The sequence below is a fragment of the Dama dama genome, chromosome 3, assembly GCF_033118175.1.
Source record: "Dama dama isolate Ldn47 chromosome 3, ASM3311817v1, whole genome shotgun sequence".
NCBI classification, from domain to species: domain Eukaryota; kingdom Metazoa; phylum Chordata; class Mammalia; order Artiodactyla; family Cervidae; genus Dama; species Dama dama.
The window spans coordinates 3,982,129-4,053,779 of NC_083683.1; positions in this window are offsets into that span (position 1 = coordinate 3,982,129).

The window sequence follows — 71,651 nt, forward strand, 5'->3', positions numbered from 1 at the left end:
AACAGCTTCCAAAGGTGTCAAAAATGAGATGAGCATGAAACGGTCTGAAAAATAGGAGGAGCATGAAACAATGTTCAAAAACATGAAGAGCCTGAAAAGGTGTGAAAAATGTGAAGACCCTCAAAAGCTGTCAAAAATATGAGGAATATGAAATGGTCTTAAAAATAGGAGGATCATGTAGAGGTGTTGAAAAACATGAAGTTCCTGAAAAGGTGTGATATATATGAAGAGCTTCAAAAGTTGTGAAATATATGAGGAGCATGAAACGGTCTGAAAAATAGGAGGAGCATGAAACGGTGTTCAAAAACATGAAGAGCTTCAAAAGGTGTGAAAAATATGAACAGCTTCAAAAGGTGTCAAAAATGAGATGAGTAAAAAACGGTCTGAAATATGGGAGGAGCATGAAGTTGTGTTGAAAATAATGAAGAGCCTGAAAAGGTGTGAAAAATATGTGGAGCATGATACGGTCTGAAAAATAGGAGGAGCATGAAGTGGTTGTGAAAAAACATGAAGAGCCTGAAAACGTGTGCAAAATATGACGAGCTTCAAAAGGTGTGAAATACATGAGAAGCTTGAAACGGTCTGAAAAATAGGAGGAGCATGAAGCGATGTTGAAAAACATGAAGAGCCTTAAAAAGTGTGAGAAATATGAAGAGCTTCAAAAGATGTCAAAAATATGAGGAGCATGAAACGGTCTGAAAAATAGGAGGAGCATGAAGCGGTGTTGAAAAACATGAGGAGCCTGAAAAGTTGGGACAAATATGAAGAGCTTCAAAAGGTGTGAAATACATGAGGAGCATGAAATGGTCTGAAAATAGGAGGAGCATGAAGCGGTGTTCAAAAACATGCAGAGACTGAAATCTTGTGAAAAATATGAAGAGCTTCAAAAGGTGTGAAAAATATGAAGAGCTTCAGAAGGTGTCAAAAATGAGATGAGCATGAAACGGTCTGAAAAATAGGAGGAGCATGATGTAGTGTTGAAAAAAATGAAGAGCCTGACCAGGTGTGAAATATATGAAGAGCTTCAAAAGGTGTGAAAAATATGAGGAGCATGAAACGGTCTGAAAAATATGAGGAGCATGAACCGGTGTCGAAAAACATGAAGAGCCTGAAAAGGTGTGAAAAATATGAAGAGCTCCAAAAGGTGTGAAAAATATGAGGAGCATGATACGGTCTGAAAAATAGGAGGAGCATGAACCGGTGTTCAAAAACATGAAGAGCCTGAAAAGGTGTGAAAAATATGAACAGCTTCAAAAGGTGTGAAATACATGAGGCGCATGAAATGTTCTGAAAAATAGGAGGACCATGAAGCGGTGTTCAAAAACGTGAAGAGCCTGAAAATGTGTGAAAAATATGAAGAGCTTCAAAAGGTTTCAAAAATGAGATGAGCATGAAACGGTCTGAAAAATAGGAGGAGCATGAAGCGTTGTTGAAAATCATGAAAAGCCTGAAAAGGTGTGAAAAATATGAAGAGCTTCAAAAGGTGTGAAATACATGAGGAGCATGAAACGGTCTATAAAATAGGAGGAGCATGAAGCGGTGTTCAAAAACATGCAGAGACTGAAATCTTGTGAAAAACATGAAGAGCCTGAAAAGGTGTGAAAAATATGAACAGCTTCAAAAGGTGTGAAATACATGAGGAGCATGAAACGTTCTGAAAAATAGGAGGACCATGAAGCTGTGTTCAAAACATGAAGAGCCTGAAAATTTGTGAAAAATATGAAGAGCTTCAAAAGTTTTCAAAAATGAGATGAGCATGAAACGTTCTGAAAAATAGGAGGAGCATGAAGCGGTGTTGAAAAAATGAAGAGCCTGAAAAGGTGTGAAATATATGAAGAGCTTCAAAAGGTGTGGAATACATGAGGAGCATTAAACGGTTTAAAAATTAGGAGGAGCATGAAGCGGTGTTCAAAAACATGAAGAGCCTGAAAAGGTGTGAAAAATATGAAGAGCTTCAGAAGGTGTGAAAAATATGAGGAGCATGAAACGGTCTGAAAAATAGGAGGAGCATGAAGCGGTGTTGAAAAACATGAGGAGCCTGAAAAGGTGTGACAAATATGAAGAGCTTCAAAAGGTGTGAAATACATGAGGAGCATGAAACGGTCTCAAAAATAGGAGGAGCATGAAGCGGTGTTCAAAAACATGCAGAGTCTGAAAAGGTGTGAAAAATATGAAGAGCTTCAAAAGGTTTGATAAATATGAAGAGCTTCAAAAGGTGTGAAAAATATGAAAAGCTTCAAAAGGTGTCAAAAAAATGAGGAGCATGAAACGGTCTGAAAAATAGGAGGAGCATGAAGCGGTGTTCAAAAACATGAAGAGCCTGAAAAGGTGTCAAAAGTATGAAGAGCTTCAAAAGGTGTGAAAAATATGAGGAGCATGAAACGTCTGAAAAATAGGAGGAGCATGAAGCGGTGTTGAAAAACATGAAGAGCCTGAAAAGGTGGGAAAAATATGAAGAGCTTCAAAAGGTGTCAAAAATATGAGGAGCATGAAACGGTCTGCAAAATAGGAGGAGCATGAAGTGGTGTTGAAAAACATGAAGAGCCTGAAAACGTGTGAAAAAAATGAAGAGCTTCAAAAGGTGTGAAAAATATGAAGAGCTTCAAAAGGTGTCAAAAATGAGATGAGTGTAAAACGGTCTGAAATGTGGGAGGAGCATGAAGTGGTGTTGAAAATAATGAAGAGCCTGAAAAGGTGTGAAATATATGAAGAGCTTCAAAAGGTGTGAAAAGAAAGAGGAGCATGATACGGTCTGAAAAATAGGAGGAGCATGAATTGGTTGTGAAAAAACATGAAGAGCCTGAAAACGCGTGCAAAATATGAAGAGCTTCATAAGGTGTGAAATACATGAGGAGCATGAAACGGTCTGAAAAATAGGAGGAGCAAGAAACGGTGTTGAAAAACATGAAGAGACTGACGAGGTGTCAGAAATTTGAAGAGCTTCAAAAGGTGTCAAAAATATGAGGAGCATGAAACGGTCTGAAAAATAGGAGGAGCAACAAGGGGTGTTAAAATACATGAAGAGCCTGAAAAGGTGTGAAAAATATGAAGAGCTTCAAAAGGTGTGAAATTCATGAGGAGCATGAAATGAGCTGAAAAATAGGAGAAGCATGAAGTGGTGTGGAAAAACATGAAGAACCTGTAAAGGTGTGAAAAATATGAAGAGCTTCAAAAGGTGTGAAATACATGAGGAGCATGAAACTCTCTGAAAAATAGAAGGAGCATGAAGTAGTGTTCAAAAACATGAAGAGCCTGAAAAGGTGTGAAAAATATGAAAAGCTTCAAAAGGTGTCAAAAATGAGATGAGCATGAAACGTTCTGAAAAATAGGAGGTGCATGAAGCGTTGTTGAAAACCATGAAGAGCCTGAAAAGGTGTGAGAAATATGAAGAGCTTCAAAATGTGTAAAAAATATGAGGAGCATAAACGGTCTGAAAAATTGGAGGTGCATGAAGAGTTGGTGAAAAACATGAAGAGCTTCAAAAGGTGTGAAAAATATGAAGAGCTTCAAAAGGTATGAAAAATCTGAGGAGCATGAAACGGTCTGAAAATTATGAGGAGTATCATGCGCTGTTGACAAACATGAAGAGCCTGAAAAGGTGTGAAAAATATGAGTAGCTTCAAAAGGTGTGAAAAATATGAACAGCTTCCAAAGGTGTCAAAAATGAGATGAGCATGAAACGGTCTGAAAAATAGGAGGAGTATGAAACAATGTTCAAAAACATGAAGAGCCTGAAAAGGTGTGAAAAATATGAAGACCCTCAAAAGGGGTCAAAAATATGAGGAATATGAAATGGTCTTAAAAATAGGAGGATCATGAAGAGGTGTTGAAAAACATGAAGTTCCTGAAAAGGTGTGATATATATGAAGAGCTTCAAAAGTTGTGAAATATATGAGGAGCATGAAACGGTCTGAAAAATAGGAGGAGCATGAAACGGTGTTCAAAAACATGAAGAGCTTCAAAAGGTGTGAAAAATATGAACAGCTTCAAAAGGTGTCAAAAATGAGATGAGTAAAAAACGGTCTGAAAAATGGGAGGAGCATGAAGTTGTGTTGAAAATAATGAAGAGCCTGAAAAGGTGTGAAAAATATGTGGAGCATGATACGGTCTGAAAAATAGGAGGAGCATGAAGTGGTTGTGAAAAAACATGAAGAGCCTGAAAACGTGTGCAAAATATGACGAGCTTCAAAAGGTGTGAAATACATGAGAAGCTTGAAACGGTCTGAAAAATAGGAGGAGCATGAAGCGATGTTGAAAAACATGAAGAGCCTTAAAAAGTGTGAGAAATATGAAGAGCTTCAAAAGATGTCAAAAATATGAGGAGCATGAAACGGTCTGAAAAATAGGAGGAGCATGAAGTGGTGTTGAAAAACATGAAGAGCCTAAAAAGTTGTGAAAAATATGAAGAGCTTCAAACGGTGTCAAAAATATGAGGAGCATGAAACGGTCTGAAAATAGGAGGAGCATGAAGCGGTGTTCAAAAACATGCAGAGACTGAAATCTTGTGAAAAATATGAAGAGCTTCAAAAGGTGTGAAAAATATGAAGAGCTTCAGAAGGTGTCAAAAATGAGATGAGCATGAAACGGTCTGAAAAATAGGAGGAGCATGATGTAGTGTTGAAAAAAATGAAGAGCCTGACCAGGTGTGAAATATATGAAGAGCATCAAAAGGTGTGAAAAATATGAGGAGCATGAAACGGTCTGAAAAATATGAGGAGCATGAACCGGTGTCGAAAAACATGAAGAGCCTGAAAAGGTGTGAAAAATATGAAGAGCTCCAAAAGGTGTGAAAAATATGAGGAGCATGATACGGTCTGAAAAATAGGAGGAGCATGAAATGGTGTTCAAAAACATGAAGAGCCTGAGAGGGTGTGAAAAATATGAAGAGCTTCAAAAGGTGTGAAATACATGAGGAGCATTAAACGGTTTAAAAATTAGGAGAAGCATGAAGTGGTGTAGAAAAACATGAAGAGCCTGAAAAGGTGTGAAAAATATGAAGAGCTTCAAACGGTGTCAAAAATATGAGGAGCATGAAACGGTCTGAAAAATAGGAGGAGCATGAAATGGTGTTCAAAAACATGAAGAGCCTGAGAGGGTGTGAAAAATATGAAGAGCTTCAAAAGGTGTGAAATACATGAGGAGCATTAAACGGTTTAAAAATTAGGAGAAGCATGAAGTGGTGTAGAAAAACATGAAGAGCCTGAAAAGGTGTGAAAAATATGAAGAGCTTCAAAATGTGTGAAAAATATGAGGAGCATGAAACGGTCTGAAAAATAGGAGGAGCATGAAGCGGTGTTGAAAAACATGAGGAGCCTGAAAAGTTGTGACAAATATGAAGAGCTTCAAAAGGTGTGAAATACATGAGGAGCATGAAACGGTCTGAAAATAGGAGGAGCATGAAGCGGTGTTCAAATACACGCAGAGACTGAAATCTTGTGAAAAATATGAAGAGCTTCAAAAGGTGTGAAATATATGAAGAGCTTCAGAAGGTGTCAAAAATGAGATGAGCATGAAACGGTCTGAAAAATAGGAGGAGCATGATGTAGTGTTGAAAAAAATGAAGAGCCTGACCAGGTGTGAAATATATGAAGAGCTTCAAAAGGTGTGAAAAATATGAGGAGCATGAAACGGTCTGAAAAATATGAGGAGCATGAACCGGTGTCGAAAAACATGAAGAGCCTGAAAAGGTGTGAAAAATATGAAGAGCTCCAAAAGGTGTGAAAAATATGAGGAGCATGATACGGTCTGAAAAATAGGAGGAGCATGAACCGGTGTTCAAAAACATGAAGAGCCTGAAAAGGTGGGAAAAATATGAACAGCTTCAAAAGGTGTGAAATACATGAGGCGCATGAAATGTTCTGAAAAATAGGAGGACCATGAAGCGGTGTTCAAAAACGTGAAGAGCCTGAAAATGTGTGAAAAATATGAAGAGCTTCAAAAGGTTTCAAAAATGAGATGAGCATGAAACGGTCTGAAAAATAGGAGGAGCATGAAGCGTTGTTGAAAATCATGAAAAGCCTGAAAAGGTGTGAAAAATATGAAGAGCTTCAAAAGGTGTGAAATACATGAGGAGCATGAAACGGTCTATAAAATAGGAGGAGCATGAAGCGGTGTTCAAAAACATGCAGAGACTGAAATCTTGTGAAAAACATGAAGAGCCTGAAAAGGTGTGAAAATATGAACAGCTTCAAAAGGTGTGAAATACATGAGGAGCATGAAACGTTCTGAAAAATAGGAGGACCATGAAGCTGTGTTCAAAACATGAAGAGCCTGAAAATTTGTGAAAAATATGAAGAGCTTCAAAAGTTTTCAAAAATGAGATGAGCATGAAACGTTCTGAAAAATAGGAGGAGCATGAAGCGGTGTTGAAAAAAATGAAGAGCCTGAAAAGATGTGAAATATATGAAGAGCTTCAAAAGGTGTGAAATACATGAGGAGCATTAAACGGTTTAAAAATTAGGAGGAGCATGAAGCGGTGTTCAAAAACATGAAGAGCCTGAAAAGGTGTGAAAAATATGAAGAGCTTCAGAAGGTGTCAAAAATATGAGGAGCATGAAACGGTCTGAAAAATAGGAGGAGCATGAAGCGGTGTTGAAAAACATGAAGAGCCTGAAAAGGTGTCAAAAATATGAAGAGCTTCAAAAGGTGTGAAAAATATGAGGAGCATGAAACGGTCTGCAAAATAGGAGGAGCATGAAGCGGTGTTGAAAAACATGAAGAGCCTGAAAAGGTGTCAAAAATATGAAGAGCTTCAAAAGGTGTGAAAAATATGCGGAGCCTGAAACGATCTGAAAAATAGGAGGAGCATGAAGCGGTGTTGAAAAACATGAAGAGCCAGAAAAGGTGTGAAAAATGTGAGGAGCTTCAAAAGGTGTCAAAAATATGAGGAGCATGAAACGCTCTGAAATATAGGAGGATCATGAAGCGGTGTTGAAAAACAAGAAGAGACGGAAAAGGAGTGAAAAATATGAAGAGCTTCAAAAGGTGTGAAATACATGAGGAGCATGAAACGGTATAAAAAATAGGAGGAGCATGAAGCTGTGTTCAAAAACATGAGAGCTTGAAAAGGTGTGAAAATATGAAGAGCTTTAAAAGGTGTGAAAAATACGAGGAGCATGAAACGGTGTTCAAAAACATGAAGAGCCTAAAATGGTGTGAAAATTATGAAGAGCCTCAAAACGTGTCAAAAATATGAGGAGTATGAAACGGTCTGAAAAATAGGAGGAGCATGAAGCGATGTTGAAAAACTTGAAGAGCCTGAAAACGTGTAAAATATGAAGAAGTTCAAAAGGTGTGAAAAATATGAAGAGCTTCAAAAGGTGTCAAAAATGAGATGAGCATGAAACGGTCTGAAAAATAGGAGGAGAATGAAACGGTGTTGAAAAACTTGAAGACCCTGAAAAGCTGTGAAAAATATGAAGAGCTTCAAAAGGTGTGAAAAATATGAAGAGCTTCCAAAGGTGTCAAAAATATGAGGAGCATGAAAAGGTCAGAAAAAGAGGAGGAGCATGAGTGGAGTTGAAAAACATGAAGAGACTGAAAAGGTGTGAAAAATATGAAGAGCTTCAAAAGGTGTCAAAAATATGAGAGGCTTGAAACGGTCTGAAAAATAGGAGGAGCATGAAGCAGTGTTCAAAAACATGAAGAGTCTGAAAAGGTGTGAAAAATATGAAGAGCTTCAAAACGTGTGAAATACATGAGGAGCATGAAAAGGTCTGAAAAATAGGAGTAGCATGAAGAGTTGTTCAAAAACATGAAGAGGCTGATAAGGTGTGAAAAACATGAAGAGCTTCAAAAAATTTGAAAAATAGGAGGAGCATGAAGCGGTGTAAAAAAACATGAAGAGCCTAAAAAAGTGTGAAAAATATGAAGAGCTTATAAAATGGTCAAAAATATGAGGAGCATGAAACGGTCTGAAAAATAGGAGGAGCATGAAACGGTGATCAAAAACATGAAGAGCCTGAAAACGTGTGAAAAATATGAAGAGCTTCAAACGGTGTGAAAAATATGAGGAGCATGAAACAGACTGAAAAAGATGAGGAGCATGAAGTCGTGTTCAAAAACATGTGCAGCCTGAAAAGCTGTGAAAAATATGAAGAGCTTCAAAAGGTGTGAAAAATAGGAGGAGGATGAAGCGGTGTTCAGAAACATGAAAAGCCTGAAAATGTGTGAAATATGTGAAGAGCTTCAAAAGATGTCAAAAATATGAGGAACATGAAACGGTCTGAAAAATAGGAGGAGTAAGAAGCGTTATTGAAATACATGAAGAGCCTGAAAACGTGTGAAGAGTATGAAGAGCTCAAAAGGTGTGAAAAAAATGAAGAGCTTCAGAAGGTGTCAAAAATGAGATGAGCATGAAACGGCCTCAAAAATAGGAGGAGCAGGAAGTGGTGTTCAGAAACATGGAGAGCCTGAAAAGGTGTGAAAAATATGAACAGCTTCAAAAGGTGTGAAATACATGAGGAGCATGAAACGGTCTGAAAAATAGGAGGAGCATGAAGAGGTGTTCAAAAACCTGAAGAGCCTGAAAAGGTGTGAAAAATATGAAGAGCTTCAAAAGGTGTGAAAAACAGGAGGAACATGAAGCGGTGTTCAAAAATATGAAGAGCCTGAAAAGGTGTGAAAAATATGAAGTGCTTCAAAAGGTGTCAACAATATGAGGAGCATGAAACGGTCTGAAAAATAGGAGGAGCAAGAAGCGGTGTTGAAAAACAAGAAGAGACGGAAAAGGTGTGAAAACTATGAAGAGCTTCAAAACGTGTCAAAAATATGAGGAGCATGAAACGGTCTGAAATATAGGAGGATCATCAAGCGGTGTTGAAAAACATGAAGAGCCTGAAAATGTGTGATAAACGTGAAGAGCTTCAAAAGATGTCAAAAATATGAGGAGCATGAAACGATCTGAAAAATATGAGGAACATGAAGCGGTGTTAAAAAACATGAAGAGCCTGAAAAGAAGTGAAATATATGAAGAGCTTCAAAACGTGTGAAAAATATGAAGACCTTCAAAAGGTGTCAAAAATATGAAGAGCTTCAAAAGATGTCAAAAATATGAGGAGCATGAAACGGTCTGAAAAATAGGAGGAGCATGAAGCGGTGTTGAAAAACATGAAGAGCCTGAAAAGAAGTGAAAAATATGAAGAGCTTCAAAAGGTGTGAAAAATATGAAGACCTTCAAAAGGTGTCAAAAATATGAAGAGCTTCAAAAGATGTCAAAAATATGAGGAGCATGAAACGGTCTGAAAAATAGGAGGAGCATGAAGCGGTGTTGAAAAACATGAAGAGCCTGAAAAGAAGTGAAAAATATGAAGAGCTTCAAAAGGTGTGAAAAATATGAAGACCTTCAAAAGGTGTGAAAAATATGAAGAGCTTCAAAAAATGTCAAAAATATGAGGAGCATGAAATGGTCTCAAATATAGGAGAATCATGCAGCGGTGTTGAAAACTATAAACAGCCTGAAAAAGTGTGAAAAATATGAAGAGCTTCAAAAGGTGTCAAAAATATGAGTATCATGAAATGGTCTGAAAAACAGGAGCAGCATGAAACAGTGTTCAAAAACATGAAGACATTGAAAATGTGTGAAAAATATGAAGAGGTTCAAAAGGGGTGAAATACATGAGGATCATGAAACGGTCTGAAAAATATGAGGAGCATGAAGCGGTGTTCAAAAACATGAGGAGCCTGAAAAGGTGAGAAAAATATGAAGAGCTTCAAAAGGTGTGAGAAATGTGAGGAGCATGAAGCGGTGTTCAAATACATGAAAAGCCTGAAAAGGTGTGAAAAATATGAAGAGCTTCAAAAGGTTTCAAAAATATGAGGAGCTTGAAATGGTCTGAAAAATAGGACGAGCATGAAACGGTGTTCAAAAACATGAAGAGCATGAAAAGGTGTGAAAATTATGAAGAGCTTCAAAAGGTGTGAAAAACATGAGGAGAATGAAACGGTCTGAAAAATAGGAGGAGCATGAAGCAGTGTTCAAAACATGAAGAGCCTGAAAAAGTGTGAAAAATATGAAGATCTTCAAAAGTTTGAAAAATATGAAGACCCTGAAAAGGTGTCAAAAATGAGATGAGCATGAAACAGTCTGAAAAGTAGGAGGAGCATGAAGTGTTGTTCAAAAACATGAAGGGCCTGAAAACGTGTGAAAAATATGAAGAGCTTCAAAAGGTTTGAAAAATAGGAGGAGCATGAAGCGGTGTTCAAAAACATGAAGAGCCTGAAAAAGTGTGAAAAATATGAAGAGCTTATAAAATTGTCAAAAATATGAGGAGCATGAAGAGATGTTCAAAAACATGAAGAGGCTGATAAGGTGTGAAAAACATGAAGAGCTTCAAAAGGTTTGAAAAATAGGAGGAGCATGAAGCGGTGCTCAAAAACATGAAGAGCCTGAAAAAGTGTGAAAAATATGAAGAGCTTATAAAATTGTCAAAAATATGAGGAGCATGAAACGGTCTGAAAAATACGAGCAGCCTGAAACCGTCTGAAAAATAGGAGGAGCATGAAGCGGTGTTCAAAAACATGAAGGGCCTGAAAACGTGTGAAAAATATGAAGAGCTTCAAACGGTGTGAAAAATATGAGGAGCATGAAACAGACTGAAAAAGATGAGGAGCATGAAGTCGTGTTCAAAAACATGTGCAGCCTGAAAAGCTGTGAAAAATATGAAGAGCTTCAAAAGGTGTGAAAAATAGGAGGAGGATGAAGCGGTGTTCAGAAACATGAAAAGCCTGAAAATGTGTGAAAAATGTGAAGAGCTTCAAAAGATGTCAAAAATATGAGGAGCATGAAACGGTCTGAAAAATAGGAGGAGTAAGAAGCGTTATTGAAATACATGAAGAGCCTGAAAACGTGTGAAGAATATGAAGAGCTCAAAAGGTGTGAAAAAAATGAAGAGCTTCAGAAGGTGTCAAAAATGAGATGAGCATGAAACGGCCTCAAAAATAGGAGGAGCAGGAAGTGGTGTTCAGAAACATGGAGAGCCTGAAAAGGTGTGAAAAATATGAACAGCTTCAAAAGGTGTGAAATACATGAGGAGCATGAAACGGTCTGAAAAATAGGAGGAGCATGAAGAGGTGTTCAAAAACCTGAAGAGCCTGAAAAGGTGTGAAAAATATGAAGAGCTTCAAAAGGTGTGAAAAACAGGAGGAACAAGAAGCGGTGTTCAAAAATATGAAGAGCCTGAAAAGGTGTGAAACATATGAAGTGCTTCAAAAGGTGTGAAAAACAGGAGGAACATGAAGCGGTATTCAAAAATATGAAGAGCCTGAAAAGGTGTGAAAAATATGAAGTGCTTCAAAAGGTGTCAACAATATGAGGAGCATGAAACGGTCTGAAAAATAGGAGGAGCAAGAAGCGGTGTTGAAAAACAAGAAGAGACGGAAAAGGAGTGAAAAATATGAAGAGCTTCAAAACGTGTCAAAAATATGAGGAGCATGAAACGGTCTGAAAAATAGGAGGAGAATGAAGCGGTGTTGAAAAACATGAAGAGCCTGAAAACGTGTGAAAAATATGAAGAGCTTCAAAAGGTATGAAAATATGAAGAGCTTCAAAAGTTGTCAAAAAAGAGATGAGCATGAAACGGTCTGAAAAATAGGAGCAGCATGAAGCGGTGTTGAAAAACATGAAGAGTCTGAAAAGGTGTGAAAAATATGAAGAGCTTCAAAAGGTGTCAAAAATATGAGGAGCATGAAACGGTCTGAAATATAGGAGGATCATCAAGCGGTGTTGAAAAACATTTAGAGCCTGAAAATGTGTGAAAAATGTGAAGAGCTTCAAAAGATGTCAAAAATATGAGGAGCATGAAACGGTCTGAAAAATATGAGGAGCATGAAGCGGTGTTAAAAAACATGAAGAGCCTGAAAAGAAGTGAAAAATATGAAGAGCTTCAAAAGGTGTGAAAAATATGAAGACCTTCAAAAGGTGTCAAAAATGAGATGAGCATGAAACGGTCGGAAAAATAGGAGGAACATGAAGCGGTGTTGAAAAACATGAAGAGCCTGAAAACCTGTGAAAAATAGGAAGAGCTTCAAAAGGTGTGAAAAATATGAAGAGCTTCAAAAAATGTCAAAAATATGAGGAGCATGAAATGGTCTCAAATATAGGAGAATCATGCAGCGGTGTTGAAAACTATAAACAGCCTGAAAAAGTGTGAAAAATATGAAGAGCTTCAAAAGGTGTTAAAAATATGAGTATCATGAAATGGTCTGAAAAACAGGAGCAGCATGAAACAGTGATCAAAAACATGAAGACATTGAAAAGGTGTGAAAAATATGAAGAGCTTCAAAATGTGTGAAATACATGAGGAGCAAGAAACGGTCTGAAAAATAGGAGGAGCATGAAGTGGTGTTCAAAAACATGTACAGCCTGAAAAGGTGTGAAAAATATGAAGAGCTTCAAAAGGAGTGAAAAATAGGAGGAGCATTAAGCGGTGTTCAAAAACATGAGAAGCCTGAAAAGGTGTGAAAAACATGAAGAGCTTCAAAAGGTGTGAAAAATATGAATAACTTCAAAAGGTGTCAAAAATATGAGGAGCATGAAACAGTCTGAAAAATAGGAGGAGCATGATGCGGTGTTGTAAAACATGAAGAGACTGAAAAGTTGTGCAAAATTGGAAGAGCTTCATTACGTGTGAAATACATGAGGAGAATGAAACTGTCTGTAAAATAGGAGGAGCATGAAGCGGTTTTGAAAATGATGAAGAGCTTGAAAAGGTGTGAGAAATATGAAGAGCTTCAAAAGGTGTGAAAAATATGAAGAGCTTCAAAAGGAGTGAAGAATATGAAGAGCTTCAAAAGGTGTCAAAAATGAGATGAGCATGAAACGGTCTGAAAAATAGGAGGAGCATGAAGCGGTGTTGAAAACATGAAGAGCCTGAAAAGGTGTGAAAAATATGAAGAACTTCAAAAGGTGTGAAAAATATGAGAAGCATGAAACGATATGAAAAATAGGAGGAGCATGACGCGGTGTTCAGAAACATGAAGAGCCTGAAAAGGTGTGAAAAATATGAAGAGCTTCAAAAGGTGTCAAAATATGAGGAGCATGAACGGACTGAAAAATAGGAGGAGCATGAAACGGTGTTCAAAAACATGAAGAGCCTGAAAAGGTGTGAAAAATATGAAGAGCTTCAAAATGTGTCAAAATATGAGGAGCATGAACGGTCTGAAAAATAGGAGGAGCATGAAACGGTGTTCAAAAACATGAAGAGCCTGAAAAATGGGAAAAATATGAAGAGCTTCAAAAAGTGTCAAAAATATGAGTAGCATGAAACGGTCTGAAAAATAGGAGGAGCATGAAACCTTGTTCAAAAACATGAAGAGCCTGAAAAATGGGTAAAATATGAAGAGCTTCAAAACGTGTCAAAAATATGAGTAGCATGAAACGGTCTGAAAAATGGGAGGAGCATGAAACCTTGTTCAAAAACATGAAGAGCCTGAAAAGATGTGAAAAATATGAAGAGTTTCAAAAGGTGTGAAATACATGAGAAGCATGAAAGGGTGTGAAAAATGGAGGAGCAAGAAGCGGTGTTGAAAAACATGAAGAGCCTGAAAAGGTGTGATAAATGTGAAGAGCTTCAAAAGGTGTCAAAAATATGAGGAGCATGAAACGGTCTGAAAAATAGGAGGAGCATGAAACGGTGATCAAAAACATGAAGAATCTGAAAACGTGTGAATAATATGAAGAGCTTCAAACGGTGTGAAAAATATCAGGAGCATGAAACGGTCTGAAAAAGATGAGGAGCATGAAGTGGTCTTCAAAAACATGTACAGCCTGAAAAGGTGAGAAAAATATGAAGAGCTTCAAAAGGTGTGAAATACATGAGTATCATGAAACGGTATAAAAAATAGGAGGAGCATGAAGCTGTGTTCAAAAACATGAGAGCCTGAAAAGTTGTGAAAATATGAAGAGCTTTAAAAGGTGTGAAAAATACGAGGAGCATGACACGGTGTTCAAAAACATGAAGAGCCTAAAATTGTGTGAAAATTATGAAGAGCCTCAAAACGTGTCAAAAATATGAGGAGTATGAAACGGTCTGAAAAATAGGAGGAGCATGAAGCGATGTTGAAAAACTTGAAGAGCCTGAAAACGTGTAAAATATGAAGAACTTCAAAAGGTGTGAAAAATATGAAGAGCTTCAAAAGGTGTCAAAAATGAGATGAGCATGAAACGGTCTGAAAAATAGGAGGAGAATGAAACGGTGTTGAAAAACTTGAAGACCCTGAAAAGCTGTGAAAAATATGAAGAGCTTCAAAAGGTTTGAAAAATATGAAGAGCTTCCAAAGGTGTCAAAAATATGAGGAGCATGAAAAGGTCAGAAAAAGAGGAGGAGCATGAGTGGAGTTGAAAAACATGAAGAGACTGAAAAGGTGTGAAAAATATGAAGAGCTTCAAAAGGTGTCAAAAATATGAGGAGCTTGAAACGGTCTGAAAAATAGGAGGAGCATGAAGCAGTGTTCAAAAACATGAAGAGTCTGAAAAGGTGTGAAAAATATGAAGAGCTTCAAAACGTGTGAAATACATGAGGAGCATGAAAAGGTCTGAAAAATAGGAGTAGCGTGAAGAGGTGTTCAAAAACATGAAGAGGCTGATAAGGTGTGAAAAACATGAAGAGCTTCAAAAAGTTTGAAAAATAGGAGGAGCATGTAGCGGTGTTAAAAAACATGAAGAGCCTAAAAAAGTGTGAAAAATATGAAGAGCTTATAAAATGGTCAAAAATATGAGGAGCATGAAACGGTCTGAAAAATAGGAGGAGCATGAAACGGTGATCAAAAACATGAAGAGCCTGAAAACGTGCGAAAAATATGAAGAGCTTCAAACGGTGTGAAAAATATGAGGAGCATGAAACAGACTGAAAAAGATGAGGAGCATGAAGTCGTGTTCAAAAACATGTGCAGCCTGAAAAGCTGTGAAAAATATGAAGAGCTTCAAAAGGTGTGAAAAATAGGAGGAGGATGAAGCGGTGTTCAGAAACATGAAAAGCCTGAAAATGTTTGAAATATGTGAAGAGCTTCAAAAGATGTCAAAAATATGAGGAACAAGAAACGGTCTGAAAAATAGGAGGAGTAAGAAGCGTTATTGAAATACATGAAGAGCCTGAAAACGTGTGAAGAGTATGAAGAGCTCAAAAGGTGTGAAAAAAATGAAGAGCTTCAGAAGGTGTCAAAAATGAGATGAGCATGAAACGGCCTCAAAAATAGGAGGAGCAGGAAGTGGTGTTCAGAAACATGGAGAGCCTGAAAAGGTGTGAAAAATATGAACAGCTTCAAAAGGTGTGAAATACATGAGGAGCATGAAACGGTCTGAAAAATAGGAGGAGCATGAAGAGGTGTTCAAAAACCTGAAGAGCCTGATAGGTGTGAAAAATATGAAGAGCTTCAAAAGGTGTGAAAAAGAGGAGGAACATGAAGCGGTGTTCAAAAATATGAAGAGCCTGAAAAGGTGTGAAAAATATGAAGTGCTTCAAAAGGTGTCAACAATATGAGGAGCATGAAACGGTCTGAAAAATAGGAGGAGCAAGAAGCGGTGTTGAAAAACAAGAAGAGACGGAAAAGGTGTGAAAACTATGAAGAGCTTCAAAACGTGTCAAAAATATGAGGAGCATGAAACGGTCTGAAATATAGGAGGATTATCAAGCGGTGTTGAAAAACATGAAGAGCCTGAAAATGTGTGATAAACGTGAAGAGCTTCAAAAGATGTCAAAAATATGAGGAGCATGAAACGATCTGAAAAATATGAGGAGCATGAAGCGGTGTTAAAAAACATGAAGAGCCTGAAAAGAAGTGAAAAATATGAAGAGCTTCAAAAGGTGTGAAAAATATGAAGACCTTCAAAAGGTGTCAAAAATATGAAGAGCTTCAAAAGATGTCAAAAATATGAGGAGCATGAAACGGTCTGAAAAATAGGAGGAGCATGAAGCGGTGTTGAAAAACATGAAGAGCCTGAAAAGAAGTGAAAAATATGAAGAGCTTCAAAAGGTGTGAAAAATATGAAGACCTTCAAAAGGTGTCAAAAATATGAAGAGCTTCAAAAGATGTCAAAAATATGAGGAGCATGAAACGGTCTGAAAAATAGGAGGAGCATGAAGCGGTGTTGAAAAACATGAAGAGCCTGAAAAGAAGTGAAAAATATGAAGAGCTTCAAAAGGTGTGAAAAATATGAAGACCTTCAAAAGGTGTGAAAAATATGAAGAGCTTCAAAAAATGTCAAAAATATGAGGAGCATGAAATGGTCTCAAATATAGGAGAATCATGCAGCGGTGTTGAAAACTATAAACAGCCTGAAAAAGTGTGAAAAATATGAAGAGCTTCAAAAGGTGTCAAAAATATGAGTATCATGAAATGGTCTGAAAAACAGGAGCAGCATGAAACAGTGTTCAAAAACATGAAGACATTGAAAAGGTGTGAAATATATGAAGAGGTTCAAAAGGGGTGAAATACATGAGGATCATGAAACGGTCTGAAAAATATGAGGAGCATGAAGCGGTGTTCAAAAACATGAGGAGCCTGAAAAGGTGAGAAAAATATGAAGAGCTTCAAAAGGTGTGAGAAATGTGAGGAGCATGAAGCGGTGTTCAAATACATGAAAAGCCTGAAAAGGTGTGAAAAATATGAAGAGCTTCAAAAGGTTTCAAAAATATGAGGAGCTTGAAATGGTCTGAAAAATAGGACGAGCATGAAACGGTGTTCAAAAACATGAAGAGCATGAAAAGGTGTGAAAATTATGAAGAGCTTCAAAAGGTGTGAAAAACATGAGGAGAATGAAACGGTCTGAAAAATAGGAGGAGCATGAAGCAGTGTTCAAAACATGAAGAGCCTGAAAAAGTGTGAAAAATATGAAGATCTTCAAAAGTTTGAAAAATATGAAGACCCTGAAAAGGTGTCAAAAATGAGATGAGCATGAAACAGTCTGAAAAGTAGGAGGAGCATGAAGTGTTGTTCAAAAACATGAAGGGCCTGAAAACGTGTGAAAAATATGAAGAGCTTCAAAAGGTTTGAAAAATAGGAGGAGCATGAAGCGGTGTTCAAAAACATGAAGAGCCTGAAAAAGTGTGAAAAATATGAAGAGCTTATAAAATTGTCAAAAATATGAGGAGCATGAAGAGATGTTCAAAAACATGAAGAGGCTGATAAGGTGTGAAAAACATGAAGAGCTTCAAAAGGTTTGAAAAATAGGAGGAGCATGAAGCGGTGCTCAAAAACATGAAGAGCCTGAAAAAGTGTGAAAAATATGAAGAGCTTATAAAATTGTCAAAAATATGAGGAGCATGAAACGGTCTGAAAAATACGAGCAGCCTGAAACCGTCTGAAAAATAGGAGGAGCATGAAGCGGTGTTCAAAAACATGAAGGGCCTGAAAACGTGTGAAAAATATGAAGAGCTTCAAACGGTGTGAAAAATATGAGGAGCATGAAACAGACTGAAAAAGATGAGGAGCATGAAGTCGTGTTCAAAAACATGTGCAGCCTGAAAAGCTGTGAAAAATATGAAGAGCTTCAAAAGGTGTGAAAAATAGGAGGAGGATGAAGCGGTGTTCAGAAACATGAAAAGCCTGAAAATGTGTGAAAAATGTGAAGAGCTTCAAAAGATGTCAAAAATATGAGGAGCATGAAACGGTCTGAAAAATAGGAGGAGTAAGAAGCGTTATTGAAATACATGAAGAGCCTGAAAACGTGTGAAGAATATGAAGAGCTCAAAAGGTGTGAAAAAAATGAAGAGCTTCAGAAGGTGTCAAAAATGAGATGAGCATGAAACGGCCTCAAAAATAGGAGGAGCAGGAAGTGGTGTTCAGAAACATGGAGAGCCTGAAAAGGTGTGAAAAATATGAACAGCTTCAAAAGGTGTGAAATACATGAGGAGCATGAAACGGTCTGAAAAATAGGAGGAGCATGAAGAGGTGTTCAAAAACCTGAAGAGCCTGAAAAGGTGTGAAAAATATGAAGAGCTTCAAAAGGTGTGAAAAACAGGAGGAACAAGAAGCGGTGTTCAAAAATATGAAGAGCCTGAAAAGGTGTGAAAAATATGAAGTGCTTCAAAAGGTGTGAAAAACAGGAGGAACATGAAGCGGTATTCAAAAATATGAAGAGCCTGAAAAGGTGTGAAAAATATGAAGTGCTTCAAAAGGTGTCAACAATATGAGGAGCATGAAACGGTCTGAAAAATAGGAGGAGCAAGAAGCGGTGTTGAAAAACAAGAAGAGACGGAAAAGGAGTGAAAAATATGAAGAGCTTCAAAACGTGTCAAAAATATGAGGAGCATGAAACGGTCTGAAAAATAGGAGGAGAATGAAGCGGTGTTGAAAAACATGAAGAGCCTGAAAACGTGTGAAAAATATGAAGAGCTTCAAAAGGTATGAAAATATGAAGAGCTTCAAAAGTTGTCAAAAAAGAGATGAGCATGAAACGGTCTGAAAAATAGGAGCAGCATGAAGCGGTGTTGAAAAACATGAAGAGTCTGAAAAGGTGTGAAAAATATGAAGAGCTTCAAAAGGTGTCAAAAATATGAGGAGCATGAAACGGTCTGAAATATAGGAGGATCATCAAGCGGTGTTGAAAAACATTTAGAGCCTGAAAATGTGTGAAAAATGTGAAGAGCTTCAAAAGATGTCAAAAATATGAGGAGCATGAAACGGTCTGAAAAATATGAGGAGCATGAAGCGGTGTTAAAAAACATGAAGAGCCTGAAAAGAAGTGAAAAATATGAAGAGCTTCAAAAGGTGTGAAAAATATGAAGACCTTCAAAAGGTGTCAAAAATGAGATGAGCATGAAACGGTCGGAAAAATAGGAGGAACATGAAGCGGTGTTGAAAAACATGAAGAGCCTGAAAACCTGTGAAAAATAGGAAGAGCTTCAAAAGGTGTGAAAAATATGAAGAGCTTCAAAAAATGTCAAAAATATGAGGAGCATGAAATGGTCTCAAATATAGGAGAATCATGCAGCGGTGTTGAAAACTATAAACAGCCTGAAAAAGTGTGAAAAATATGAAGAGCTTCAAAAGGTGTTAAAAATATGAGTATCATGAAATGGTCTGAAAAACAGGAGCAGCATGAAACAGTGATCAAAAACATGAAGACATTGAAAAGGTGTGAAAAATATGAAGAGCTTCAAAATGTGTGAAATACATGAGGAGCAAGAAACGGTCTGAAAAATAGGAGGAGCATGAAGTGGTGTTCAAAAACATGTACAGCCTGAAAAGGTGTGAAAAATATGAAGAGCTTCAAAAGGAGTGAAAAATAGGAGGAGCATTAAGCGGTGTTCAAAAACATGAGAAGCCTGAAAAGGTGTGAAAAACATGAAGAGCTTCAAAAGGTGTGAAAAATATGAATAGCTTCAAAAGGTGTCAAAAATATGAGGAGCATGAAACAGTCTGAAAAATAGGAGGAGCATGATGCGGTGTTGTAAAACATGAAGAGACTGAAAAGTTGTGCAAAATTGGAAGAGCTTCATTACGTGTGAAATACATGAGGAGAATGAAACTGTCTGTAAAATAGGAGGAGCATGAAGCGGTTTTGAAAATGATGAAGAGCTTGAAAAGGTGTGAGAAATATGAAGAGCTTCAAAAGGTGTGAAAAATATGAAGAGCTTCAAAAGGAGTGAAGAATATGAAGAGCTTCAAAAGGTGTCAAAAATGAGATGAGCATGAAACGGTCTGAAAAATAGGAGGAGCATGAAGCGGTGTTGAAAACATGAAGAGCCTGAAAAGGTGTGAAAAATATGAAGAACTTCAAAAGGTGTGAAAAATATGAGAAGCATGAAACGATATGAAAAATAGGAGGAGCATGACGCGGTGTTCAGAAACATGAAGAGCCTGAAAAGGTGTGAAAAATATGAAGAGCTTCAAAAGGTGTCAAAATATGAGGAGCATGAACGGTCTGAAAAATAGGAGGAGCATGAAACGGTGTTCAAAAACATGAAGAGCCTGAAAAGGTGTGAAAAATATGAAGAGCTTCAAAATGTGTCAAAATATGAGGAGCATGAACGGTCTGAAAAATAGGAGGAGCATGAAACGGTGTTCAAAAACATGAAGAGCCTGAAAAATGGGAAAAATATGAAGAGCTTCAAAAAGTGTCAAAAATATGAGTAGCATGAAACGGTCTGAAAAATAGGAGGAGCATGAAACCTTGTTCAAAAACATGAAGAGCCTGAAAAATGGGAAAAATATGAAGAGCTTCAAAACGTGTCAAAAATATGAGTAGCATGAAACGGTCTGAAAAATGGGAGGAGCATGAAACCTTGTTCAAAAACATGAAGAGCCTGAAAAGATGTGAAAAATATGAAGAGTTTCAAAAGGTGTGAAATACATGAGAAGCATGAAAGGGTGTGAAAAATGGAGGAGCAAGAAGCGGTGTTGAAAAACATGAAGAGCCTGAAAAGGTGTGATAAATGTGAAGAGCTTCAAAAGGTGTCAAAAATATGAGGAGCATGAAACGGTCTGAAAAATAGGAGGAGCATGAAACGGTGATCAAAAACATGAAGAATCTGAAAACGTGTGAATAATATGAAGAGCTTCAAACGGTGTGAAAAATATCAGGAGCATGAAACGGTCTGAAAAAGATGAGGAGCATGAAGTGGTCTTCAAAAACATGTACAGCCTGAAAAGGTGAGAAAAATATGAAGAGCTTCAAAAGGTGTGAAATACATGAGTATCATGAAACGGTATAAAAAATAGGAGGAGCATGAAGCTGTGTTCAAAAACATGAGAGCCTGAAAAGTTGTGAAAATATGAAGAGCTTTAAAAGGTGTGAAAAATACGAGGAGCATGACACGGTGTTCAAAAACATGAAGAGCCTAAAATTGTGTGAAAATTATGAAGAGCCTCAAAACGTGTCAAAAATATGAGGAGTATGAAACGGTCTGAAAAATAGGAGGAGCATGAAGCGATGTTGAAAAACTTGAAGAGCCTGAAAACGTGTAAAATATGAAGAACTTCAAAAGGTGTGAAAAATATGAAGAGCTTCAAAAGGTGTCAAAAATGAGATGAGCATGAAACGGTCTGAAAAATAGGAGGAGAATGAAACGGTGTTGAAAAACTTGAAGACCCTGAAAAGCTGTGAAAAATATGAAGAGCTTCAAAAGGTTTGAAAAATATGAAGAGCTTCCAAAGGTGTCAAAAATATGAGGAGCATGAAAAGGTCAGAAAAAGAGGAGGAGCATGAATGGAGTTGAAAAACATGAAGAGACTGAAAAGGTGTGAAAAATATGAAGAGCTTCAAAAGGTGTCAAAAATATGAGGAGCTTGAAACGGTCTGAAAAATAGGAGGAGCATGAAGCAGTGTTCAAAAACATGAAGAGTCTGAAAAGGTGTGAAAAATATGAAGAGCTTCAAAACGTGTGAAATACATGAGGAGCATGAAAAGGTCTGAAAAATAGGAGTAGCGTGAAGAGGTGTTCAAAAACATGAAGAGGCTGATAAGGTGTGAAAAACATGAAGAGCTTCAAAAATTTTGAAAAATAGGAGGAGCATGTAGCGGTGTTAAAAAACATGAAGAGCCTAAAAAAGTGTGAAAAATATGAAGAGCTTATAAAATGGTCAAAAATATGAGGAGCATGAAACGGTCTGAAAAATAGGAGGAGCATGAAACGGTGATCAAAAACATGAAGAGCCTGAAAACGTGTGAAAAATATGAAGAGCTTCAAACGGTGTGAAAAATATGAGGAGCATGAAACAGACTGAAAAAGATGAGGAGCATGAAGTCGTGTTCAAAAACATGTGCAGCCTGAAAAGCTGTGAAAAATATGAAGAGCTTCAAAAGGTGTGAAAAATAGGAGGAGGATGAAGCGGTGTTCAGAAACATGAAAAGCCTGAAAATGTGTGAAAAATGTGAAGAGCTTCAAAAGATGTCAAAAATATGAGGAACATGAAACGGTCTGAAAAATAGGAGGAGTAAGAAGCGTTATTGAAATACATGAAGAGCCTGAAAACGTGTGAAGAGTATGAAGAGCTCAAAAGGTGTGAAAAAAATGAAGAGCTTCAGAAGGTGTCAAAAATGAGATGAGCATGAAACGGCCTCAAAAATAGGAGGAGCAGGAAGTGGTGTTCAGAAACATGGAGAGCCTGAAAAGGTGTGAAAAATATGAACAGCTTCAAAAGGTGTGAAATACATGAGGAGCATGAAACGGTCTGAAAAATAGGAGGAGCATGAAGAGGTGTTCAAAAACCTGAAGAGCCTGAAAAGGTGTGAAAAATATGAAGAGCTTCAAAAGGTGTGAAAAACAGGAGGAACATGAAGTGGTGTTCAAAAATATGAAGAGCCTGAAAAGGTGTGAAAAATATGAAGTGCTTCAAAAGGTGTCAACAATATGAGGAGCATGAAACGGTCTGAAAAATAGGAGGAGCAAGAAGCGGTGTTGAAAAACAAGAAGAGACGGAAAAGGTGTGAAAACTATGAAGAGCTTCAAAACGTGTCAAAAATATGAGGAGCATGAAACGGTCTGAAATATAGGAGGATTATCAAGCGGTGTTGAAAAACATGAAGAGCCTGAAAATGTGTGATAAACGTGAAGAGCTTCAAAAGATGTCAAAAATATGAGGAGCATGAAACGATCTGAAAAATATGAGGAACATGAAGCGGTGTTAAAAAACATGAAGAGCCTGAAAAGAAGTGAAAAATATGAAGAGCTTCAAAAGGTGTGAAAAATATGAAGACCTTCAAAATGTGTCAAAAATATGAAGAGCTTCAAAAGATGTCAAAAATATGAGGAGCATGAAACGGTCTGAAAAATAGGAGGAGCATGAAGTGGTGTTGAAAAACATGAAGAGCCTGAAAAGCTGTGAAAAATAGGAAGAGCTTCAAAAGGTGTGAAAAATATGAAGAGCTTCAAAAAATGTCAAAAATATGAGGAGCATGAAATGGTCTCAAATATAGGAGAATCATGCAGCGGTGTTGAAAACTATAAACAGCCTGAAAAAGTGTGAAAAATATGAAGAGCTTCAAAAGGTGTCAAAAATATGAGTATCATGAAATGGTCTGAAAAACAGGAGCAGCATGAAACAGTGTTCAAAAACATGAAGACATTGAAAAGGTGTGAAAAATATGAAGAGGTTCAAAATGTGTGAAATACATGAGGATCATGAAACGGTCTGAAAAATATGAGGAGCATGAAGCGGTGTTCAAAAACATGAGGAGCCTGAAAAGGTGAGAAAAATATGAAGAGCTTCAAAAGGTGTGAGAAATGTGAGGAGCATGAAGCGGTGTTCAAATACATGAAAAGCCTGAAAAGGTGTGAAAAATATGAAGAGCTTCAAAAGGTGTGAAAAACATGAGGAGAATGAGACGGTCTGAAAAATAGGAGGAGCATGAAGCAGTGTTCAAAACATGAAGAGCCTGAAAAAGTGTGAAAAATATGAAGATCTTCAAAAGTTTGAAAAATATGAAGACCCTGAAAAGGTGTCAAAAATGAGATGAGCATGAAACAGTCTGAAAAGTAGGAGGAGCATGAAGTGTTGTTCAAAAACATGAAGGGCCTGAAAACGTGTGAAAAATATGAAGAGCTTCAAAAGGTTTGAAAAATAGGAGGAGCATGAAGCGGTGTTCAAAAACATGAAGAGCCTGAAAAAGTGTGAAAAATACGAAGAGCTTATAAAATTGTCAAAAATATGAGGAGCATGAAGAGATGTTCAAAAACATGAAGAGGCTGATAAGGTGTGAAAAACATGAAGAGCTTCAAAAGGTTTGAAAAATAGGAGGAGCATGAAGCGGTGCTCAAAAACATGAAGAGCCTGAAAATGTGTGAAAAATATGAAGAGCTTATAAAATTGTCAAAAATATGAGGAGCATGAAACGGTCTGAAAAATACGAGCAGCCTGAAACCGTCTGAAAAATAGGAGGAGCATGAAGCGGTGTTCAAAAACATGAAGGGCCTGAAAACGTGTGAAAAATATGAAGAGCTTCAAACGGTGTGAAAAATATGAGGAGCATGAAACAGACTGAAAAAGATGAGGAGCATGAAGTCGTGTTCAAAAACATGTGCAGCCTGAAAAGCTGTGAAAAATATGAAGAGCTTCAAAAGGTGTGAAAAATAGGAGGAGGATGAAGCGGTGTTCAGAAACATGAAAAGCCTGAAAATGTGTGAAAAATGTGAAGAGCTTCAAAAGATGTCAAAAATATGAGGAGCATGAAACGGTCTGAAAAATAGGAGGAGTAAGAAGCGTTATTGAAATACATGAAGAGCCTGAAAACGTGTGAAGAATATGAAGAGCTCAAAAGGAGTGAAAAAAATGAAGAGCTTCAGAAGGTGTCAAAAATGAGATGAGCATGAAACGGCCTCAAAAATAGGAGGAGCAGGAAGTGGTGTTCAGAAACATGGAGAGCCTGAAAAGGTGTGAAAAATATGAACAGCTTCAAAAGGTGTGAAATACATGAGGAGCATGAAACGGTCTGAAAAATAGGAGGAGCATGAAGAGGTGTTCAAAAACCTGAAGAGCCTGAAAAGATGTGAAAAATATGAAGAGCTTCAAAAGGTGTGAAAAACAGGAGGAACAAGAAGCGGTGTTCAAAAATATGAAGAGCCTGAAAAGGTGTGAAAAATATGAAGTGCTTCAAAAGGTGTGAAAAACAGGAGGAACATGAAGCGGTGTTCAAAAATATGAAGAGCCTGAAAAGGTGTGAAAAATATGAAGTGCTTCAAAAGGTGTCAACAATATGAGGAGCATGAAACGGTCTGAAAAATAGGAGGAGCAAGAAGCGGTGTTGAAAAACAAGAAGAGACGGAAAAGGAGTGAAAAATATGAAGAGCTTCAAAACGTGTCAAAAATATGAGGAGCATGAAACGGTCTGAAAAATAGGAGGAGAATGAAGCGGTGTTGAAAAACATGAAGAGCCTGAAAACGTGTGAAAAATATGAAGAGCTTCAAAAGGTATGAAAATATAAAGAGCTTCAAAAGTTGTCAAAAAAGAGATGAGCATGAAACGGTCTGAAAAATAGGAGCAGCATGAAGCGGTGTTGAAAAACATGAAGAGTCTGAAAAGGTGTGAAAAATATGAAGAGCTTCAAAAGGTGTCAAAAATATGAGGAGCATGAAATGGTCTGAAATATAGGAGGATCATCAAGCGGTGTTGAAAAACATTTAGAGCCTGAAAATGTGTGAAAAATGTGAAGAGCTTCAAAAGATGTCAAAAATATGAGGAGCATGAAACGGTCTGAAAAATATGAGGAGCATGAAGCGGTGTTAAAAAACATGAAGAGACTGAAAAGAAGTGCAAAATATGAAGAGCTTCAAAAGGTGTGAAAAATAGGAGGAGCATGAAGCGGTTTTCAAAAACATGAAGAGCCTGAAAAGGTGTGAAAAATACGAAGAGCTTCAAAAGGTGTCAAAAATATGACGAACATGAAAGAGTCTGAAAAATAGGAGCAGCATGAAACGGTGTTCAAAAACATGAAGAGCCTGAAAAGGTGTGAAAAATATGAAGAGCTTCAAAAAGTGTGAAAAATATGAGGAGCATGAAACGGTCTGAAAAATAGGAGTAGCATGAAGAGGTTTTCAAAAACATGAAGATCCTGAAAAGGTGTGAAAAATATAGAGCTTCAAAAGGTGTCAAAGATATGAGGAGCATGAAACGGTCTGAAAAAAAGGAGGAGCATGAAACGGTGTTCCAAAACATGAACAGCCTGAAAAGTTGTGAAAAATATGAAGAGCTTCAAAAGGTGTCAAAAATATTAGGAGCATGAAATGGTCTCAAATATAGGAGAATCATGCAGCGGTGTTGAAAACTATAAACAGCCTGAAAAAGTGTGAAAAATATGAAGAGCTTCAAAAGGTGTCAAAAATATGAGTATCATGAAATGGTCTGAAAAACAGGAGCAGCATGAAACAGTGATCAAAAACATGAAGACATTGAAAAGGTGTGAAAAATATGAAGAGCTTCAAAATGTGTGAAATACATGAGGACAATGAAACGGTCTGAAAAATAGGAGGAGCATGAAGCGGTGTTCAAAAACATGAGGAGCCTGAAAAGGTGAGAAAAATATGAAGAGCTTCAAAAGGTGTGAGAAATGTGAGGAGCATGAAGCGGTGTTCAAATACATGAAAAGCCTGAAAAGGTGTGAAAAATATGAAGAGCTTCAAAAGGTTTCAAAAATATGAGGAGCTTGAAATGGTCTGAAAAATAGGACGAGCATGAAACGGTGTTCAAAAACATGAAGAGCATGAAAAGGTGTGAAAATTATGAAGAGCTTCAAAAGGTGTGAAAAACATGAGGAGAATGAAACGGTCTGAAAAATAGGAGGAGCATGAAGCAGTGTTCAAAACATGAAGAGCCTGAAAAAGTGTGAAAAATATGAAGATCTTCAAAAGTTTGAAAAATATGAAGACCCTGAAAAGGTGTCAAAAATGAGATGAGCATGAAACAGTCTGAAAAGTAGGAGGAGCATGAAGTGTTGTTCAAAAACATGAAGGGCCTGAAAACGTGTGAAAAATATGAAGAGCTTCAAAAGGTTTGAAAAATAGGAGGAGCATGAAGCGGTGTTCAAAAACATGAAGAGCCTGAAAAAGTGTGAAAATAATGAAGAGCTTATAAAATTGTCAAAAACATGAGGAGCATGAAGAGATGTTCAAAAACATGAAGAGGCTGATAAGGTGTGAAAAACATGAAGAGCTTCAAAAGGTTTGAAAAATAGGAGGAGCATGAAGCGGTGCTCAAAAACATGAAGAGCCTGAAAATGTGTGAAAAATATGAAGAGCTTATAAAATTGTCAAAAATATGAGGAGCATGAAACGGTCTGAAAAATACGAGCAGCCTGAAACCGTCTGAAAAATAGGAGGAGCATGAAGCGGTGTTCAAAAACATGAAGGGCCTGAAAACGTGTGAAAAATATGAAGAGCTTCAAACGGTGTGAAAAATATGAGGAGCATGAAACAGACTGAAAAAGATGAGGAGCATGAAGTCGTGTTCAAAAACATGTGCAGCCTGAAAAGCTGAGAAAAATATGAAGAACTTCAAAAGGTGTGAAAAATAGGAGGAGGATGAAGCGGTGTTCAGAAACATGAAAAGCCTGAAAATGTGTGAAAAATGTGAAGAGCTTCAAAAGATGTCAAAAATATGAGGAGCATGAAACGGTCTGAAAAATAGGAGGAGTAAGAAGCGTTATTGAAATACATGAAGAGCCTGAAAACGTGTGAAGAATATGAAGAGCTCAAAAGGTGTGAAAAAAATGAAGAGCTTCAGAAGGTGTCAAAAATGAGATGAGCATGAAACGGCCTCAAAAATAGGAGGAGCAGGAAGTGGTGTTCAGAAACATGGAGAGCCTGAAAAGGTGTGAAAAATATGAACAGCTTCAAAAGGTGTGAAATACATGAGGAGCATGAAACGGTCTGAAAAATAGGAGGAGCATGAAGAGGTGTTCAAAAACCTGAAGAGCCTGAAAAGGTGTGAAAAATATGAAGAGCTTCAAAAGGTGTGAAAAACAGGAGGAACATGAAGCGGTGTTCAAAAATATGAAGAGCCTGAAAAGGTGTGAAAAATATGAAGTGCTTCAAAAGGTGTCAACAATATGAGGAGCATGAAACGGTCTGAAAAATAGGAGGAGCAAGAAGCGGTGTTGAAAAACAAGAAGAGACGGAAAAGGAGTGAAAAATATGAAGAGCTTCAAAACGTGTCAAAAATATGAGGAGCATGAAACGGTCTGAAAAATAGGAGGAGAATGAAGCGGTGTTGAAAAACATGAAGAGCCTGAAAACGTGTGAAAAATATGAAGAGCTTCAAAAGGTATGAAAATATAAAGAGCTTCAAAAGTTGTCAAAATAGAGATGAGCATGAAACGGTCTGAAAAATAGGAGCTGCATGAAGCGGTGTTGAAAAACATGAAGAGTCTGAAAAGGTGTGAAAAATATGAAGAGCTTCAAAAGGTGTCAAAAATATGAGGAGCATGAAACGGTCTGAAATATAGGAGGATCATCAAGCGGTGTTGAAAAACATTTAGAGCCTGAAAATGTGTGAAAAATGTGAAGAGCTTCAAAAGATGTCAAAAATATGAGGAGCATGAAACGGTCTGAAAAATATGAGGAGCATGAAGCGGTGTTAAAAAACATGAAGAGCCTGAAAAGAAGTGAAAAATATGAAGAGCTTCAAAAGGTGTGAAAAATAGGAGGAGCATGAAGCGGTTTTCAAAAACATGAAGAGCCTGAAAAGGTGTGAAAAATACGAAGAGCTTCAAAAGGTGTCAAAAATATGACGAACATGGAAGAGTCTGAAAAATAGGAGCAGCATGAAACGGTGTTCAAAAACATGAAGAGCCTGAAAAGGTGTGAAAAATATGAAGAGCTTTCAAAAAGTGTGAAAAATAGGAGGAGCATGAAACGGTCTGAAAAATAGGAGTAGCATGAAGAGGTTTTCAAAAACATGAAGATCCTGAAAAGGTGTGAAAAATATAGAGCTTCAAAAGGTGTCAAAGATATGAGGAGCATGAAACGGTCTGAAAAAAAGGAGGAGCATGAAACGGTGTTCCAAAACATGAACAGCCTGAAAAGTTGTGAAAAATATGAAGAGCTTCAAAAGGTGTCAAAAATATGAGGAGCATGAAATGGTCTCAAATATAGGAGAATCATGCAGCGGTGTTGAAAACTATAAACAGCCTGAAAAAGTGTGAAAAATATGAAGAGCTTCAAAAGGTGTCAAAAATATGAGTATCATGAAATGGTCTGAAAAACAGGAGCAGCATGAAACAGTGATCAAAAACGTGAAGACATTGAAAAGGTGTGAAAAATATGAAGAGCTTCAAAATGTGTGAAATACATGAGGAGCAAGAAACGGTCTGAAAAATAGGAGGAGCATGAAGTGGTGTTCAAAAACATTTACAGCCTGAAAAGGTGTGAAAAATATGAAGAGCTTCAAAAGGAGTGAAAAATAGGAGGAGCATGAAGCGGTGTTCAAAAACATGAGAAGCCTGAAAAGGTGTGAAAAACATGAAGAGCTTCAAAAGGTGAGAAAAATTTGAAGAGTTTCAAAAATGTGAAAAATATGAAGAGCTTTAAAAGGTGTGAAAAATATGAACAGCTTCTAAAGGTATCAAAAAAGAGATGAGCATGAAACGGTCTGAAAAATAGCAGGAGCATGAAGCGGTGTTGAAAATCATGAAGAGCCTGAAAAGGTGTGAAAAACATGAAGAGCTTCAAAAGGTGTGAAAAATATGAAGAGCTTCAAAAGGTGTCAAAAATATGAGGAGCATGAAACAGTCTGAAAAATAGGAGGAGCATGATGCGGTGTTGTAAAACATGAAGAGTCTGAAAAGTTGTGCAAAATTGGAAGAGCTTCATTACGTGTGAAATACATGAGGAGAATGAAACGGTCTGTAAAATAGGAAGAGCATGAAGCGGTTTTGAAAATGATGAAGAGCTTGAAAAGGTGTGAAAAACACGAAGAACTTCAAAAGGTGTCAAAAATATGAGGAGCGTGTAACAATCTGAAAAATAGGAGAGGCATGATGCAGTGTTGTAAAACATGAAGAGCATGAAAAGGTGTGAAAAATTGGAAGAGATTCATTACGTGTGAAATACATGAGGAGAATGAAACGGTCTGTAAAATAGGAGGAGCATGAAGCGGTGTTCAAAAACATGAAGAGCCTGGAAAGGTGTGAAAAATAAGAAGAACTTCAAAAGATGTGAAAAATATGAGGAGCATGAAAAGGTCTGAAAAACAGGAGCAGCATGAAGCGGTGTTTAAAAACATGAAGAGCCTGAAAAGGTGTGAAAAACATGAAGAACTTCAAAACGTGTCAAAAATATGAGGAGCATGAAACGGTCTGAAAATAGGAGGAGCAAAAAGCGGTGTTGAAAAACATGAAGAGTCTGAAAAGGTGTGAGAAATATGAAGAGCTTCAAAAGGTGTGAAAAATATGAAGAGCTTCAAAAGGAGTGAAGAATATGAAGAGCTTCAAAAGGTGTCAAAAATGAGATGAGCATGAAACGGTCTGAAAAATAGGAGGAGCATGAAGCGGTGTTGAAAAACATGAAGAGCCTGAAAAGGTGTGAAAACTATGAAGAGCTTCAAAACGTGTCAAAAATATGAGGAGCATGAAACGGTCTGAAATATAGGAGGATTATCAAGCGGTGTTGAAAAACATGAAGAGCCTGAAAATGTGTGATAAACGTGAAGAGCTTCAAAAGATGTCAAAAATATGAGGAGCATGAAACGATCTGAAAAATATGAGGAACATGAAGCGGTGTTAAAAAACATGAAGAGCCTGAAAAGAAGTGAAAAATATGAAGAGCTTCAAAAGGTGTGAAAAATATGAAGACCTTCAAAATGTGTCAAAAATATGAAGAGCTTCAAAAGATGTCAAAAATATGAGGAGCATGAAACGGTCTGAAAAATAGGAGGAGCATGAAGTGGTGTTGAAAAACATGAAGAGCCTGAAAAGCTGTGAAAAATAGGAAGAGCTTCAAAAGGTGTGAAAAATATGAAGAGCTTCAAAAAATGTCAAAAATATGAGGAGCATGAAATGGTCTCAAATATAGGAGAATCATGCAGCGGTGTTGAAAACTATAAACAGCCTGAAAAAGTGTGAAAAATATGAAGAGCTTCAAAAGGTGTCAAAAATATGAGTATCATGAAATGGTCTGAAAAACAGGAGCAGCATGAAACAGTGTTCAAAAACATGAAGACATTGAAAAGGTGTGAAAAATATGAAGAGGTTCAAAATGTGTGAAATACATGAGGATCATGAAACGGTCTGAAAAATATGAGGAGCATGAAGCGGTGTTCAAAAACATGAGGAGCCTGAAAAGGTGAGAAAAATATGAAGAGCTTCAAAAGGTGTGAGAAATGTGAGGAGCATGAAGCGGTGTTCAAATACATGAAAAGCCTGAAAAGGTGTGAAAAATATGAAGAGCTTCAAAAGGTGTGAAAAACATGAGGAGAATGAGACGGTCTGAAAAATAGGAGGAGCATGAAGCAGTGTTCAAAACATGAAGAGCCTGAAAAAGTGTGAAAAATATGAAGATCTTCAAAAGTTTGAAAAATATGAAGACCCTGAAAAGGTGTCAAAAATGAGATGAGCATGAAACAGTCTGAAAAGTAGGAGGAGCATGAAGTGTTGTTCAAAAACATGAAGGGCCTGAAAACGTGTGAAAAATATGAAGAGCTTCAAAAGGTTTGAAAAATAGGAGGAGCATGAAGCAGTGTTCAAAAACATGAAGAGCCTGAAAAAGTGTGAAAAATACGAAGAGCTTATAAAATTGTCAAAAATATGAGGAGCATGAAGAGATGTTCAAAAACATGAAGAGGCTGATAAGGTGTGAAAAACATGAAGAGCTTCAAAAGGTTTGAAAAATAGGAGGAGCATGAAGCGGTGCTCAAAAACATGAAGAGCCTGAAAATGTGTGAAAAATATGAAGAGCTTATAAAATTGTCAAAAATATGAGGAGCATGAAACGGTCTGAAAAATACGAGCAGCCTGAAACCGTCTGAAAAATAGGAGGAGCATGAAGCGGTGTTCAAAAACATGAAGGGCCTGAAAACGTGTGAAAAATATGAAGAGCTTCAAACGGTGTGAAAAATATGAGGAGCATGAAACAGACTGAAAAAGATGAGGAGCATGAAGTCGTGTTCAAAAACATGTGCAGCCTGAAAAGCTGAGAAAAATATGAAGAGCTTCAAAAGGTGTGAAAAATAGGAGGAGGATGAAGCGGTGTTCAGAAACATGAAAAGCCTGAAAATGTGTGAAAAATGTGAAGAGCTTCAAAAGATGTCAAAAATATGAGGAGCATGAAACGGTCTGAAAAATAGGAGGAGTAAGAAGCGTTATTGAAATACATGAAGAGCCTGAAAACGTGTGAAGAATATGAAGAGCTCAAAAGGAGTGAAAAAAATGAAGAGCTTCAGAAGGTGTCAAAAATGAGATGAGCATGAAATGGCCTCAAAAATAGGAGGAGCAGGAAGTGGTGTTCAGAAACATGGAGAGCCTGAAAAGGTGTGAAAAATATGAACAGCTTCAAAAGGTGTGAAATACATGAGGAGCATGAAACGGTCTGAAAAATAGGAGGAGCATGAAGAGGTGTTCAAAAACCTGAAGAGCCTGAAAAGATGTGAAAAATATGAAGAGCTTCAAAAGGTGTGAAAAACAGGAGGAACAAGAAGCGGTGTTCAAAAATATGAAGAGCCTGAAAAGGTGTGAAAAATATGAAGTGCTTCAAAAGGTGTGAAAAACAGGAGGAACATGAAGCGGTGTTCAAAAATATGAAGAGCCTGAAAAGGTGTGAAAAATATGAAGTGCTTCAAAAGGTGTCAACAATATGAGGAGCATGAAACGGTCTGAAAAATAGGAGGAGCAAGAAGCGGTGTTGAAAAACAAGAAGAGACGGAAAAGGAGTGAAAAATATGAAGAGCTTCAAAACGTGTCAAAAATATGAGGAGCATGAAACGGTCTGAAAAATAGGAGGAGAATGAAGCGGTGTTGAAAAACATGAAGAGCCTGAAAACGTGTGAAAAATATGAAGAGCTTCAAAAGGTATGAAAATATAAAGAGCTTCAAAAGTTGTCAAAAAAGAGATGAGCATGAAACGGTCTGAAAAATAGGAGCAGCATGAAGCGGTGTTGAAAAACATGAAGAGTCTGAAAAGGTGTGAAAAATATGAAGAGCTTCAAAAGGTGTCAAAAATATGAGGAGCATGAAATGGTCTGAAATATAGGAGGATCATCAAGCGGTGTTGAAAAACATTTAGAGCCTGAAAATGTGTGAAAAATGTGAAGAGCTTCAAAAGATGTCAAAAATATGAGGAGCATGAAACGGTCTGAAAAATATGAGGAGCATGAAGCGGTGTTAAAAAACATGAAGAGACTGAAAAGAAGTGCAAAATATGAAGAGCTTCAAAAGGTGTGAAAAATAGGAGGAGCATGAAGCGGTTTTCAAAAACATGAAGAGCCTGAAAAGGTGTGAAAAATACGAAGAGCTTCAAAAGGTGTCAAAAATATGACGAACATGAAAGAGTCTGAAAAATAGGAGCAGCATGAAACGGTGTTCAAAAACATGAAGAGCCTGAAAAGGTGTGAAAAATATGAAGAGCTTCAAAAAGTGTGAAAAATATGAGGAGCATGAAACGGTCTGAAAAATAGGAGTAGCATGAAGAGGTTTTCAAAAACATGAAGATCCTGAAAAGGTGTGAAAAATATAGAGCTTCAAAAGGTGTCAAAGATATGAGGAGCATGAAACGGTCTGAAAAAAAGAAGGAGCATGAAACGGTGTTCCAAAACATGAACAGCCTGAAAAGTTGTGAAAAATATGAAGAGCTTCAAAAGGTGTCAAAAATATTAGGAGCATGAAATGGTCTCAAATATAGGAGAATCATGCAGCGGTGTTGAAAACTATAAACAGCCTGAAAAAGTGTGAAAAATATGAAGAGCTTCAAAAGGTTTCAAAAATATGAGTACCATGAAATGGTCTGAAAAACAGGAGCAGCATGAAACAGTGATCAAAAACATGAAGACATTGAAAAGGTGTGAAAAATATGAAGAGCTTCAAAATGTGTGAAATACATGAGGATCATGAAACGGTCTGAAAAATAGGAGGAGCATGAAGCGGTGTTCAAAAACATGAGGAGCCTGAAAAGGTGAGAAAAATATGAAGAGCTTCAAAAGGTGTGAGAAATGTGAGGAGCATGAAGCGGTGTTCAAATACATGAAAAGCCTGAAAAGGTGTGAAAAATATGAAGAGCTTCAAAAGGTTTCAAAAATATGAGGAGCTTGAAATGGTCTGAAAAATAGGACGAGCATGAAACGGTGTTCAAAAACATGAAGAGCATGAAAAGGTGTGAAAATTATGAAGAGCTTCAAAAGGTGTGAAAAACATGAGGAGAATGAAACGGTCTGAAAAATAGGAGGAGCATGAAGCAGTGTTCAAAACATGAAGAGCCTGAAAAAGTGTGAAAAATATGAAGATCTTCAAAAGTTTGAAAAATATGAAGACCCTGAAAAGGTGTCAAAAATGAGATGAGCATGAAACAGTCTGAAAAGTAGGAGGAGCATGAAGTGTTGTTCAAAAACATGAAGGGCCTGAAAACGTGTGAAAAATATGAAGAGCTTCAAAAGGTTTGAAAAATAGGAGGAGCATGAAGCGGTGTTCAAAAACATGAAGAGCCTGAAAAAGTGTGAAAATAATGAAGAGCTTATAAAATTGTCAAAAACATGAGGAGCATGAAGAGATGTTCAAAAACATGAAGAGGCTGATAAGGTGTGAAAAACATGAAGAGCTTCAAAAGGTTTGAAAAATAGGAGGAGCATGAAGCGGTGCTCAAAAACATGAAGAGCCTGAAAATGTGTGAAAAATATGAAGAGCTTATAAAATTGTCAAAAATATGAGGAGCATGAAACGGTCTGAAAAATACGAGCAGCCTGAAACCGTCTGAAAAATAGGAGGAGCATGAAGCGGTGTTCAAAAACATGAAGGGCCTGAAAACGTGTGAAAAATATGAAGAGCTTCAAACGGTGTGAAAAATATGAGGAGCATGAAACAGACTGAAAAAGATGAGGAGCATGAAGTCGTGTTCAAAAACATGTGCAGCCTGAAAAGCTGTGAAAAATATGAAGAACTTCAAAAGGTGTGAAAAATAGGAGGAGGATGAAGCGGTGTTCAGAAACATGAAAAGCCTGAAAATGTGTGAAAAATGTGAAGAGCTTCAAAAGATGTCAAAAATATGAGGAGCATGAAACGGTCTGAAAAATAGGAGGAGTAAGAAGCGTTATTGAAATACATGAAGAGCCTGAAAACGTGTGAAGAATATGAAGAGCTCAAAAGGTGTGAAAAAAATGAAGAGCTTCAGAAGGTGTCAAAAATGAGATGAGCATGAAACGGCCTCAAAAATAGGAGGAGCAGGAAGTGGTGTTCAGAAACATGGAGAGCCTGAAAAGGTGTGAAAAATATGAACAGCTTCAAAAGGTGTGAAATACATGAGGAGCATGAAACGGTCTGAAAAATAGGAGGAGCATGAAGAGGTGTTCAAAAACCTGAAGAGCCTGAAAAGGTGTGAAATATATGAAGAGCTTCAAAAGGTGTGAAAAACAGGAGGAACAAGAAGCGGTGTTCAAAAATATGAAGAGCCTGAAAAGGTGTGAAAAATATGAAGTGCTTCAAAAGGTGTCAACAATATGAGGAGCATGAAACGGTCTGAAAAATAGGAGGAGCAAGAAGCGGTGTTGAAAAACAAGAGGAGACGGAAAAGGAGTGAAAAATATGAAGAGCTTCAAAACGTGTCAAAAATATGAGGAGCATGAAACGGTCTGAAAAATAGGAGGAGAATGAAGCGGTGTTGAAAAACATGAAGAGCCTGAAAACGTGTGAAAAATATGAAGAGCTTCAAAAGGTATGAAAATATAAAGAGCTTCAAAAGTTGTCAAAATAGAGATGAGCATGAAACGGTCTGAAAAATAGGAGCAGCATGAAGCGGTGTTGAAAAACATGAAGAGTCTGAAAAGGTGTGAAAAATATGAAGAGCTTCAAAAGGTGTCAAAAATATGAGGAGCATGAAACGGTCTGAAATATAGGAGGATCATCAAGCGGTGTTGAAAAACATTTAGAGCCTGAAAATGTGTGAAAAATGTGAAGAGCTTCAAAAGATGTCAAAAATATGAGGAGCATGAAACGGTCTGAAAAATATGAGGAGCATGAAGCGGTGTTAAAAAACATGAAGAGCCTGAAAAGAAGTGAAAAATATGAAGAGCTTCAAAAGGTGTGAAAAATAGGAGGAGCATGAAGCGGTTTTCAAAAACATGAAGAGCCTGAAAAGGTGTGAAAAATACGAAGAGCTTCAAAAGGTGTCAAAAATATGACGAACATGGAAGAGTCTGAAAAATAGGAGCAGCATGAAACGGTGTTCAAAAACATGAAGAGCCTGAAAAGGTGTGAAAAATATGAAGAGCTTCAAAAAGTGTGAAAAATAGGAGGAGCATGAAACGGTCTGAAAAATAGGAGTAGCATGAAGAGGTTTTCAAAAACATGAAGATCCTGAAAAGGTGTGAAAAATATAGAGCTTCAAAAGGTGTCAAAGATATGAGGAGCATGAAACGGTCTGAAAAAAAGGAGGAGCATGAAACGGTGTTCCAAAACATGAACAGCCTGAAAAGTTGTGAAAAATATGAAGAGCTTCAAAAGGTGTCAAAAATATGAGGAGCATGAAATGGTCTCAAATATAGGAGAATCATGCAGCGGTGTTGAAAACTATAAACAGCCTGAAAAAGTGTGAAAAATATGAAGAGCTTCAAAAGGTGTCAAAAATATGAGTATCATGAAATGGTCTGAAAACAGGAGCAGCATGAAACAGTGATCAAAAACGTGAAGACATTGAAAAGGTGTGAAAAATATGAAGAGCTTCAAAATGTGTGAAATACATGAGGAGCAAGAAACGGTCTGAAAAATAGGAGGAGCATGAAGTGGTGTTCAAAAACATTTACAGCCTGAAAAGGTGTGAAAAATATGAAGAGCTTCAAAAGGAGTGAAAAATAGGAGGAGCATGAAGCGGTGTTCAAAAACATGAGAAGCCTGAAAAGGTGTGAAAAACATGAAGAGCTTCAAAAGGTGAGAAAAATTTGAAGAGTTTCAAAAATGTGAAAAATATGAAGAGCTTTAAAAGGTGTGAAAAATATGAACAGCTTCTAAAGGTATCAAAAAAGAGATGAGCATGAAACGGTCTGAAAAATAGCAGGAGCATGAAGCGGTGTTGAAAATCATGAAGAGCCTGAAAAGGTGTGAAAAACATGAAGAGCTTCAAAAGGTGTGAAAAATATGAAGAGCTTCAAAAGGTGTCAAAAATATGAGGAGCATGAAACAGTCTGAAAAATAGGAGGAGCATGATGCGGTGTTGTAAAACATGAAGAGTCTGAAAAGTTGTGCAAAATTGGAAGAGCTTCATTACGTGTGAAATACATGAGGAGAATGAAACGGTCTGTAAAATAGGAAGAGCATGAAGCGGTTTTGAAAATGATGAAGAGCTTGAAAAGGTGTGAAAAACACGAAGAGCTTCAAAAGGTGTCAAAAATATGAGGAGCGTGTAACAATCTGAAAAATAGGAGAGGCATGATGCAGTGTTGTAAAACATGAAGAGCATGAAAAGGTGTGAAAAATTGGAAGAGATTCATTACGTGTGAAATACATGAGGAGAATGAAACGGTCTGTAAAATAGGAGGAGCATGAAGCGGTGTTCAAAAACATGAAGAGCCTGGAAAGGTGTGAAAAATAAGAAGAACTTCAAAAGATGTGAAAAATATGAGGAGCATGAAAAGGTCTGAAAAACAGGAGCAGCATGAAGCGGTGTTTAAAAACATGAAGAGCCTGAAAAGGTGTGAAAAACATGAAGAACTTCAAAACGTGTCAAAAATATGAGGAGCATGAAACGGTCTGAAAATAGGAGGAGCAAAAAGCGGTGTTGAAAAACATGAAGAGTCTGAAAAGGTGTGAGAAATATGAAGAGCTTCAAAAGGTGTGAAAAATATGAAGAGCTTCAAAAGGAGTGAAGAATATGAAGAGCTTCAAAAGGTGTCAAAAATGAGATGAGCATGAAACGGTCTGAAAAATAGGAGGAGCATGAAGCGGTGTTGAAAAACATGAAGAGCCTGAAAAGGTGTGAAAAACATGAAGAACTTCAAAACGTGTCAAAAATATGAGGAGCATGAAACGGTCTGAAAATAGGAGGAGCAAAAAGCGGTGTTGAAAAACATGAAGAGTCTGAAAAGGTGTGAGAAATATGAAGAGCTTCAAAAGGTGTGAAAAATATGAAGAGCTTCAAAAGGAGTGAAGAATATGAAGAGCTTCAAAAGGTGTCAAAAATGAGATGAGCATGAAACGGTCTGAAAAATAGGAGGAGCATGAAGCGGTGTTGAAAAACATGAAGAGCCTGAAAAGGTGTGAAAAATATGAAGAGCTTCAAAAGGTGTGAATAATATGAGAAGCATGAAACGATATGAAAAATAGGAGGAGCATGACGCGGGCTTCAGAAACATGAAGAGCCTGAAAAGGTGTGAAAAATATGAAGAGCTTCAAAAGGTGTCAAAATATGAAAAGCATGAACGGTCTGAAAAATAGGAGGAGCATGAAACGGTGTTCAAAACCATGAAGAGCCTGAAAAATGTGAAAAATATGAAGAGCTTCAAAACGTGTCAAAAATATGAGGAGCATGAAACGGTCTGAAAATTAGGAGGAGAATGAAACCTTGTTCAAAAACATGAAGAGCCTGAAAAGATGTGAAAAATAAGAAGAGCTTCAAAATGTGTCAAAATATGAGGAGCATGAACGGTCTGAAAAATAGGAGGAGCATGAAACGGTGTTCAAAAACATGAAGAGCCTTTAAAATGGGAAAAATATGAAGAGCTTCAAAACGTGTCAAAAATATGAGTAGCATGAAACGGTTTGAAAAATGGGAGGAGCATGAAACCTTGTTCAAAAACATGAAGAGCCTGAAAAGATGTGAAAAATATGAAGAGTTTCAAAAGGTGTGAAATACATGAGAAGCATGAAAGGGTGTGAAAAATGGAGGAGCAAGAAGCGGTGTTGAAAAACATGAAGAGCCTGAAAAGGTGTGAAAAATATGAAGAGCTTCAAAAGGTGTGAAAAATATGAGGAGCATGAAGCGGTGTTCAAAACCCTGAAGAGCCTGAAAAGGTGTGAAAAATAGGAAGAGCTTCAAAAGGTGTGACAAATATGAAGAGCTTCAAAAGGTGTAAAAATGAGATGAGCATGATACGGTCTGAAAAATAGGAGGGGCATTAAGTGGTGTTGAAAAACATGAAGAGCCTGAAAAGGTGTGAAAAATATGAAGAGCTTCAAAGGTGTGAAATACTTGAGGAGCATGAAACGGTCTGAATAATAGGAAGATCATGAAGCGTTGTTGAAAAACATGAACAGCCTGAAAAGGTGTAAAGTATATGAAGAGATTCAAAAGGTTTAAAATATATGAGGAGCATGAAACGGTCTGAAAAATAGAGGCAGCATAAAACGGTGTTCAAAAACATGAAGAGCCTGAAAAGGTGTGAAAAATAGGAAGAGCTTAAAAAGGTGTGAAATGTATGAGGAGCATGAAACGGTATGAAAATTAGGAGGAGCATGAAGCTGTGTTCAAAAACATGAAGAGCCTGAAAAGGTGTGAAAAACATGAAGAGCTTCAAAAGTTTGAAAAATAGGAGGAGCATGAAGCGGTGTTCAAAAACATGAAGAGCCTGAAAAAGTGTGAAAAATATGAAGAGCTTAAAAATTGTCAAAATTATGAGGAGCATGAAACGGACTGAAAAATAGGATAGGCACGAAGCGGTGGTCAAAATCATGAAGAGTCTGAAAAGGTGTGAAAAATATGAAGAGCTTCAAAAGGTGTCAAATATATGAGGAGCATTAAACGGTGTGAAAAATAGGAGGAACATGAAGCCGTGTTCAAAAACATGAAGAGCCTGAAAAGGTGTGAAAAAAATGAAGAGCTTCAAAAGGTGTCAAAAATATGAGGAGCATGAAACGGTCTGAAAAATATGAGGAGCATGAAGAAGTGTTGAAAAACATGAAGAGCCTGAAAAGGTGTGAAAAATATGAAGAGCTTCAAAAGGTGTGAATTACATGAGGAGCATGAAACGGTCTGAAAAATTGGAGGAGCATGAAGCGGTGTTGAAAAACTTGAAGAGCCTGAAATGTTGTGAAAAATATGAAGAGCTTCAAAACGTGTGAAAATGATGAGGAGCATGAAACAGTCTGAAAAATGGGAGAATCATGAAGTGGTGTTGAAAAACATGAAGAGCCTGAAAACATGTGAAAAATATGAAGAGCTTCAAAAGGTGTGAAATATATGAGCAGCTTCAAAAGGTGTCAAAAATGAGATGAGCATGAAACGGTCTGATAAATAGGAGGATCATGAAGCGGTGTTGAAAATCATGAAGAGCCTGAAAACGTGTGAAAAATATGAAGAGCTTCAAAAGATATGAAAAACATGAGGAGCTGGAAACGGTCTGAAAAACAGGTGGAGCATGAAGCGGTTTTGAAAAACATGAAGAGCCTGAAAAGGTGTGAAAAATATGAAGAGCTTCAAAAGGTGTGAAAAATATGAGGAGCCTGAAACAGTTTGAAAAATAGGAGGAGCATGAAACGGTGATGAAGAACATGAAGAGCCTGGAAGGGTGTGAAAAATATGAAGAGCTTCAAAGGTGTCAAAAATATGAGTAGCATGAAACAATCTGAAAAATAGGAGGAGCATTAAGCGGTGTTCAAAAACATGAAGAGCCTGAAAAGGTGTGAAATATAGGAAGAGCTTCAAAAGGTGTCAAAAATATGAGGAGCATGAAGCGGTCTGAAAAATATGAGGAGCATTAAGCGGTTTTGAAAAACATGAAGAGCCTGAAAAGGTGTGAAAAATATGAAGAGCTTCACAAGGTGTGAAAAATACGAGGAGCATGAAATGGTCTGAAAAATAGGAGGAGCATGAAGCGGTGTTCAAAAACATAAAGAGCCTGAAAAGGTGTGAAATATATGAAGAGCCTCAAAGGTGTCAAAAATATGAGGAGCAAGTAACGGTCTGAAAAATAGGAGGAGCTTAAGCGGGTTGAAAAATATGAAGAGCCTGAAAAGATATGAAAAATATGAAGAGCTTCAAAAGGTGTCAAATATATGAGGAGCATGAAACGGTCTGAACAATTGGAGAAGCATGAAGTGGTGTTGAAAAATATGAAGAGCCTGAAAAGGTGCGAAAAATATGAAGAGCTTCAAATGGTGTCAAAAATATAAGGAGCATTAAACGGACTGAAATATAGGAGGAGCATGAAAACGTGTTAAAAAACATGAAGAGCTTCAAAAGGTGTGAAACATATGAGGAGCATGAAACGGTCTGAAAAATAGGAGGAGCATGAAGCGGTGTGGAAAAACATGAAGAGCCTTAAAAGGTGTGAAAAATATGGAAAGCTTCAAAAGGTGTCAAATATATGAGGAGCATGAAACATTCTGAAAAATAGGAGGAGCATGAAGCGGTGTTCAAAAACAAGAAGAGCCTGAAATGGTGTGAAAAATATGAAGAGCTTCAAAAGGTGTCAAAAATATGAGGAGCATGAAACATTCTGAAAAATAGCAGGAGCATGAAGCAGTGTTGAAAAACATGAAGAGCCTGAAAAGGTGTGAAAAATATATAGAGCTTCAAAAGGTGTCAAAAATATGAGGAGCATGAAACGGTCTGAAAAATAGGAGGAGCATGAAGCGGTGTTGAAAAACATGAAGAGCCTGAAAACGTGTGAAAAATATGAAGAGCTTCAAAAGGTTTGAAAAATATGAAGAGTTTCAAAAGGTGTCAAAAAGGAGATCTGCATGAAACGGTCTGAAAAATAGGAGGAGCATGAAGTGATGTTGAAAAAAAATGAAGAGCCTGTAAAGGTGTGAAAAATATGAAGAGCTTCAAAAGGTGTCAAAAATATGAGGAGCATGAAACGGTTTGAAAAATAGGACGAGCATGAAGCGGTGTTCAAAAACATGAAGAGCCTGAAAAGGTGTGAAAATTATGAAGAGCTTCAAAATATGTCAAAAATATGACGAGCATGAAACCCTCTTAAAAATAGGGGGAGGATGAAGCGGTGTTCAAAAACATGAAGAGCCTGAAAAGGTGTGCAAAATATGAAGAGCTTCAAAAGGTGTGAAATACATGAGGAGCATGAAACGGTGTTCAAAAACATGCAGAGACTGAAAAGGTGTGAAAAATATGAAGAGCTTCAAAAAGTGTCAAAAATTAGATTAGCATGAAAGGGTCTGAAAAATAGGAGGAGCCTGAAGTGGTGTTGAAAAACATGAAGAACCTGAAAATGTGTGAAAAATATGAAGAGATTCAAAAATATGAAAATTATGAAGAGCTTCAAAAGGTGTAAAAAATATGAAGAGCTTCAAAAGATGTCAAAAATGAGATGAGCATGAAACGGTCTGAAAAACAGGAGTATGAAGTGGTGTTGAAAATCATGAAGAGCCTGAAAAGGTGTGAAAAATATGCAGAGCTTCAAAAGGTGTCAAAAATATGAGGAGCATGAAACGGTCTGAAAAATACGAGGAGCATGAAGTGGTGTTGAAAACCATGAAGAGCCTGAAAAGGGGTGAAAAATATGAAGAGCTTCAAAATGTGTCAAAAATATGAGGTGCATGAATCGGTCCGAAAAATAGGAGGTTCATGAAGCGGTGTTGAAAAACATGAAGAGCCTGAAAAGGTGTGAAAAATATGAGGAGCTTCAAAAGGTGTGAAATACGTGAGGAGCATTAAGCGGTCTGAAAAATAGGAGGAGCGTGAAGTGGTGTTGAAAAACATCAAGAGCCTGAAAAGGTGTGAAAAATATGAAGAGGTTAAAAAGATGTCAAAAATATGAGGAGTATGAAACGTTCTGAAAAATAGGAGAAGCATGAAGCGGTATTCAAAAACATGAAGAGCCTGAAAAGTTGTGAAAAATATGAAGAGCTTCAAAAGGTGTGAAAAATATGAGGAGCATGAAACGGTCTGAAAAATAGGAGGAGCATGAAGCGGTGTTGAAAAACATGAAGAGCCTGAAAATGTGTGAAAAATATGAAGAGCTTCAAAAGGTGTGAAAAATATGAGGTGCATGAAACGGTCTTAAATATAGGAGGAGCATGAAGCGGTGTTGAAAAACATGAAGAGCCTGAAAATGTGTGAAATATATGAAGAGCTTCAAAAGGTGTGAAAAATATGAAGAGCTTCAAATGGTGTCAAAAATTAGATGAGCATGAAAGGGTCTGAAAAATAGGAGGAGCTTGAAGTGGTGTTGAAAAAAATGAAGAGCCTGAATAGGTGTGAATAATATGAAGAGCCTCAAAAGGTGTCAAAAATATGAGAAGTATGAAACGGTATGATAAATAGCAGGAGCATGAAGCGGTGTTGAAAAACAGGAAGAGTCTGAAATCGTGTGAAATATATGAAGATCTTCAAATTATGAAAAGTATGAAGAGCTTCAAAAGGTGTCAAAAATATGAGGAACTTGATACGGTCTGAAAAATAGGAGGAGCATGAAGCGGAGTTGAAAAACATGAAGAGCCTGAGAAGGTGTGAAAAATATGAAGAGCTTCAAAACGTGTCAAAAATATGAGGAGAATGAAACGGTCTGAAAAATAGGAGGTTCATGAAGCGGTGTTGAAAAACATGAAGAGCCTGAAAAGGTGTGAAAAATATGAAGAGCTTCAAAAGGTGTCAAAAATATGAGGAGCATGAAACGGTCTGAAAATAGGACGAGCACAAGCGATGTTCAAAAACATGCACAGCCTGAAAAGGTGTGAAAAATATGAAGAGCTTCAAAAGGTGTCAACAATTAGATTAGCATGAAAGGGTCTGAAAAATAGGAGGAGCATGAAGTGGTGTTGAAAAACATGAAGAGCCTGAAAAGGTGTGAAATATATGAACAGCTTCAAAAGTTGTGAAAAATATGAAGAGCTTCAAAATGTGTCAAAAATATGACGAGCATGAAACCCTCTTAAAAATAGGAGGAGGATGAAGCGGTGTTCAACAACATGAAGAGCCTGAAAAGGTGTGCAAAATATGAAGAGCTTCAAAAGGTGTGAAATACATGAGTAGCATGAAACAGTGTTCAAAAACATGCAGAGACTGAAAAGGTGTGAAAAATATGAAGAGCCTCAAAACGTGTCAAAAATATGAGAAGTATGAAACGGTATGATAAATAGCAGGAGCATGAAGCGGTGTTGAAAAACAGGAAGAGTCTGAAATCGTGTGAAATATATGAAGATCTTCAAATTATGAAAAGTATGAAGTGCTTCAAAAGGTGTCAAAAATATGAGGAACTTGATACTGTCTGAAAAATAGGAGGAGCATGAAACTGTCTAAAAAATAGGATTAGCATGAAGCGGTGTTCAAAAACATGAAGAGCCTGAAAACGTGTGAAAAATATGAAGAGCTTTAAAAGGTGTGAAAAAAATGAGGAGCTTCAAAAGATGTCAAAAATATGAAGAGCTTCAAAAGGTGTCAAAAATATGAGGAGCATGAAACGTTCTGAAATATAGGAGGTGCATGAAGCATTGTTGAAAAACATGAAGAACCTGAAAAGGTGTGAAAAATATGAAGAGCTTCAAAAGGTGTCAAAAATATGAGTAGCAAGGAATGGTCTGAAAAATAAGAGGAGCATGAAGCAGTGTTGAAAAACATGAAGAGCCTGAGAAGGTGTGAAAAATATGAAGAGCTTCAAAACGTGTCAAAAATATGAGGAGAATGAAACGGTCTGAAAAATAGGAGGATTATGAAGCGGTGTTCAAAAACATGAAGAGCCTGAAAAGGTGTGAAAAATATGAAGAGCATCAAAAGGTGTCAAAAATATGAGGAGCATGAAAACGTCTGCAAAAAGGAGGAGCATGAAGTGGTGTTGAAAAACTTGAAGAGCCTTAAAAGGTGTGAAAAATATGAAAAGCTTCAAAATCTGTCAAAAATATGAGGAGCATGAAACGGTCTGAAAAATAGGAGGCGCATGAAGCGGTGTTCAAAAACATGACGATCCTGAATAGGTGTGAAAAATATGAAGAGCTTCAAAAGGTGTCAAAAATATGAGGAGAATGAAACGTTCTGAAAAAAATGAGGAGCATGAAGCTGTGTTGAAAACATGAAGAGCCTGAAAAGGTGTGAAAAATAAGAAGAGCTTCTAAAGGTGTCATAAATATGAGGAGCATGAAACGGTCTGAAAAATAGGAGCAGCATGAGGCGGTGTTGAAAAACATGAAGAGCCTGAAAAGGTGTGAAAAATATGAGGAGCTTTAAAAGGTGTCAAAAATATGAGGAACATGAAACGGTCTGAAAAATAGGAGAAGCATGAAATTGTGATCAAAAACATGAAGAGCCTGAAAAGGTGTGAAAAATATGAAGAGCTTCAAAAATGTGAGAAATATGAAGAGCTTCAAAAGGTGTGAAAAATATGAAGAGCTTCAAAAGGTGTCAAAAATGAGATGAGCATGAAACGGTCTGAAAAATAGGAGGAGCATGAAGCGGTGTTGAAAATCATGAAGATATAGAAAAGGTGTGAAAAATATGAAGAGCTTCAAAAGGTGTCAAAATGAGATGAGCATGAAACGTCTGAAAAATAGGAGGAGCATGAAGTGGTGTTGAAAAACATGAAAAGCCTGAAAATGTGTGAAAAATATGAAGAGCTTCAAAAGGTGTGAAATATATGAGGTGCAAGAAACGGTCTGAAAAATAGGAGGAGCATTAAGCGTTGTTGAAAAACATGAAGAGCCTGAAAAGGTGTGAAAAATATGAAGAGCTTCAAAAGGTGTCAAAAATATGAGGAGCATGAAACGTCTGAAAAATAGGAGGTGCATGAAGCATTGTTGAAAAACATGAAGAGCCTGAAAAGGTGTGAAAAATATGAAGAGCTTCAAAAGGTGTCAAAAATATGAGTAGCAAGGAACGGTCTGAAAAATAGGAGGAGCATGAAGCAGTGTTGAAAAAGAAGAAGAGCCTGAAAAAGTGTGAAAAATATGAAGAGCTTCAAAAGGTGTGAAAAATATGAAGAGCTTCAAAAGGTGTCAAAAATATGAGGAGCATGAAACGGTCTGAAAAATAGGAAGATTATGAAACGGTGTTCAAAAACATGAAGAGCCTGAATGGGTGTTAAAAATATGAAAAGCCTCAAAACCTGTCAAAAATATGAGGAGGATGAAACGGTCTGAAAAATAGCAGGAGCATGAAGCGGTGTTGAAAAACATGAAGAGTATGAAAACGTGTGAAAATATGAAGAGCTTCAAAAATATGAAAAATAAGAACAGCTTCAAAAGGTTTGAAAAATATGAAGAGCTTGAAAAGGTGTCAAAAATGAGATGAGCATGAAACGGTCTGAAAAATAGGAGGAGCATGAAATGCTGTTGAAAATCATGAAGAGAATGAAAAGGTGTGAAAAATATGAAGAGCTTCAAAAGGTGTCAAAAATATGAGGAGCATGAAACGGTCTGGAAAATAGGAGGAGCATGAAGCGGTGTTCAAAAACATGAAGTGCCTGAAAAGGTGTGAAAAATTAGAAGAGCTTCAAAAGGTGTCAAAAATATGAGGAGCATGAAACGGTCTGGAAAATAGGAGGAGCATGAAGCGGTGTTGAAAATCATGAAGAGCCTGAAAAGGTATGAAATACATGAAGAGCTTCAAAAGGTATGAAAAATATGAAGAGCTTCAAAAGGTGTGAAAAATATGAGGAGCTTCAAAAGGTGTCAAAAATACGAGGAGCATGAAACGGTCTGAAAAATACGAGGAGCATGAAGCGTTTTTCAAAAAGTGAAGAGCCTGAAAAGGTTAGAAAAATATGAAGAGCTTCAAAGTTGTGAAAAATATGAAGAGCTTCAAAAGGTGTCAAAAATGAGATGAGCATGACACGGTCTGAAAAATAGGAGGAGCATGAAGTGGTGTTGAAAAAAAAGAAGAGCCTGTAAAGGTGTGAAATATATGAAGAGCTTCAAAAATGTGAAATATATGAAGAGCTTCAAAAGGTTTGAAAAGTATGAAGAGCTTGAAAAGGTGTCAAAAATGAGATGAGCATGAAACAGTCTGAAAAATAAGAGGAGCATGAAATGCTGTTGAAAATCATGAAGAGAATGAAAAGGTGTGAAAAATATGAAGAGCTTCAAAAGGTGTCAAAAATATGAGGAGCATGAAACGGTCTGGAAAATAGGAGGAGCATGAAGCGGTGTTCAAAAACATGAAGTGCCTGAAAAGGTGTGAAAAATTAGAAGAGCTTCAAAAGGTGTCAAAAATATGAGGATCATGAGATGGTCTGAAAAATAGAAGGAGGATGAAGCGGTGTTCAAAAACATGAAGAGCTGAAAAGGTGTGAAAAATAGAAAAGCCTCAAAACGTGTCAAAAATATGAGGAGCATGAAACGGTCTGAACAATAGCAGGAGCATGAAGCGGTGTTGAAACACATGAAGAGTCCGAAAACGTGTGAAAATATGAAGAGCTTCAAAAATATGAAAAATATGAAGCGCTTCAAAAGGTGTGACAAATATGAAGAGCTTCAAAAGGTGTCAAAAATGAGATGAGCATGAAACGGTCTGAAAAATAGGAGGAGCATGAAGCGGTGTTGAAAACGATGAAGAGCCTGAAAACGTGTGAAAAATATGAAGAGATTCAAAAGGTGTGAAATACATGAGGAGGATTAAACGGTCTGAAAAATATGAGGAGCATGAAGCTGTGTTGAAAAACATGAAGAGCCTGAAAACGTGTGAAAAATATGAAGAGCTTCAAAAGGTGTGAAAAATATGACGAGCTTCAAAAGGTGTCAAAAATTACATGAGCATGAAACGGTTGAAAAATAGGAGGAGCATGAAGTGGTGTTGAAAAACATGAAGAGCCTGAAAAGGTGTGAAAAATATGGAAAGCTTCAAAAGGTGTCAAAAATATGTGGAGCATGATACGGTCTCAAAAATAGGAGGAGCATGAAGCGGTGTTCAAAAATAAGAAGAGCCTGAAAAGGTGTGAAAAATATGAAGAGCTTCAAAAGGTTTCAAAAATATGAGGAGCATGAAATGGTCTGAAAAATAGGAGGAGCATGAAGCCGTGTTCAAAAACATGAAGAGCATGAAAAGGTGTGAAAAATATGAGGAGCTTCAAAAGGTGTGAAAAATATGAGGAGCATTAAGCGGTCTGAAAAATAGGAGGAGCATGAAGTGGTGTTGAAAAACATGAAGAGCCTGAAAAGGTGTGAAAAATATGAAGACGTTAAAAAGATGTCAAAATTATGAGGAGTATGAAACGTTCTGAAAAATAGGAGAAGCATGAAGCGGTATTCAAAAACATGAAGAGCCTGAAAAGTTGTGAAAAATATGAAGAGCTTCAAAAGGTGTGAAAAATATGAGGAGCATGAAACGGTCTGAAAAATAGGAGGAGCATGAAGCGGTGTTTAAAAACATGAAGAGGCTGAAAAGTTGTGAAAAATATGAAGAGCTTCAAAAGGTGTCAAAAATATGAGGAGCATGAAACGGTCTGAAAAATAGGAGGAGCATGAAGCGGTGTTGAAAAACATGAAGAGCCTGAAAAGTTGTGAAAAATATGAAGAGCTTCAAAAGGTGTCAAAAATATGAGGAGCATGAAACGGTCTAAAAAATAGGAGGAGTTACAAATAGTGTTGAAAAAAATGAAGAGCATGAAAAGGTGTGAAAAATATGAAGAGCTTCAAAAGGTGTGAAAAATATGAGGAGCATGATACGGTTTGAAAAATAGGAGGAGCATGAAGCGGTGTTCAAAAACATGAAGAGCCTTAAAAGTTGTGAAAAATATGCAAAGCTTCAAAAGTTGTCAAAAATGAGAGGACCATGAAATGGTCTGAAAAATAGGAGGAGCATGAAGTCGAGTTCATAAATATGAAGAGCCTGAAAAGGTGTGAAAAATATGAAGAGCTTCAAAATGTGTGAAATACATGAGGAGCATGAAACGGTCTGAAAAATAGGAGAAGCATGAAGTGATGTGGAAAAAAATGAAGAGCCTGAAAAGGTGTGAAAAATATGAAGAGCTTCAAAAGGTGTCAAAAATATGAGGAGCATGAAACTGTCTGAAAAAGAGGAGGAGCATGAAGAAGTGTTCAAAAACATGAAGAGCCTGAAAAGGTGTGAAAATTATGAAGAGCTTCAAAAGGTGTCAAAACATGAGGAGCATGAAACGATCTGAAAAATAGGAGGAGCATGAAGCGGTGTTGAAAACATGAAGAGACTGAAAAGGTGTGAAAAATATGAAGAGCTTCAAAAGGTGTGAAAAATATGAGGAGCATGATACGGTAGAAAAAATAGGAGGAGCATGAAGCTGTGTTCAAAAACATGAAGAGCCTGAAAAGGTGTGAAAAATATGAAGAGCCTCAAAAGGTGTCAAAAATATGAAGAGTATGAAACGGTATGATAAATAGCAGGAGCATGAAGTGGAGTTGAAAAACATGAAGAGTCTGAAATCGTTTGAAAATTATGAAGAGCTTCAAAAAATGTTAAAAATATGAAGAGCTTCAAAAGGTGTAAAAAATATGAAGAGCTTCAAAAGGTGTCAAAAATTAGATGAGCATGAAAAGGTCTAAAAAATAGGAGGAGCAACAAGTAGTGTTGAAAAAAAAGAAGAGCCTGAAAAGGTGTGAAATAATGAAGAGCTTCAAAATTTGTGAAAAATATTAGGAGCATGATACGGTCTGAAAAATAGGAGGAGCATGAAGCGGTGTTCAAAAACATGAAGAGCCTGAAAAGTTGTGAAAAATATGCAAAGCTTCAAAAGCTGTCAAAAATGAGAGGAGCATGAAACGGTCTGAAAAATAGGAGGAGCATGAAGTCGTGTTCAAAAATATGAAGAGCCTGAAAAGGTGTGAAAAATATGAAGAGCGTCAAAAGGTGTGAAAAATATGAGGAGCATGATACGGTCTGAAAATTAGGAGGAGCGTGAAGTAGTGTTCAAAAACATGAAGAGCCTGAAAAGGTGTGAAAAATATGAAGAGCTTCAAAAGGTGTCAAAAATGAGATGAGCATGAAACGGTCTGAAAAATAGAGGTGCATGAAGCGGTGTTGAAAAACATGAAGAGCCGGAAAAGGTGTGAAAAATATGAAGAGTTTCTAAAGGTTTCAAAAATATGAGGAGCATGAATGGTCTGAAAAATAGGAGGAGAATGAACTGGTGTTGAAAAACATGAAGAGCCTGAAAAGGTGGGAAAAATATGAAGAGCTTCAAAAGGTGTGAAAAATATGAGGAGAATGAAACGGTCTGAAAAATAGGAGGAGGATGAAACGGTAATCAAAAACATGAAGAGCCTGAAAAGGTGTGAAAAATATGAAGAGCTTCAAAAGGTTTCAAATATATGAGAAGCATGAAACGGTCTGAAAAATAGGAGGAGCATGAAGCGGTATTGAAAAATATGAAGAGCCTGAAAATGTGTGAAATATATGAAGAGCTTCAAAAGCTGTCAAAAAGATGAGGAGCATGAAACGGTCTGAAAAATAGGAGGAGCATGAAGTGGTGTTGAAAAAACATGAAGAGCCTGAAAAGGTGTGAAAAATATGAAGAGTTTCTAAAGGTGTCAGAAATATGAGGAGCATGAAACGGTCTCAAAAATAGGAGGAGCATGAAGTGGTGTTGAAAAACATGAAGAGCCTGAAAAGGTGTGAAAAATATGAAGAGCTTTAAAAGGTGGCAAAAATATGAGAAGCATGAAAGGGTTTGAAAAAGAGGAGGAGCAAGAAGAAGTGTTCAAAAACATGAAGAGCCTGAAAAGGTGTGAAAAATATGAAGAGCTTCAAAAGGTGTCAAATATGAGGAGCATGAAACGATCTGAAAAATAGGAGGAGCATGAAGCGGTGTTGAAAAACATGAAGAGCCTGAAAAGGTGTGAAAAATATGAAGAGCTTCAAAAGGTGTCAAAAATATGAGGAGCATGAAACTGTCTGAAAAAGAGGAGGAGCATGAAGAAGTGTTCAAAAACATGAAGAGCCTGAAAAGGTGTGAAAATTATGAAGAGCTTCAAAAGGTGTCAAAACATGAGGAGCATGAAACGATCTGAAAAATAGGAGGAGCATGAAGCGGTGTTGAAAACATGAAGAGACTGAAAAGGTGTGAAAAATATGAAGAGCTTCAAAAGGTGTGAAAAATATGAGGAGTACGCAACGGTCTGAAAAATAGGAGGAGCATGAAATGCTGTTCAAAAACATGAAGAGCCTGAAAAGGTGTGAAAATTATGAAGAGCTTCAAAAGGTGTGAAAAATATGAGGAGCATGATACGGTAGAAAAAATAGGAGGAGCATGAAGCTGTGTTCAAAAACATGAAGAGCCTGAAAAGCTGTGAAAAATATGAAGAGCCTCAAAAGGTGTCAAAAATATGAGGAGTATGAAACGGTATGATAAATAGCAGGAGCATGAAGTGGAGTTGAAAAACATGAAGAGTCTGAAATCGTTTGAAAATTATGAAGAGCTTCAAAAAATGTTAAAAATATGAAGAGCTTCAAAAGGTGTAAAAAATATGAAGAGCTTCAAAAGGTGTCAAAAATTAGATGAGCATGAAAAGGTCTAAAAAATAGGAGGAGCAACAAGTAGTGTTGAAAAAAAAGAAGAGCCTGAAAAGGTGTGAAATAATGAAGAGCTTCAAAATATGTGAAAAATATGAGGAGCATGATACGGTCTGAAAAATAGGAGGAGCATGAAGCGGTGTTCAAAAACATGAAGAGCCTGAAAAGTTGTGAAAAATATGCAAAGCTTCAAAAGGTGTCAAAAATGAGAGGAGCATGAAACGGTCTGAAAAATAGGAGGAGCATGAAGTCGTGTTCAAAAATATGAAGAGCCTGAAAAGGTGTGAAAAATATGAAGAGCGTCAAAAGGTGTGAAAAATATGAGGAGCATGATACGGTCTGAAAATTAGGAGGAGCGTGAAGTGGTGTTCAAAAACATGAAGAGCCTGAAAAGGTGTGAAAAATATGAAGAGCTTCAAAAGGTGTCAAAAATGAGATGAGCATGAAACGGTCTGAAAAATAGAGGTGCATGAAGCGGTGTTGAAAAACATGAAGAGCCGGAAAAGGTGTGAAAAATATGAAGAGTTTCTAAAGGTTTCAAAAATATGAGGAGCATGAATGGTCTGAAAAATAGGAGGAGAATGAACTGGTGTTGAAAAACATGAAGAGCCTGAAAAGGTGGGAAAAATGTGAAGAGCTTCAAAAGGTGTGAAAAATATGAGGAGCATGAAACGGTCTGAAAAATAGGAGGAGGATGAAACGGTAATCAAAAACATGAAGAGCCTGAAAAGGTGTGAAAAATATGAAGAGCTTCAAAAGGTTTCAAATATATGAGAAGCATGAAACGGTCTGAAAAATAGGAGGAGCATGAAGCGGTATTGAAAAATATGAAGAGCCTGAAAATGTGTGAAATATATGAAGAGCTTCAAAAGCTGTCAAAAAGATGAGGAGCATGAAACGGTCTGAAAAATAGGAGGAGCATGAAGTGGTGTTGAAAAAACATGAAGAGCCTGAAAAGGTGTGAAAAATATGAAGAGTTTCTAAAGGTGTCAGAAATATGAGGAGCATGAAACGGTCTCAAAAATAGGAGGAGCATGAAGTGGTGTTGAAAAACATGAAGAGCCTGAAAAGGTGTGAAAAATATGAAGAGCTTTAAAAGGTGTCAAAAATATGAGGAGCATGAAACTGTCTGAAAAATATGAAGAGTTTCAATAGTTGTCAAAGTATGAGGAGCATGAAATGGTGTTCAAAAACATGAAGAGCCTGTAAAGGTGTTAAAATATGAAGAGCTTCAAAAGGTGTCAAAAATATGAGGAGCATGAAACGTTCTGAAATATAGGAGGTGCATGAAGCATTGTTGAAAAACATGAAGAACCTGAAAAGGTGTGAAAAATATGAAGAGCTTCAAAAGGTATCAAAAATATGAGTAGCAAGGAACGGTCTGAAAAATAGGAGGAGCATGAAGCAGTGTTGAAAAACATGAAGAGCATGAAAAGGTGTGAAAAATATGAGGAGCTTCAAAAGGTGTGAAATACGTGAAGAGCATTAAGCGGTCTGAAAAATAGGAGGAGCGTGAAGTGGTGTTGAAAAAAATGAAGAGCATGAAAAGGTGTGAAAAATATGAGGAGCTTCAAAAGGTGTGAAATACGTGAGGAGCATTAAGCGGTCTGAAAAATAGGAGGAGCGTGAAGTGGTGTTGAAAAAAATGAAGAGCCTGAATAGGTGTGAATAATATGAAGAGCCTCAAAAGGTGTCAAAAATATGAGGAGTATGAAACGATATGATAAATAGCAGGAGCATGAAGCGGTGTTCAAAAACATGAAGAGTCGGAAATTGTGTGAAAAATATGAAGAGCTTCAAAAATGTGAGAAATATGAAGAGCTTCAAAAGGTGTGAAAAATATGAAGAGCTTCAAAAGGTGTCAAAAATGAGATGAGCATGAAACGGTCTGAAAAATAGGAGGAGCATGAAGCGGTGTTGAAAATCATGAAGATATAGAAAAGGTGTGAAAAATATGAAGAGCTTCAAAAGGTGTCAAAATGAAATGAGCATGAAACGTCTGAAAAATAGGAGGAGCATGAAGTGGTGTTGAAAAACATGAAAAGCCTGAAAATGTGTGAAAAATATGAAGAGCTTCAAAAGGTGTGAAATATATGAGGTGCAAGAAACGGTCTGAAAAATAGGAGGAGCATTAAGCGTTGTTGAAAAACATGAAGAGCCTGAAAAGGTGTGAAAAATATGAAGAGCTTCAAAAGGTGTCAAAAATATGAGGAGCATGAAACGTCTGAAAAATAGGAGGTGCATGAAGCATTGTTGAAAAACATGAAGAGCCTGAAAAGGTGTGAAAAATATGAAGAGCTTCAAAAGGTGTCAAAAATATGAGTAGCAAGGAACGGTCTGAAAAATAGGAGGAGCATGAAGCAGTGTTGAAAAAGAAGAAGAGCCTGAAAAAGTGTGAAAAATATGAAGAGCTTCAAAAGGTGTGAAAAATATGAAGAGCTTCAAAAGGTGTCAAAAATATGAGGAGCATGAAACGGTCTGAAAAATAGGAAGATTATGAAACGGTGTTCAAAAACATGAAGAGCCTGAATGGGTGTTAAAAATATGAAAAGCCTCAAAACCTGTCAAAAATATGAGGAGGATGAAACGGTCTGAAAAATAGCAGGAGCATGAAGCGGTGTTGAAAACCATGAAGAGTATGAAAACGTGTGAAAATATGAAGAGCTTCAAAAATATGAAAAATAAGAACAGCTTCAAAAGGTTTGAAAAATATGAAGAGCTTGAAAAGGTGTCAAAAATGAGATGAGCATGAAACGGTCTGAAAAATAGGAGGAGCATGAAATGCTGTTGAAAATCATGAAGAGAATGAAAAGGTGTGAAAAATATGAAGAGCTTCAAAAGGTGTCAAAAATATGAGGAGCATGAAACGGTCTGGAAAATAGGAGGAGCATGAAGCGGTGTTCAAAAACATGAAGTGCCTGAAAAGGTGTGAAAAATTAGAAGAGCTTCAAAAGGTGTCAAAAATATGAGGAGCATGAAACGGTCTGGAAAATAGGAGGAGCATGAAGCGGTGTTGAAAATCATGAAGAGCCTGAAAAGGTATGAAATACATGAAGAGCTTCAAAAGGTATGAAAAATATGAAGAGCTTCAAAAGGTGTGAAAAATATGAGGAGCTTCAAAAGGTGTCAAAAATACGAGGAGCATGAAACGGTCTGAAAAATACGAGGAGCATGAAGCGTTTTTCAAAAAGTGAAGAGCCTGAAAAGGTTAGAAAAATATGAAGAGCTTCAAAGTTGTGAAAAATATGAAGAGCTTCAAAAGGTGTCAAAAATGAGATGAGCATGACACGGTCTGAAAAATAGGAGGAGCATGAAGTGGTGTTGAAAAAAAAGAAGAGCCTGTAAAGGTGTGAAATATATGAAGAGCTTCAAAAATGTGAAAAATATGAAGAGCTTCAAAAGGTTTGAAAAGTATGAAGAGCTTGAAAAGGTGTCAAAAATGAGATGAGCATGAAACAGTCTGAAAAATAGGAGGAGCATGAAATGCTGTTGAAAATCATGAATAGAATGAAAAGGTGTGAAAAATATGAAGAGCTTCAAAAGGTGTCAAAAATATGAGGAGCATGAAACGGTCTGGAAAATAGGAGGAGCATGAAGCGGTGTTCAAAAACATGAAGTGCCTGAAAAGGTGTGAAAAATTAGAAGAGCTTCAAAAGGTGTCAAAAATATGAGGATCATGAAATGGTCTGAAAAATAGAAGGAGGATGAAGCGGTGTTCAAAAACATGAAGAGCTGAAAAGGTGTGAAAAATAGAAAAGCCTCAAAACGTGTCAAAAATATGAGGAGCATGAAACGGTCTGAACAATAGCAGGAGCATGAAGCGGTGTTGAAACACATGAAGAGTCCGAAAACGTGTGAAAATATGAAGAGCTTCAAAAATATGAAAAATATGAAGCGCTTCAAAAGGTGTGACAAATATGAAGAGCTTCAAAAGGTGTCAAAAATGAGATGAGCATGAAACGGTCTGAAAAATAGGAGGAGCATGAAGCGGTGTTGAAAAAGATTGAAGAGCCTGAAAACGTGTGAAAAATATGAAGAGATTCAAAAGGTGTGAAATACATGAGGAGGATTAAACGGTCTGAAAAATATGAGGAGCATGAAGCTGTGTTGAAAAACATGAAGAGCCTGAAAACGTGTGAAAAATATGAAGAGCTTCAAAAGGTGTGAAAAATATGACGAGCTTCAAAAGGTGTCAAAAATTACATGAGCATGAAACGGTTGAAAAATAGGAGGAGCATGAAGTGGTGTTGAAAAACATGAAGAGCCTGAAAAGGTGTGAAAAATATGGAAAGCTCCAAAAGGTGTCAAAAATATGTGGAGCTTGATACGGTCTCAAAAATAGGAGGAGCATGAAGCGGTGTTCAAAAATAAGAAGAGCCTGAAAAGGTGTGAAAAATATGAAGAGCTTCAAAAGGTTTCAAAAATATGAGGAGCATGAAATGGTCTGAAAAATAGGAGGAGCATGAAGCCGTGTTCAAAAACATGAAGAGCATGAAAAGGTGTGAAAAATATGAGGAGCTTCAAAAGGTGTGAAATACGTGAGGAGCATTAAGCGGTCTGAAAAATAGGAGGAGCATGAAGTGGTGTTGAAAAACATGAAGAGCCTGAAAAGGTGTGAAAAATATGAAGACGTTAAAAAGATGTCAAAATTATGAGGAGTATGAAACGTTCTGAAAAATAGGAGAAGCATGAAGCGGTATTCAAAAACATGAAGAGCCTGAAAAGTAGTGAAAAATATGAAGAGCTTCAAAAGGTGTGAAAAATATGAGGAGCATGAAACGGTCTGAAAAATAGGAGGAGCATGAAGCGGTGTTTAAAAACATGAAGAGGCTGAAAAGTTGTGAAAAATATGAAGAGCTTCAAAAGGTGTCAAAAATATGAGGAGCATGAAACGGTCTGAAAAATAGGAGGAGCATGAAGCGGTGTTGAAAAACATGAAGAGCCTGAAAAGTTGTGAAAAATATGAAGAGCTTCAAAAGGTGTCAAAAATATGAGGAGCATGAAACGGTCTAAAAAATAGGAGGAGTAACAAATAGTGTTGAAAAAAATGAAGAGCATGAAAAGGTGTGAAAAATATGAAGAGCTTCAAAAGGTGTGAAAAATATGAGGAGCATGATACGGTTTGAAAAATAGGAGGAGCATGAAGCGGTGTTCAAAAACATGAAGAGCCTTAAAAGTTGTGAAAAATATGCAAAGCTTCAAAAGTTGTCAAAAATGAGAGGACCATGAAATGGTCTGAAAAATAGGAGGAGCATGAAGTCGAGTTCATAAATATGAAGAGCCTGAAAAGGTGTGAAAAATATGAAGAGCTTCAAAATGTGTGAAATACATGAGGAGCATGAAACGGTCTGAAAAATAGGAGAAGCATGAAGTGATGTGGAAAAAAATGAAGAGCCTGAAAAGGTGTGAAAAATATGAAGAGCTTCAAAAGGTGTCAAAAATATGAGGAGCATGAAACTGTCTGAAAAAGAGGAGGAGCATGAAGAAGTGTTCAAAAACATGAAGAGCCTGAAAAGGTGTGAAAATTATGAAGAGCTTCAAAAGGTGTCAAAACATGAGGAGCATGAAACGATCTGAAAAATAGGAGGAGCATGAAGCGGTGTTGAAAACATGAAGAGACTGAAAAGGTGTGAAAAATATGAAGAGCTTCAAAAGGTGTGAAAAATATGAGGAGTACGCAACGGTCTGAAAAATAGGAGGAGCATGAAATGCTGTTCAAAAACATGAAGAGCCTGAAAAGGTGTGAAAATTATGAAGAGCTTCAAAAGGTGTGAAAAATATGAGGAGCATGTTACGGTAGAAAAAATAGGAGGAGCATGAAGCTGTGTTCAAAAACATGAAGAGCCTGAAAAGGTGTGAAAAATATGAAGAGCCTCAAAAGGTGTCAAAAATATGAGGAGTATGAAACGGTATGATAAATAGCAGGAGCATGAAGTGGAGTTGAAAAACATGAAGAGTCTGAAATCGTTTGAAAATTATGAAGAGCTTCAAAAAATGTTAAAAATATGAAGAGCTTCAAAAGGTGTAAAAAATATGAAGAGCTTCAAAAGGTGTCAAAAATTAGATGAGCATGAAAAGGTCTAAAAAATAGGAGGAGCAACAAGTAGTGTTGAAAAAAAAGAAGAGCCTGAAAAGGTGTGAAATAATGAAGAGCTTCAAAATTTGTGAAAAATATTAGGAGCATGATACGGTCTGAAAAATAGGAGGAGCATGAAGCGGTGTTCAAAAACATGAAGAGCCTGAAAAGTTGTGAAAAATATGCAAAGCTTCAAAAGCTGTCAAAAATGAGAGGAGCATGAAACGGTCTGAAAAATAGGAGGAGCATGAAGTCGTGTTCAAAAATATGAAGAGCCTGAAAAGGTGTGAAAAATATGAAGAGCGTCAAAAGGTGTGAAAAATATGAGGAGGATGATACGGTCTGAAAAATAGGAGGAGCATGAAGCGGTGTTCAAAAACATGAAGAGCCTGAAAAGTTGTGAAAAATATGCAAAGCTTCAAAAGGTGTCAAAAATGAGAGGAGCATGAAACGGTCTGAAAAATAGGAGGAGCATGAAGTCGTGTTCAAAAATATGAAGAGCCTGAAAAGGTGTGAAAAATATGAAGAGCGTCAAAAGGTGTGAAAAATATGAGGAGCATGATACGGTCTGAAAATTAGGAGGAGCGTGAAGTGGTGTTCAAAAACATGAAGAGCCTGAAAAGGTGTGAAAAATATGAAGAGCTTCAAAAGGTGTCAAAAATGAGATGAGCATGAAACGGTCTGAAAAATAGAGGTGCATGAAGCGGTGTTGAAAAACATGAAGAGCCGGAAAAGGTGTGAAAAATATGAAGAGTTTCTAAAGGTTTCAAAAATATGAGGAGCATGAATGGTCTGAAAAATAGGAGGAGAATGAACTGGTGTTGAAAAACATGAAGAGCCTGAAAAGGTGGGAAAAATGTGAAGAGCTTCAAAAGGTGTGAAAAATATGAGGAGCATGAAACGGTCTGAAAAATAGGAGGAGGATGAAACGGTAATCAAAAACATGAAGAGCCTGAAAAGGTGTGAAAAATATGAAGAGCTTCAAAAGGTTTCAAATATATGAGAAGCATGAAACGGTCTGAAAAATAGGAGGAGCATGAAGCGGTATTGAAAAATATGAAGAGCCTGAAAATGTGTGAAATATATGAAGAGCTTCAAAAGCTGTCAAAAAGATGAGGAGCATGAAACGGTCTGAAAAATAGGAGGAGCATGAAGTGGTGTTGAAAAAACATGAAGAGCCTGAAAAGGTGTGAAAAATATGAAGAGTTTCTAAAGGTGTCAGAAATATGAGGAGCATGAAACGGTCTCAAAAATAGGAGGAGCATGAAGTGGTGTTGAAAAACATGAAGAGCCTGAAAAGGTGTGAAAAATATGAAGAGCTTTAAAAGGTGTCAAAAATATGAGGAGCATGAAACTGTCTGAAAAATATGAAGAGTTTCAATAGTTGTCAAAGTATGAGGAGCATGAAATGGTGTTCAAAAACATGAAGAGCCTGTAAAGGTGTTAAAATATGAAGAGCTTCAAAAGGTGTCAAAAATATGAGGAGCATGAAACGTTCTGAAATATAGGAGGTGCATGAAGCATTGTTGAAAAACATGAAGAACCTGAAAAGGTGTGAAAAATATGAAGAGCTTCAAAAGGTATCAAAAATATGAGTAGCAAGGAACGGTCTGAAAAATAGGAGGAGCATGAAGCAGTGTTGAAAAACATGAAGAGCATGAAAAGGTGTGAAAAATATGAGGAGCTTCAAAAGGTGTGAAATACGTGAGGAGCATTAAGCGGTCTGAAAAATAGGAGGAGCGTGAAGTGGTGTTGAAAAAAATGAAGAGCATGAAAAGGTGTGAAAAATATGAGGAGCTTCAAAAGGTGTGAAATACGTGAGGAGCATTAAGCGGTCTGAAAAATAGGAGGAGCGTGAAGTGGTGTTGAAAAAAATGAAGAGCCTGAATAGGTGTGAATAATATGAAGAGCCTCAAAAGGTGTCAAAAATATGAGGAGTATGAAACGATATGATAAATAGCAGGAGCATGAAGCGGTGTTCAAAAACATGAAGAGTCGGAAATTGTGTGAAAAATATGAAGAGCTTCAAAAATGTGAGAAATATGAAGAGCTTCAAAAGGTGTGAAAAATATGAAGAGCTTCAAAAGGTGTCAAAAATGAGATGAGCATGAAACGGTCTGAAAAATAGGAGGAGCATGAAGCGGTGTTGAAAATCATGAAGATATAGAAAAGGTGTGAAAAATATGAAGAGCTTCAAAAGGTGTCAAAATGAAATGAGCATGAAACGTCTGAAAAATAGGAGGAGCATGAAGTGGTGTTGAAAAACATGAAAAGCCTGAAAATGTGTGAAAAATATGAAGAGCTTCAAAAGGTGTGAAATATATGAGGTGCAAGAAACGGTCTGAAAAATAGGAGGAGCATTAAGCGTTGTTGAAAAACATGAAGAGCCTGAAAAGGTGTGAAAAATATGAAGAGCTTCAAAAGGTGTCAAAAATATGAGGAGCATGAAACGTCTGAAAAATAGGAGGTGCATGAAGCATTGTTGAAAAACATGAAGAGCCTGAAAAGGTGTGAAAAATATGAAGAGCTTCAAAAGGTGTCAAAAATATGAGTAGCAAGGAACGGTCTGAAAAATAGGAGGAGCATGAAGCAGTGTTGAAAAAGAAGAAGAGCCTGAAAAAGTGTGAAAAATATGAAGAGCTTCAAAAGGTGTGAAAAATATGAAGAGCTTCAAAAGGTGTCAAAAATATGAGGAGCATGAAACGGTCTGAAAAATAGGAAGATTATGAAACGGTGTTCAAAAACATGAAGAGCCTGAATGGGTGTTAAAAATATGAAAAGCCTCAAAACCTGTCAAAAATATGAGGAGGATGAAACGGTCTGAAAAATAGCAGGAGCATGAAGCGGTGTTGAAAACCATGAAGAGTATGAAAACGTGTGAAAATATGAAGAGCTTCAAAAATATGAAAAATAAGAACAGCTTCAAAAGGTTTGAAAAATATGAAGAGCTTGAAAAGGTGTCAAAAATGAGATGAGCATGAAACGGTCTGAAAAATAGGAGGAGCATGAAATGCTGTTGAAAATCATGAAGAGAATGAAAAGGTGTGAAAAATATGAAGAGCTTCAAAAGGTGTCAAAAATATGAGGAGCATGAAACGGTCTGGAAAATAGGAGGAGCATGAAGCGGTGTTCAAAAACATGAAGTGCCTGAAAAGGTGTGAAAAATTAGAAGAGCTTCAAAAGGTGTCAAAAATATGAGGAGCATGAAACGGTCTGGAAAATAGGAGGAGCATGAAGCGGTGTTGAAAATCATGAAGAGCCTGAAAAGGTATGAAATACATGAAGAGCTTCAAAAGGTATGAAAAATATGAAGAGCTTCAAAAGGTGTGAAAAATATGAGGAGCTTCAAAAGGTGTCAAAAATACGAGGAGCATGAAACGGTCTGAAAAATACGAGGAGCATGAAGCGTTTTTCAAAAAGTGAAGAGCCTGAAAAGGTTAGAAAAATATGAAGAGCTTCAAAGTTGTGAAAAATATGAAGAGCTTCAAAAGGTGTCAAAAATGAGATGAGCATGACACGGTCTGAAAAATAGGAGGAGCATGAAGTGGTGTTGAAAAAAAAGAAGAGCCTGTAAAGGTGTGAAATATATGAAGAGCTTCAAAAATGTGAAAAATATGAAGAGCTTCAAAAGGTTTGAAAAGTATGAAGAGCTTGAAAAGGTGTCAAAAATGAGATGAGCATGAAACAGTCTGAAAAATAGGAGGAGCATGAAATGCTGTTGAAAATCATGAATAGAATGAAAAGGTGTGAAAAATATGAAGAGCTTCAAAAGGTGTCAAAAATATGAGGAGCATGAAACGGTCTGGAAAATAGGAGGAGCATGAAGCGGTGTTCAAAAACATGAAGTGCCTGAAAAGGTGTGAAAAATTAGAAGAGCTTCAAAAGGTGTCAAAAATATGAGGATCATGAAATGGTCTGAAAAATAGAAGGAGGATGAAGCGGTGTTCAAAAACATGAAGAGCTGAAAAGGTGTGAAAAATAGAAAAGCCTCAAAACGTGTCAAAAATATGAGGAGCATGAAACGGTCTGAACAATAGCAGGAGCATGAAGCGGTGTTGAAACACATGAAGAGTCCGAAAACGTGTGAAAATATGAAGAGCTTCAAAAATATGAAAAATATGAAGCGCTTCAAAAGGTGTGACAAATATGAAGAGCTTCAAAAGGTGTCAAAAATGAGATGAGCATGAAACGGTCTGAAAAATAGGAGGAGCATGAAGCGGTGTTGAAAAAGATTGAAGAGCCTGAAAACGTGTGAAAAATATGAAGAGATTCAAAAGGTGTGAAATACATGAGGAGGATTAAACGGTCTGAAAAATATGAGGAGCATGAAGCTGTGTTGAAAAACATGAAGAGCCTGAAAACGTGTGAAAAATATGAAGAGCTTCAAAAGGTGTGAAAAATATGACGAGCTTCAAAAGGTGTCAAAAATTACATGAGCATGAAACGGTTGAAAAATAGGAGGAGCATGAAGTGGTGTTGAAAAACATGAAGAGCCTGAAAAGGTGTGAAAAATATGGAAAGCTCCAAAAGGTGTCAAAAATATGTGGAGCTTGATACGGTCTCAAAAATAGGAGGAGCATGAAGCGGTGTTCAAAAATAAGAAGAGCCTGAAAAGGTGTGAAAAATATGAAGAGCTTCAAAAGGTTTCAAAAATATGAGGAGCATGAAATGGTCTGAAAAATAGGAGGAGCATGAAGCCGTGTTCAAAAACATGAAGAGCATGAAAAGGTGTGAAAAATATGAGGAGCTTCAAAAGGTGTGAAATACGTGAGGAGCATTAAGCGGTCTGAAAAATAGGAGGAGCATGAAGTGGTGTTGAAAAACATGAAGAGCCTGAAAAGGTGTGAAAAATATGAAGACGTTAAAAAGATGTCAAAATTATGAGGAGTATGAAACGTTCTGAAAAATAGGAGAAGCATGAAGCGGTATTCAAAAACATGAAGAGCCTGAAAAGTAGTGAAAAATATGAAGAGCTTCAAAAGGTGTGAAAAATATGAGGAGCATGAAACGGTCTGAAAAATAGGAGGAGCATGAAGCGGTGTTTAAAAACATGAAGAGGCTGAAAAGTTGTGAAAAATATGAAGAGCTTCAAAAGGTGTCAAAAATATGAGGAGCATGAAACGGTCTGAAAAATAGGAGGAGCATGAAGCGGTGTTGAAAAACATGAAGAGCCTGAAAAGTTGTGAAAAATATGAAGAGCTTCAAAAGGTGTCAAAAATATGAGGAGCATGAAACGGTCTAAAAAATAGGAGGAGTAACAAATAGTGTTGAAAAAAATGAAGAGCATGAAAAGGTGTGAAAAATATGAAGAGCTTCAAAAGGTGTGAAAAATATGAGGAGCATGATACGGTTTGAAAAATAGGAGGAGCATGAAGCGGTGTTCAAAAACATGAAGAGCCTTAAAAGTTGTGAAAAATATGCAAAGCTTCAAAAGTTGTCAAAAATGAGAGGACCATGAAATGGTCTGAAAAATAGGAGGAGCATGAAGTCGAGTTCATAAATATGAAGAGCCTGAAAAGGTGTGAAAAATATGAAGAGCTTCAAAATGTGTGAAATACATGAGGAGCATGAAACGGTCTGAAAAATAGGAGAAGCATGAAGTGATGTGGAAAAAAATGAAGAGCCTGAAAAGGTGTGAAAAATATGAAGAGCTTCAAAAGGTGTCAAAAATATGAGGAGCATGAAACTGTCTGAAAAAGAGGAGGAGCATGAAGAAGTGTTCAAAAACATGAAGAGCCTGAAAAGGTGTGAAAATTATGAAGAGCTTCAAAAGGTGTCAAAACATGAGGAGCATGAAACGATCTGAAAAATAGGAGGAGCATGAAGCGGTGTTGAAAACATGAAGAGACTGAAAAGGTGTGAAAAATATGAAGAGCTTCAAAAGGTGTGAAAAATATGAGGAGTACGCAACGGTCTGAAAAATAGGAGGAGCATGAAATGCTGTTCAAAAACATGAAGAGCCTGAAAAGGTGTGAAAATTATGAAGAGCTTCAAAAGGTGTGAAAAATATGAGGAGCATGTTACGGTAGAAAAAATAGGAGGAGCATGAAGCTGTGTTCAAAAACATGAAGAGCCTGAAAAGGTGTGAAAAATATGAAGAGCCTCAAAAGGTGTCAAAAATATGAGGAGTATGAAACGGTATGATAAATAGCAGGAGCATGAAGTGGAGTTGAAAAACATGAAGAGTCTGAAATCGTTTGAAAATTATGAAGAGCTTCAAAAAATGTTAAAAATATGAAGAGCTTCAAAAGGTGTAAAAAATATGAAGAGCTTCAAAAGGTGTCAAAAATTAGATGAGCATGAAAAGGTCTAAAAAATAGGAGGAGCAACAAGTAGTGTTGAAAAAAAAGAAGAGCCTGAAAAGGTGTGAAATAATGAAGAGCTTCAAAATTTGTGAAAAATATTAGGAGCATGATACGGTCTGAAAAATAGGAGGAGCATGAAGCGGTGTTCAAAAACATGAAGAGCCTGAAAAGTTGTGAAAAATATGCAAAGCTTCAAAAGCTGTCAAAAATGAGAGGAGCATGAAACGGTCTGAAAAATAGGAGGAGCATGAAGTCGTGTTCAAAAATATGAAGAGCCTGAAAAGGTGTGAAAAATATGAAGAGCGTCAAAAGGTGTGAAAAATATGAGGAGCATGATACGGTCTGAAAATTAGGAGGAGCGTGAAGTAGTGTTCAAAAACATGAAGAGCCTGAAAAGGTGTGAAAAATATGAAGAGCTTCAAAAGGTGTCAAAAATGAGATGAGCATGAAACGGTCTGAAAAATAGAGGTGCATGAAGCGGTGTTGAAAAACATGAAGAGCCGGAAAAGGTGTGAAAAATATGAAGAGTTTCTAAAGGTTTCAAAAATATGAGGAGCATGAATGGTCTGAAAAATAGGAGGAGAATGAACTGGTGTTGAAAAACATGAAGAGCCTGAAAAGGTGGGAAAAATATGAAGAGCTTCAAAAGGTGTGAAAAATATGAGGAGAATGAAACGGTCTGAAAAATAGGAGGAGGATGAAACGGTAATCAAAAACATGAAGAGCCTGAAAAGGTGTGAAAAATATGAAGAGCTTCAAAAGGTTTCAAATATATGAGAAGCATGAAACGGTCTGAAAAATAGGAGGAGCATGAAGCGGTATTGAAAAATATGAAGAGCCTGAAAATGTGTGAAATATATGAAGAGCTTCAAAAGCTGTCAAAAAGATGAGGAGCATGAAACGGTCTGAAAAATAGGAGGAGCATGAAGTGGTGTTGAAAAAACATGAAGAGCCTGAAAAGGTGTGAAAAATATGAAGAGTTTCTAAAGGTGTCAGAAATATGAGGAGCATGAAACGGTCTCAAAAATAGGAGGAGCATGAAGTGGTGTTGAAAAACATGAAGAGCCTGAAAAGGTGTGAAAAATATGAAGAGCTTTAAAAGGTGGCAAAAATATGAGAAGCATGAAAGGGTTTGAAATAGAGGAGGAGCAAGAAGAAGTGTTCAAAAACATGAAGAGCCTGAAAAGGTGTGAAAAATATGAAGAGCTTCAAAAGGTGTCAAATATGAGGAGCATGAAACGATCTGAAAAATAGGAGGAGCATGAAGCGGTGTTGAAAAACATGAAGAGCCTGAAAAGGTGTGAAAAATATGAAGAGCTTCAAAAGTTGTCAAAAATATGAGGAGCATGAAAGGGTCTGAAAAATAGGAGGAGTAACAAATAGTGTTGAAAAAAATGAAGAGCATGAAAAGGTGTGAAAAATATGAAGAGCTTCAAAAGGTGTGAAATACATGAGGAGCATGAAACTTTCTAAAAAATAGGAGGAGCATGAAGTGCCGTTCAAAAACATGAAGAGCCTGAAAAGGTGAGAAGAATATAAAGAGTTTCAAAAGGTGTGAAAAATATGAGGAGCAGGAAACGGTCTGAAAAATAGGAGGAGTAACAAATAGTGTTGAAAAAAATGAAGAGCATGAAAAGGTGTGAAAAATATGAAGAGCCTCAAAACATGTCAAAAATATGAGGAGTATGCAACGGTATGATAAATAGCAGGAGCATGAAGCGGTGTTGAAAAACATGAAGAGTCTGAAATCGTGTGAAAAATAAGAAGAGCTTCAAAAATGTGAAAAATATGAAGAGCTTCAAAAGGTGTAAAAAATATGAAGAGCTTCAAAAGTGTCAAAAATTAGATGAGCATGAAAAGGTCTAAAAAATAGGAGGAGCAACAAGTAGTCTTGAAAAAAATGAAGAGCCTGAAAAGGTGTGAAAAATATGAAGAGCTTCAAAATGTGTGAAAAATATGAGGAGCATGATATGGTCTGAAAAATAGGAGGAGCATGAAGCAGTGTTCAAAAACATGAAGAGCCTGAAAAGTTCTGTAAAGAAATGCAAAGCTTCAAAAGGTGTCAAAAATGAGAGGAGCATGAAACGGTCTGAAATTAGGAGGAGCATGAAGCGGTGTTCAAAAATATGAAGAGCCTGAAAAGGTGTGAAATATATGAAGAGCTTCAAAAGGTGTCAAAAATATGAGGAGCATGAAACGGTCTGAAAAATAGGAGGAACATGAAGCGGTGTTCAAAAACATGAAAAGCCTGAAAAGGTGTGAAAAATATGAAGAGCTTCAAAAGGTGTCAAAAATTTGAGGAGCATGAAACGTTCTGAAAAATAGGACGAGCATGAAGCGGTGTTAAAAAAAAATGAAAAACCTGAAAAGGTGTGAAATATATGAAGAGCTTGAAAAGGTGTCAAAAATATGAGGAGAATGAAACGGTCTGAAAAATAGGAGGAGTATGAAGAGGTGTTAAAAAACATGAAGAGCCTGAAAAGGTGTGAAAAATATGAAGAGTTTCTAAAGGTGTCAGAAATATGAGGAGCATGAAACGGTCTCAAAAATAGGAGGAGCATGAAGTGGTGTTGAAAAACATGAAGAGCCTGAAAAGGTGTGAAAAATATGAAGAGCTTTAAAAGGTGTCAAAAATATGAGAAGCATGAAAGGGTTTGAAAAAGAGGAGGAGCAAGAAGAAGTGTTCAAAAACATGAAGAGCCTGAAAAGGTGTGAAAAATATGAAGAGCTTCAAAAGGTGTCAAATATGAGGAGCATGAAACGATCTGAAAATAGGAGGAGCATGAAGTGGTGTTGAAAAACATGAAGAGCTGGAAAAGGTGTGAAAAATATGAATAGTTTCTAAAGGTTTCAAAAATATGAGGAGCATGAATGGTCTGAAAAATAGGAGGAGCATGAACTGGTGTTGAAAAACATGAAGAGCCTGAAAAGGTGGGAAAAATATGAAGAGCTTCAAAAGGTGTGAAAAATATGAGGAGCATGATACGGTAGAAAAAATAGGAGGAGCATGAAGCTGTGTTCAAAAACATGAAGAGCCTGAAAAAGTGTGAAAAATATGAGGAGCCTCAAAAGGTGTCAAAAATATGAGGAGTATGAAACGGTATGATAAATAACAGGAGCATGAAGCAGAGTTGAAAAACATGAAGAGTCTGAAATCGTTTGTAAATTATGAAGAGCTTCAAAAATGTTAAAAATATGAAGAGCTTCAAAAGGTGTAAAAAATATGAAGAGCTTCAAAAGGTGTCAAAAATTAGATGAGCATGAAAAGGTCTAAAAATAGGAGTAGCAACAAGTAGTGTTGAAAAAAAAGAAGAGCCTGAAAAGGTGTGAAAAATATGAAGAGCTTCAAAAGGTGTGAAAAATATGAGGAGCATGATACGGTCTGAAAAATAGGAGGAGCATGAAGCGGTGTTCAAAAACATGAAGAGCCTGAAAAGTTGTGAAAAATATGCAAAGCTTCAAAATGTGTCAAAAATGAGAGGAGCATGAAACGGTCTGAAAAATAGGAGGAGCATGAAGTCGTGTTCAAAAATATGAAGAGCCTGAAAAGGTGTGAAAAATATGAAGAGCGTCAAAAGGTGTGAAAAATATAAAGAGCTTCAAAGGTGACAAAAATGAGATGAGCATGAAACGGTCTGAAAAATAGGAGGAGCATGAAGTGGTGGTGAAAAACATGAAGAGCCTGAAAAGGTGTGAAAAATATGAAGAGCTTCAAAATGTTTCAAAAATATGAAGAGCATGAAACGGTCTGAAAATCAGGAGGATCATGAAGCGGTGATCAAAAACATGAAGAGCCTGAAAAGGTGTGAAAAATATGAAGAGCTTCAAAAGGTGTGAAATACATGAGGAGCATGAAACGGGCTGAAAAATAGGAGGATCATGAAGCAGTTTTCAGAAACATGAAGAGCATGAAAAGGTGTGAAAAATATGAAGAGCTTCAAAAGGTGTCATAAATATGAGGAGCATGAAACGGTCTGAACAATAGGAGGAGCATGAAGCTGTGTCGAAAAACATGAAGAGCCTGAAAAGGTTTGAAAAATATGAAGAGCTCAAAAAGTGTCAAAAATATGAGGAGCATTAAACGATCTGAAAAATAGAAGGAGCATGAAACGGTGATCAAACACATGAAGAGCCTGAAAAGGTGTGTAAAATATGAAGAGCTTCAAAAGCTGTGAAATACATGAGGAGCATGAAACTCTCTGAAAAATAGGAGGAGCATGAAGTGGTGTTCAAAAACATGAAGAGCCTGAAAAGTTGTGAAAAATATGAAAAGCTTCAAAAGGTGTCAAAAATGAGATGAGCATTAAACGGTCTGAAAAATAGGAATAACATGAAATGGTTTTGAAAATCATGAAGAGCCTGAAATAGTGTGAAAAATATAAAGAGCTGCAAAAGGTGTCAAAAATATGAGGAGCATGAAACGGTCTGATAAATAGGTGGAGCATGAAGCTGTGTAAAAAACATGAAGAGCCTGAAAAGGTGTGAAAAATATGAAGAGCTTCAAAAGGTGTGAAAAATATGAGGAGCATGAAACGGTCTGAAAAATAGAAGCATCATGAAACGGTGTTGAAACACATGAAGAGCCTGAAAACGTGAGAAAAATATGAAGAGCTTCAAAAGGTGTGAAAAATATAAAGAGCTTCAAAGGTGACAAATTGAGATGAGCATGAAACGGTCTGAAAAATAGGAGGAGCATGAAGTGGTGGTGAAAAACATGAAGAGCCTGAAAAGGTGTGAAAAATATGAAGAGCTTCAAAATGTTTCAAAAATATGAAGAGCATGAAACGGTCTGAAAATCAGGAGGATCATGAAGCGGTGTTCAAAAACATGAAGAGCCTGAAAAGGTGTGAAAAATACGAAGAGCTTCAAAAGGTGTCAAAAATATGAGGAGCATGAAACGGTCTGAAAAATAGGAGGAGCATGAAACGGTGACCAAAAACATGAAGAGCCTGAAAAGGGGTGAAAAATATGAAGAGCTTCAAAAGGTGTGAAATACATGAGGAGCATAAAACGGGCTGAAAAATAAGAGAAGCATGAAGTGCTGTGGAAAAACATGAAGAGCCTGAAAAGGTGTGAAAAATATGAAGAGCTTCAAAAGCTGTGAAATACATGAGGAGCATGAAACGGGCTGAAAAATAGGAGAAGCATGAAGTGGTGTGGAAAAATATGAAGAGCCTGAAAATGTGTGAAAAATATGAAAAGCTTCAAAAGGTGTCAAAAATGAGATGAGCATGAAACGGTCTGAAAAATAGGAGGATCATGAAATGGTGTTGAAAAACATGAAGAGCCTGAAAAGATGTGAAAAATATGAAAAGCTTCAAAAAGTGTCAAAAATATGAGGAGCATGAAACGGTCTGAAAAATAGGAGGAGCATGAAGCTGTGTTCAAAAATATGAAGAGCCTGAAAAGGTGTGAAAAATATGAAGAGATTCAAAAGGTGTCAAAAATATGAGGAGCATGAAGCGGTCTGAAAAATAGGAGGAGCATGAAGCTGTGTTCAAAAATATGAAGAGCCTGAAAAGGTGTGAAAAATATGAAGAGCTTCAAAAAGTGTCAAAAATATGAGGAGCATGAAACGGTCTGAAAAATAGGAGGAGCATGAAGCTGTGTTCAAAAACATGAAGATCTTAAAAGGGTGTGAAAAATATGAAGAGCTTCAAAAGGTGTGAAAAATATGAGGAGCATGAAACGGTTTGAAAAATAGAAGCAGCATAAAACGGTTTTGAAAAACATGAAGAGCCTGAAAACGTGTGAAAAATATGAAGAGCTTCAAAAGGTGTGAAAAATATGAAGAGCTTCAAACGTGACAAAAATGAGATGAGCATGAAACGGTCTGAAAAATAGGAGGAGAATGAAGTGGTGGTGAAAAACTGAAGAGCCTGAAAAGGTGTGAAAAATATGAAGAGCTTCAAAATGTTTCAAATATATGAAGAGCATGAAACGGTCTGAAAATCAGGAGGATCATGAAGCGGTGTTCAAAAACATGAAGATCCTGAAAAGGTGTGAAAAATATGAAGAGCTCAAAAAGTGTCAAAAATATGAGGAGCATGAAACGATCTGAAAAATACGAGGAGCATGAAGCAGTGTTCAAAAACATGAAGAGCCTGAAAAGGTTTGAAAAATATGAAGAGCTTCTAAAGGTGTGAAATATATGAGGAGAATGAAACGGTCTGAAAAATAGGAGCATCATGAAGCGGTTTTCAGAAACATGAAGAGCATGAAAAGGTGTGAAAAATATGAAGAGCTTCAAAAGGTGTGAAATATATGAGGAGAATGAAACGGTCTGAAATAGGAGGATCATGAAGCGGTTTTCAGAAACATGAAGAGCATGAAAAGGTGTGAAAAATAGGAAGAGTTTCAAAAGGTGTCATAAATATGAGGAGCATGAAACGGTCTGAAAAATAGGAGGAGCATGAAACATTGATCAAAAACATGAAGAGCCTGAAAAGGTTTGAAAAATATGAAGAGCTTCAAAAGGTGTGAAATATATGAGGAGCATGAAACGGTCTGAAAAATAGGAGGAGAATGAAGCTGTTTTCAAAAGCATGAAGAGCCTATAAATTTGTGAAAAATATGAAGAGCTTCAAAAGGTGTAAAAATTTGAAGAGCAGGAAACGGTCTGAAAAACAGGAGGAGCATGAAGTGGTGTCCAAAAACATGAAGAGCCTGAAAAGGTGTGAAAAATATGAAGAGCTTCAAAATGTGTCAAAAATATGAGGAGCATGAAATGGTCTGAAAAATAGGAGGAGCATGAGGCCGTTTTCAAAAACATGAAGAGCCTGAAAAGGTGTGAAAAATATGAAGAGCTTCAAAAACTGTCAAAAATATGAGGAGCATGAAACGGTCTGAAAAATAAGAGGAGCATGAAACGGTGATCAAATACATGAAGAGCCTGAAAAGGTGTGAAAAATATGAAGAGCTTCAAAAGGTGTGAAATTCATGAGGAGCATGAAATGAGCTGAAAAATAGCAGAAGCATGAAGTGGTGTGGAAAAACATGAAGAGCCTTTAAAGGTGTGAAAAATATGAAGAGCTTCAAAAGGTGTGTAATACATGTGGAGCATGAAACTCTCTGTAAAATAGAAGGAGCATGAAGTAGTGTTCAAAAACATGAAGAGCCTGAAAAGGTGTGAAAAATATGAAGAGCTTAAAAAGGTGTGAAAAATATGAGGAGCATGATATGGTTTGAAAAATAGGATTAGCATGAAGCGGTGTTCAAAAACATGAAGAGCCTGAAAAGGTGTGAAAAATAAGAAAAGCTTCAAAAGGTGTCAAAAATGAGATGAGCATGAAACGTTCTGAAAAATAGGAGGTGCATGAAGCGTTGTTGAAAACCATGAAGAGCCTGAAAAGATGTGAGAAATATGAAGAGCTTCAAAATGTGTCAAAAAAATGAGGAGCATGAAACGGTCTGAAAAATAGGAGGAACATGAAGCGGTGTTGAAAAAATGAAGAGCCTGAAATGGTGTGAAAAATATAAAGAGCATCAAAAGGTATCAAAAATATGAGGAGCATCAAACGGTCTGCAAAAACGGAGGAGCATGAAGTGGTTTTGAAAAACTTGAAGAGCCTGAGAAGGTGTGAAAAATATGAAAAGCTTCAAAAGATGTCAAAAATACGAGGAGCATGAAACGGTCTGAAAAATATGAGGAGCATGAAGCGGTGTTGAAAAACATGAATAGCCTGAAAATGTGTGAAATATATGAAGAGCTTAAAAATGTGTCAAGTATATGAGGAGCATGAAACGGTCTGAAAAATAGGAGGATCATGCAATGGTGTTGAACAACATGAAGAGCCTGAAAAGGTGTGAAAAATATGAAGAGCTTCCAAAGTTGTCAAAAATATGAGGAGCATGAAACGGTCTGAAAAATAGGAGGAGCATGAAGTGGTGTTGAAAAACATGAAGAGCCTGTAAAGGTGTGAAAAATATGAAGAGCTTCAAAAGGTGTGTAATACATGAGGAGCATGAAACTCTCTGAAAAATAGAAGGAGCATGAAGTAGTGTTCAAAAACATGAAGAGCCTGAAAAGGTGAGAAAAATATGAAGAGCTTAAAAAGGTGTGAAAAATATGAGGAGCATGATATGGTTTGAAAAATGGGATTAGCATGAAGCGGTGTTCAAAAACATGAAGAGCCTGAAAAGGTGTGAAAAATATAAAGAGCTTCAAAAGATGTGAAATATATGAGGAGCATGAAACGGTCTGAAATATAGGAGGAGCATGAAGCGCTGTTCAAAAACAGGAAGAGCCTGAAAAGGTGTGAAAAATATGAAAAGCTTCAAAAGGTGTCAAAAATGAGATGAGCATGAAACGTTCTGAAAAATAGGAGGTGCATGAAGCGTTGTTG